Below are 72,089 nucleotides of genomic sequence, written 5' to 3' on the forward strand. Positions count from 1 at the left end.
TTATCGTTTCTACTGTTGACAGCCGCTTTAAAACATCAGTCGATGGCAGGAGAAAAATGGCTGTTTGATTTTCCACCAGACAGGGAGTGTTGTCTTCCTATACTATGTGAGGTTAATAGGTTTCCTCATGGTGTTTGAGCGGTTATTCTTTGATCGCTCTACTGTAGATAGTGAATGGCACCTCACTGTGACATGTTGTTCATCCTTACCTGAAGACATGTGACACTTTTCCCGATGGAGCCTGAAACAACACAATTAAGAGCCATTGGTGGATGACATTATCTCCTCATCTTCTCTTCGGCTCTCTTTTCAGCTCTATATTTATAATGTTTCTTAAATTAGTTATCCCTGCCTCCTTATTTACATATCATAACAAGGTCATATCCACGATAGGATCAAGAGATCACATGGGGGGTTTGACAAAACAATAAACAATACATACTTTATTTCTCACATACACCAGGTAGGTGCAGTGAAACGTGTTGTTTTACAGGGTCAGCCATAGTAGTACAGTGCCCCTTTGAGCAAATTAGGATTAAATGCCTTGCTCAAGGGTACAGCAACACATTTTTAAGTTTGTTGGCTCAGGTATTCAAACTAGCAACCTTTCAGTTACCGGCCAGTTAACTGCTAGGTTACCTGCTGCCCTAACCCTATAGACATACTATAGCCTACGTTCAAAACAATTCAAGGTGCCTATAGATACAGGTCAGTGACCTGTACCTTTTCCCTTATTAGAATCCTATACATATAATGCCCTTTAATTAAAAAGTACCCGAGGAATGATTATAAAAAACGTTTGACATGTTTCTGTGGACATTATGGAGACTATTTGGAATTTCCATCTACGTTGTCGTGACCGCTCTTTCCTGTGGATTTCTGAACATAACGCAACAAACAAACGGAGGTATTTTGGGTATAAAAATAATCTTTATGGAACAAAAGGAACATTTGTTGTGTAACTGGGCGGCTCGTGAGTGAAAACATCCTAAGATCATCAAAGGTAAACTGTTAATTTGATTGCTTTTCTGATTTTCGTGACCAAGCTTCCTGATGCTAAATGTACATAATGCTATGCTAGGCTATCGATAAACTTACACAAACGCTTGGATTGCTTTCGCTGTAAAGCATAATTTTAAAATCTGAGACGACAGGTCGATTAACAAAAGGCTAAACTGTGCTTTGCAATATTGCACTCGCGATTTCATGAATATGAATATTTTTTAGTAATATTATTTGACTGTTGCGCTATGCTATTCAGTGGTTGCTGACAAAAATGATCCCGCAATTAACCAAGGGTTTTGCAAATGTAACCTTAGTAGGGTAGAGAGAGGAAAAAGGGGGGAAGAGGTATTTATGACTGTCATAAACCAACCCCCCAGGCCAACGTCATGACAACTCTCTATTGAAGATTCCCTTATACCCAACCTTTCCCCGCTGTGAGCTATCATAGAAGTGAAAGTATGGCTTGGGAGCCATGGCTTGGGAGTATCGTGGGAGCCATATTCCTGCTACACCATGAACCCCCCCCGAGAAGGCCAAAGAGGGTAACTTGACTCATGTGCTAGACGAGGGGAATTTGATATTACCAAAGCATCTCAAAAGGTCACTGGAACTGAATAGTAAGGAAGTGAGAGTGGAATTGGGGAAGGATAGCTCAGTCTAATTTTATGTAGAGCAACTGGGGTCATTCACTCCTTGGCAGTCTAGAACCATGGGTCTCTATGGAAGGTATTTGTGTAAATCACTGTGTAATTCATGGAATCAGGTCATAGCTCACACTGAGAGGGATGGCTATGTAAACCTACACACCCAATTTGGGAGCAGATGGAGTCTAGTAAAGGTGGGAGTTTCTGACTGTGTTCCCGAGCAGGGGAAGTATTGTATAAAGGTACTAATTACCATTAAAATGGTAAAGAGCCGGGATCTCGGGTTATGGTATGTTGGTTTCAACCAGTTTTCAACTGATACTATGGTCCCGTTCCAGGTGGCAGAGGTTAGAGCTGGTAAGGACACTATGGTCGGCTGGAGTTCAATCAATCTCCCTAACACAACAGATATTCCTAGTGTAATCATCCAGGGCCAAGGACCAGTACGAATAGTTCAGACAAAATACCTTAAATCCTTATGGCTGCAATCCCGTTAATGGGAGCGATATGACACCAGCCAGTGAAAGTGCAGTGCGGCAATTTCAAAACATCAAAAATCTCATAATTAAAATTCCTCAAACATACATGTATCTCATTCCATTTTAAAGCTTATCTCGTTGTTAGTTCCACCACAGTGTCCGATTTCAAAGATGCTTTACAGTAAAAGCACCACAAACGATTATGTTAGGTCACCACAGCCACAGAAAAACACAAATAGAGAGCAAATTAATCACTAACCTTTGATCATCTTCATCAGATGACACTCATAGGACTTCATGTTACACAATACATGTAAGTTTTGTTTACTGAAGTTAATATTTATCAAAATATGAGTTTACATTGGTGCGTTACATTCACTAGTTCCAAAAACATGGAAAAAGAAACCCATGCAATAATCTGTGACGGCGCTCAGAAGTAAAAACACCACAGCCGCAAAGATGGCCTCAACATTAACAAGAAATTACATTACCTTTGATGATCGACATCAGAAAGCACTCCAGTAATCCCAGGTTCACAATAAATGTTTGTTCTGATCGAAAAAGTCTGTTAATTATGTCCAAATACCTTCTTTTGTTAGCGCGTTTGGTATACATATCCAAACGCTTATTCTGGTCAGCGTTATAACGGACAAAAACTTCAAAAAGTGATATTACCGGTCGAACAAACATTTCAAACTAAGTACAAAATCAATCATTAGGATGTTTTTAACATATAGCTTCAATAAAGTTCCAACTGCAGTATTCCTTCTTGTCTTCGTGAGCAATGGAACGCAAGTCACTACCACGAGGAATAAACATGATCAGAAAATGGCTGACTGCCAGACACCTGACTGATTCTGCTAGCATTCCCTTGCACAACATCATAGAAGTCTCATTATAATTTCTATTGCTGGTTGACATCTAGTGGAACCCCTAGGCAGTGCAACATCATTCATATCTCAAGGGGATTTCATTGGGGACTCTGGTGAATACATACAAAGCTCAGATTTCTGACTTCCTGTTTTGATTTCAACTCAGGATTTTGCCTGCCATATGAGTTCTGTTATACTCACAGACATCATTCAAACAGTTTTAGAAACTGTAGAGTGTTGTCTATCCAATACTAATAATAATATGCATATATTAGCAACTGAGACTGAGGAGCAGGCCGTTTACTTTGGGCAACTTATTCATCCAAGCTACTCAATAATGCCCCCAGCCATAACGTAGAAGTCCGTCACTGGCCGCGGGCAGTATTTGGTACTTTAACGCACGCACACATTCATCACTCCTCCCTGCTCCATTATAAGATAACTTAACACTGTGGGTCGACACACAAATTAACTTCTGTCTTAGTACATACATTTCAATTTTGTCAGTGTTCATATTTAATATAAGCAATATTTATTATACTTATCCATGTTATGGATGAGCACGTTTGCTTGTTCTGTTCCTCTCTCTCTATCTCTGTAGCTTTCGGGTATACTGGATAAGGACCCGAGTTAAAGGAATTGGGCTGACTTTGTAGTGCCTGTCCCGAATGGTTCATTCATGTAAATGGGTATATTGAAAGACACTGTCAGTAGTGATGTAATGTTGTAAATGTTATATTGGGATATTGTTTCATAAAAAAACATGTTGCAATGTATATCCTTTAGTATGTTTAGTTAATGGAAAATGTAGGTTTGACTAGTTAATTGCTTAATTAAATAGTGTTAATTGTTCTGAGGGGAGGGGCTAGCCCTAGCTGGCCCATAAGGTATATGTTTGATAGCAGTACTGTTGTTTTTGTTCCGGAATCACCTTGTAAATAAAGACCCTGAAGCACAGAAGAACTTTTGCAGCTCCGACATCTTTTTATTTTGATAGAGGTTAGGTTTTCCAGTATAGCCTTCTGGCCTACTCTACGTGACAGAAGTTAAAGAAGTGATAGATTCAATATACGGCCAGATCAGTAGCTAAAGAAGAATGTTATGCCTGTGCCACAGCTAAACCTCAGTTGACAACTATCCCTTTTCCACTTAATGTTAATTCACCTAGAGGTATGGCCTGTATGGTAAAGCTGTTCATGAAAGCAGGAATGCCAGATAATGACAGGTGCACTGATCTGCACTATTTGTATCCACATGTACCCCTTAGATCTAGGCTCCCACCCTTCACTGTGGCAAGAGGAGATTATTATGGCTCGCTACATCACACACGGATGGGACGTAGGGGAAGTAAGAACATGCAATAGGACAGAGAATGTTACAACCGACAAGACAATGGGGGACTTGACTGGCAGATGAAAAGGCCTGGAGTGGATATCTGGTGATTTGTGGGGGTGTGAGACTGAGACCTAACCTGCTTATCAATTGGGCCGGTAGTTGTGCACTAGTGCAGTTAGGTATGCTCTTCACCCTTACCCAGAGCCAGGTAGAAGAGAGAGGAGTGCTCTGTTGGGATCTTTTGACCCTAGTGATTACATTGATAGCATTGGAGTTTCAAGGGGGTTACCTGGTGAGTTCTGGATTGGAATCAAGCATCTTATGGTGATAACAGCTGCAACTAGGTTGATGGGATGTCAGGATAGAATAGCCTTAGATATGTTATTGGCTGAAAAGGGTGGGGGGGTGAGGTTTTGTCCCAGAATGACACAGATCCGGACGGATCAGTGACCAAGGCCCTGGCTGGTTTAACCTTTTGTAACTAGGGGGCAGTATTTTCATTTTTGGATAAATAACGTTCCCGTTTTACACAAGATATTTTGTCACGAAAAGATGCTCGACTATGCATATAATTGACAGCTTTGGATAGAAAACACTATGACGTTTCCAAAACTGCAAAGATATTGTCTGTGAGTGAAACAGAACTGATGTTACAGGCGAAACCCAGATAAAAATCCAATCAGGAAGTGCTGCATTTTTTGAAACCGCCTCATGCCAATGACTCCTTATATGGCTCATGCCAATGACTCCTTATATGGCTGTGAATGAGCTACGAATGAGCGAAAAAGTTTGGCGTCGTAGTGACCGCATTTTCCGGTCGATTTCTCAGCCAAACGTGACGAACAAACGGGAGCTATTTCGCCTACAAAAATAATATTTTTGGAAAAAAGGAACATTTGCTATCTAACTGGGAGTCTCCTGAGTGAAAACATCCGAAGTTCTTCGAAGGAAAATTATTTAATTTGATTGCTTTTCTTATTTTCGTGAAAATGTTGCCTGCTGCCAGCAGAGCCTAGCATTATGCCATGATAAACTTACACAAATGCTTGTCTAGCGTTGGCTGTAAAGCATATTTTGAAAATCTAAGATGACAGTGTGATTAACAAAAGGCTAAGCTGTGTCTCAATATATTTCATTTGTGATTTTCATGAATAGGAAGATTTTGTAGGAAGATTTATGTCCACTGCGTTATGCTAATTCGTTTGAGGCTATGATTACGCTCCCGGATCCGGGTTTGATAGTCGCAAGATGTTTTAACCACCCTAGCTCACGAATTGGCAGATAATTCTGGGGTGGATACTTCTCTGACTAATTGGGTTGACAGTATGTTTGGAAAATGGAAAAATGTCATGATCATTGTGTTGTGGGCTACCTTCACCTGTGTGACGGTGTTAGTTTTGTGCGGCTGTTGCTTTATTCCATGCATGAAAGGTCTCATTTCTAGGACTCTGGAGAAATCGATGACACAACAGATGGTGAGATACGGAAAGAACCCAAGCTCTCACCAGTGGAATGATGAATACATGCCCCCAGACCTAAAGGATGGATCTGGTTCCTTCACATACGAGGAGCCTAAGCTGGATGAGACCATTTTTGATGTTTAGGGTTTTTAGGTTGTTTCCTGTTTTGATGTTTAGACTGTTTCTTTGATTAAGATTGTAACGAAAATTCTGATAAGAAGAATTATGATTCTGAAGTAGACCTAGAACAGTCGGTAAAAATACAGATGTTGGTATCTGTTAGGTAGATTTTGGATACCTATAGATATTGTTATCTAATAAAAATAGACTTGTGCTTGTGAGTATAATATTTAGTCAAAGTGTGGATTGTTATGAATTTTATGAATAATGACTAAACAATGTATACATTTAACTATAACTATAACTAATTTAATTCTACCCTGTTTTACTATATCTGATTAATAATGTTAGTTCATCAGAAAAAGGTTTGTAGCATGGACATCCAGATATCAAATCAAATCAAATCAAATTTATTTGTCACATACACATGGTTAGCAGATGTTAATGCGAGTGTAGCGAAATGCTTGTGCTTCTAGTTCCGACAATGCAGTAATAACCAACAAGTAATCTAACTAACAATTCCTAAACTACTGTCTTATACACAGTGTAAGGGGATAAAGAATATGTACATAAGGATATATGAATGAGTGATGGGACAGAGCAGCATAGGCAAGATACAGTAGATGGTATCGAGTACAGTATATACATATGAGATGAGTATGTTAAAAAGTGGCATAGTTAATAAAGTGGCTAGTGATACATGTATTACATAAGGATGCAGTCGATGATATAGAGTACAGTATATACGTATGCATATGAGATGAATAATGTAGGGTAAGTAACATTATATAAGGTAGCATTGTTTAAAGTGGCTAGTGATATATTTACATCATTTCCCATCAATTCCAATTATTAAAGTGGCTGGAGTTGAATCAGTGTCAGTGTGTTGGCAGCAGCCACTCAATGCTAGTGGTGGCTGTTTAACAGTCTGATGGCCTTGAGATAGAAGTTGTTTTTCAGTCTCTCGGTCCCAGCTTTGATGCACCTGTACTGACCTCGCCTTCTGGATGATAGCGGGGTGAACAGGCAGTGGCTCGGGTGGTTGATGTCCTTGATGATCTTTATGGCCTTCCTGTAACATCGGGTGGTGTAGGTGTCCTGGAGGGCAGGTAGTTTGCCCCCGGTGATGCGTTGTGCAGACCTCACTACCCTCTGGAGAGCCTTACGGTTGAGGGCGGAGCAGTTGCCGTACCAGGCGGTGATACAGCCCGCCAGGATGCTCTCGAGTGTGCATCTGTAGAAGTTTGTGAGTGCTTTTGGTGACAAGCCGAATTTCTTCAGCCTCCTGAGGTTGAAGAGTCGCTGCTGCGCCTTCTTCACGATGCTGTCTGTGTGAGTGGACCAATTCCATTTGTCTGTGATGTGTATGCCGAGGAACTTAAAACTTGCTACTCTCTCCACTACTGTTCCATCGATGTGGATAGGGGGGTGTTCCCTCTGCTGTTTCCTGATGTCCACAATCATCTCCTTAGTTTTGTTGACGTTGAGTGTGAGGTTATTTTCCTGACACCACACTCCGAGGGCCCTCACCTCCTCCCTGTAGGCCGTCTCGTCGTTGTTGGTAATCAAGCCTACCACTGTTGTGTCGTCCGCAAACTTGATGATTGAGTTGGAGGCATGCGTGGCCACGCAGTCATGGGTGAACAGGGAGTACAGGCTCAGAACGCACCCTTGTGGGGCCCCAGTGTTCAGGATCAGCGGGGAGGAGATGTTGTTACCTACCCTCACCACCTGGGGGCGGCCCGTCAGGAAGTCCAGTACCCAGTTGCACAGGGCGGGGTCGAGACCCAGGGTCTCGAGCTTGATGACGAGCTTGGAGGGTACTATGGTGTTGAATGCCGAGCTGTAGTCGATGAACAGCATTCTCACATAGGTATTCTTCTTGTCCAGATGGGTTAGGGCAGTGTGCAGTGTGGTTGAGATTGCATCGTCTGTGGACCTATTTGAGCGGTAAGCAAATTGGAGTGGGTCTGTATTTGAGTGGGTCCTCAAAGCGGGCAAAAAAGTTATTTAGTCTGCCTGGGAGCAAGACATCCTGGTCCGTGACTGGGCTGGATTTCTTCCTGTAGTCCGTGATTGACTGTAGACCCTGCCACATGCCTCTTGTGTCTGAGCCGTTGAATTGGGATTCTACTTTGTCTCTGTACTGACGCTTAGCTTGTTTGATAGCCTTACGGAGGGAATAGCTGCATTGTTTGTATTCAGTCATGTTACCAGACACCTTGCCCTGATTGAAAGCAGTGGTTCGCGCTTTCAGTTTCACGCGAATGCTGCCATCAATCCAAGGTTTCTGGTTAGGGAATGTTTTAATCGTTGCTATGGGAACGACATCTTCAACGCACGTTCTAATGAACTCGCACACCGAATCAGCGTATTCGTCAATGTTGTTATTTGACGCAATACGAAACATGTCCCAGTCCACGTGATGGAAGCAGTCTTGGAGTGTGGAGTCAGCTTGGTCGGACCAGCGTTGGACAGACCTCAGAGTGGGAGCTTCTTTTTTTAGCTTTTGTCTGTAGGCAGGTATCAGCAAAATGGAGTCATGGTCAGCTTTTCCGAAAGGGGGGCGGGGCAGGGCCTTATATGCGTCGCGGAAGTTAGAGTAACAGTGATCCAAGGTTTTTCCGCCCCTGGTTGGCCAATCGATATGCTGATAAAATTTAGGGAGTCTTGTTTTCAGATTAGCCTTGTTAAAATCCCCAACAACGATGAATGCAGCCTCCGGATAAATGGTTTCCAGTTTGCAAAGAGTTAAATAAAGTTCGTTCAGAGCCATCGATGTGTCTGCTTGGGGGGGGGGGGATATATACGGCTGTGATTATAATCGAAGAGAATTCTCTTGGTAGATAATGCGGTCTACATTTGATTGTGAGGAATTCTAAATCAGGTGAACAGAAGGATTTGAGTTCCTGTATGTTTCTTTCATCGCACCATGCCTCGTTGGCCATAAGGCCTACACCCCCACCCCTCTTCTTACCAGAAAGGTGTTTGTTTCTGTCGGCACGATGTGTGGAGAAACCCGCTGGCTGCACCGCATCCGAGAGCGTCTCTCCAGTGAGCCCTGTTTCCGTGAAGCACAGAACGTTACAGTCTCTGATGTCCCTCTGGAATGCTACCCTTGCTCGGATTTCATCAACCTTGTTATCAAGAGACTGGACATTGGCAAGAAGAATGCTAGGAAGTGGGGCACGATGTGCCCGTCTCCGTAGTCTGACCAGAAGACCGCCACGTTTCCCTCTTTTTCGGAGTCGTTTTTTTGGGTCGCTGCATGCGATCCATTCTGTTGTCTTGTTTGTAAGGCAGAACACAGGATCCGCGTCGCGAAAAACATATTCTTGGTCGTACTGATGGTGAGTTGACGCTGATCTTATATACAGTAGTTCTTCTCGGCTGTATGTAATGAAACCTAAGATGACCTGGGGTACTAATGTAAGAAATAACACGTAAAAAAACAAAAAACTGCATAGTTTCCTAGGAACGCGAAGCGAGGCGGCCATCTCTGTCGGCGCCGGAAGTATGTGTGTAATGTATGTGTGTAATGTATGTGCGTTAGTGGGTTGGAATGGACTTTTGAAGCAGCTTTGTCCTTGTCGGAGAGGAGGAGGGACATTTAAGACGCTATGACATTATGTGTGATATTTAACTTCTTAATGTATAGGGGGCAGCATTTTCACTTTTGGATAAATAGCGTGCCCAATTTCAACTTCCTGCTACTCATGCCAAGAATATAAGATATGCATATTATTAGTAGATTTGGATGGAAAACACTGAAGTTTCTAAAACTGTTTGAATCATGTCTGTGAGTATAACAGAACTTATGTTCTGTCTGTCTGTTCACTGAGATCTCATTGGCAAACGATATTTCTTAGGCACTTGTTTTCAGTTCCTACCGCTTCCACTGGATGTCACCAGTCTTTGGAATTTGGTTGAGGTTATTAATTTGTGCAATGAACAAGTAGGGCCAACTAGGAACTGCGAAACACTGTTGAGAGTTGCGCAAGACTTGAAAGGTAGCTTGGTTTGTTGTCTTCCTGTATTGAACACAGATAGACCCAGATAGAGTCTTCAATTTGATTGATTATTAACGTTTAAAAATACCTAAAGTTGTATTACAAAAGTACTTTGAAATATTTTGTCAAATTTTATAGGCCACTTCTGAAATATTTTGAAGTGACGTTGCGCATTTTGGAAGCTGTTTTTTTCTGGATCTAACGTGCCCCAAAAAATTGCCATTTTTGATATATATGGCACGGAATTAATTGAACAAAAGGACCAATTGTGATGTTTATGGGACATATTGGAGTGCCAACAAAAGAAGCTCGTCAAAGGTAAGGCATGTTTTATATTTTATTTCTGCGTTTGTGTTGCGCCTGCAGGGTTGAAATATGCTTCCCTTTTTTTAATACCATAAGAAGTTAATGCAACCGCTGTGTCAGATTTCAAAAAAACTTTACGGAGAAAGCAAACCATGCAATAATCTGAGTACAGCCTTTAGACAACAAAGCAGCCAAAAAGATACCCGCCACATTGGGTAGTCAACATTACTCAGAAATAGCATTTTAAATATTCACTTACCTTTGATGATCTTCATCAGAATGCCCTCCCAGGAATCCCAGTCCCACCATAAATGTTTGATTTGTTCGATAATGTCCATCAGTTATGTCCAAATATCTTCTTTTGTTAGGGCGTTTGGTAAACAAATCCAAAAGCTCGTTCGGGTCACGCCGAACATCGGACAAAGGTTCAAAAAAGTTCAAAATATGCCAAACTAAGTATGGAATCAATCTTTAGGATGTTTTTAACATAAAACTTAATTGATATTCCAACCGGACAATTCCTTTGTCTGTACAAATGAAGTAGAACGTAGCTACCCTTCACGTGAGCGCGCCAGACCGAGGCTGTGGCACTCTGCCAGACCACTACCTCAAAGAGCTCTTATGAGCCCCTCCTTTAGAGTAGAATCCTCAAAACAGTTTGTAAATACTGTTGACATCTAGTGGAAGCCTTGGGAAGTGAAACATAACTAATATACATTTACATTTACATTTAAGTCATTTGGCAGACGCTCTTATCCAGAGCGACTTACAAATTGGTGAATTCACCTTATGACATCCAGTGGAACAGCCACTTTACAATAGTGCATCTAAATCATTTAAGGGGGGGGGTGAGAAGGATTACTTTATCCTATCCTAGGTATTCCTTAAAGAGGTGGGGTTTCAGGTGTCTCCGGAAGGTGGTGATTGACTCCGCTGTCCTGGCGTCGTGAGGGAGTTTGTTCCACCATTGGGGGGCCAGAGCAGCGAACAGTTTTGACTGGGCTGAGCGGGAACTGTACTTCCTCAGTGGTAGGGAGGCGAGCAGGCCAGAGGTGGATGAACGCAGTGCCCTTGTTTGGGTGTAGGGCCTGATCAGAGCCTGGAGGTACTGCGGTGCTGTTCCCCTCACAGCTCCGTAGGCAAGCACCATGGTCTTGTAGCGGATGCGAGCTTCAACTGGAAGCCAGTGGAGAGAGCGGAGGAGCGGGGTGACGTGAGAGAACTTGGGAAGGTTGAACACCAGACGGGCTGCGGCGTTCTGGATGAGTTGTAGGGGTTTAATGGCACAGGCAGGGAGCCCAGCCAACAGCGAGTTGCAGTAATCCAGACGGGAGATGACAAGTGCCTGGATTAGGACCTGCGCCGCTTCCTGTGTGAGGCAGGGTCGTACTCTGCGGATGTTGTAGAGCATGAACCTACAGGAACGGGCCACCGCCTTGATGTTAGTTGAGAACGACAGGGTGTTGTCCAGGATCACGCCAAGGTTCTTAGCGCTCTGGGAGGAGGACACAATGGAGTTGTCAACCGTGATGGCGAGATCATGGAACGGGCAGTCCTTCCCCGGGAGGAAGAGCAGCTCCGTCTTGCCGAGGTTCAGCTTGAGGTGGTGATCCGTCATCCACACTGATATGTCTGCCAGACATGCAGAGATGCGATTCGCCACCTGGTCATCAGAAGGGGGAAAGGAGAAGATTAATTGTGTGTCGTCTGCATAGCAATGATAGGAGAGACCATGTGAGGTTATGACAGAGCCAAGTGACTTGGTGTATAGCGAGAATAGGAGAGGGCCTAGAACAGAGCCCTGGGGGACACCAGTGGTGAGAGCGCGTGGTGAGGAGACAGATTCTCGCCACGCCACCTGGTAGGAGCGACCTGTCAGGTAGGACGCAATCCAAGCGTGGGCCGCGCCGGAGATGCCCAACTCGGAGAGGGTGGAGAGGAGGATCTGATGGTTCACAGTATCGAAGGCAGCCGATAGGTCTAGAAGGATGAGAGCAGAGGAGAGAGAGTTAGCTTTAGCAGTGCGGAGCGCCTCCGTGATACAGAGAAGAGCAGTCTCAGTTGAATGACTAGTCTTGAAACCTGACTGATTTGGATCAAGAAGGTCATTCTGAGAGAGATAGCGGGAGAGCTGGCCAAGGACGGCACGTTCAAGAGTTTTGGAGAGAAAAGAAAGAAGGGATACTGGTCTGTAGTTGTTGACATCGGAGGGATCGAGTGTAGGTTTTTTCAGAAGGGGTGCAACTCTCGCTCTCTTGAAGACGGAAGGGACGTAGCCAGCGGTCAGGGATGAGTTGATGAGCGAGGTGAGGTAAGGGAGAAGGTCTCCGGAAATGGTCTGGAGAAGAGAGGAGGGGATAGGGTCAAGCGGGCAGGTTGTTGGGCGGCCGGCCGTCACAAGAAGCGAGATTTCATCTGGAGAGAGAGGGGAGAAAGAGGTCAGAGCACAGGGTAGGGCAGTGTGAGCAGAACCAGCGGTGTCGTTTGACTTAGCAAACGAGGATCGGATGTCGTCGACCTTCTTTTCAAAATGGTTGACGAAGTCATCTGCAGAGAGGGAGGAGGGGGGGGGGGGAGGAGGATTCAGGAGGGAGGCGAAGGTGGCAAAGAGCTTCCTAGGGTTAGAGGCAGATGCTTGGAATTTAGAGTGGTAGAAAGTGGCTTTAGCAGCAGAGACAGAGGAGGAAAATGTAGAGAGGAGGGAGTGAAAGGATGCCAGGTCCGCAGGGAGGCGAGTTTTCTTCCATTTCCGCTCGGCTGCCCGGAGCCCTGTTCTGTGAGCTCGCAATGAGTCGTCGAGCCACGGAGCGGGACGGGAGGACCGAGCCGGCCTGGAGGATAGGGGACATAGAGAGTCAAAGGATGCAGAAAGGGAAGAGAGGAGGGTTGAGGAGGCAGAATCAGGAGATAGGTTGGAGAAGGTTTGAGCAGAGGAAAGAGATGATAGGATGGAAGAGGAGAGAGTAGCGGGGGAGAGAGAGCGAAGGTTGGGACGGCGCGATACCATCCGAGTAGGGGCAGTGTGGGAAGTGTTGGATGAGAGCGAGAGGGAAAAGGATACAAGGTAGTGGTTGGAGACTTGGAGGGGAGTTGCAATGAGGTTAGTGGAAGAACAGCATCTAGTAAAGATGAGGTCGATCGTATTGCCTGCCTTGTGAGTAGGGGGGGAAGGTGAGAGGGTGAGGTCAAAAGAGGAGAGGAGTGGAAAGAAGGAGGCAGAGAGGAATGAGTCAAAGGTAGACGTGGGGAGGTCGCCCAGGACTGTGAGAGGTGAGCCGTCCTCAGGAAAGGAGCTTATCAAGGCTGTATATGTATCTTCAATGGGGGCTGAGTTGAAAAACTACAAACCTCAGATTTCCCACTTTCAGGTTGGATTTTTTCTCAGGTTTTTGCCTGCCATATGAGTTCTGTTATACTCACTCACAGACATCATTCAAACAGTTTAAGAAACTTCAGAGTGTTTTCTATTCAGATCTACTAATTATATGTATATTCTAGCTTTGGCCACGTTTTTCATCCAAGCTACCCAATACTGCCCACTACCCCAAAGAAGTTAAACTGCAATATGTAACTTTTTGGGTGACCCAACCAAATTAACATAGAAATGTGAGTTATAGACCTGTCCTTCTAATTGAAAGCAATGTTAAGAAGCTGTAGATCTGTTCTATCTGCGCCAGTTCTATGCTTTCCATTCTTAAGTTTAGTTTGTATGTCTTTTACTTTCGGTTCTGTACACCAGCTTCGAACAGATGAAAATACAATATTTTCAGTTATGGAAAATATATTTCACAGTGGTTTAGATTGTGCAGAGAATCATTGTACTATGACAGCTGGTTTTGTCACATAAAAAGAAATTAGGCAAGCTATTAGAATTTTAGCAACCAGGAAATGGAGGAGTGATTTTTGCATGATGCATGTTTAAGGTTACAACCACAAAATGAAAACACTCCGTAATGGCTGAAATGGACTCAATGGAATACAAAGCTTTTCCTTGCATCTATAGGAATGCCAACTTGTTGGTTGGGGATTTAATGCACCATCTTGACAGTCAAAATAGAATAAATATTTTTTTGTGCAATTGAAAAAGTAAGAATTTAATACAGTTGAAATATTTACACATTAGTGATAAGAGAATTTCCAATCCCAGTGATAATAGCAATCAATCAAATAGCTCGGACCAATTCCCGAGGTTTGTAAGACCATGGGTATAATAATAATTAGTCAAAGACTCAGCTTATACAAAAGGTTAGTACAGTTTATTCAGAGAACGTTCTAAAGTCAAGAATACAAAACAATTCATTTTATACAGACTTCTCACGCCCACACATTCACACAGCCATACGCACACACACACAAACAGACATGTTTGACACATGTCCTGCTACCCGGCCGCCAGAGCTTTGTGACCTTGTTCTTGACACGTACTCCTTGTTCTCTCCCAATCTATAGTCAGGTCGGCACCAAGCTCAGACAGTCTGTGTTGAAAATACCATAAAGACACATTGTTTTACCCTAATTCTGACTTGGACAACACATATATTGATTGTGATTTTATACATTCTAATCAATTCCATACAATTATATGGAATTATACGGAATATTCTAGTCATTCAATTAACAGACAATTCTCACCTATCAATTAGATGCGCTGAAATGAAAGCATCTTCGAAAATAAACACTTTGATTATAGCCATTACATTCATTTTCTCATTTTTTTTACTCCTAAGAGTCTAAGTCTTTGTGGGGAGGGGGATTCTACTAAGCTAACAGATGGACTTTCTTTTAAATGTATGCCACTTACTGTAAAAGGTAAGGGAAACTCTTTGCTGAACTTTGGGCTCCACTTTTTCTGAGCGCACATGCAGTATAATGTGAGGGAACTGAATGGACTACAGCTTGGCAAACAAAACATAAACTTATGCACATAATCACATTTGTGGAGATAGGTTGCTGTATTGTACTGTACAGTACATATTGAGTACATCTTGAGTACCCACTATGGAAAGCTGGGACTCTCACGAACAGAGACTCTCCTTTATTGCTGCACTGTTAGAGCTAGAAACACAAGCACTTCGCTACACCCGCAATAACATCTGCTAAAAACATGTGACAAATATTATTTAATAATGTTTTTTTAGATAGATCCTTGATATAACCTAAATAATACCCCCAAACACACACACTCCCCCAACCCCTCTAGGAACATAGCTGTCAGCATAAACCATGCCATATCTGAAGAAGGGCATTCCTATTCTGAGCAACACATGCAAACAAACTTTGTGGTCATAGGTCAGCTTGCCAAAACATGAAATCAAGACCCACTTTGGAATATATCATGAACATTGGAGCTGCTGCTTTTTCTTCATTCACATGGTGGACCACTCAGAGTAAAATACTTTTCAAATCCTCATCACCTCTCGATAACTACAATCTAACAACTACTGGTCTACAGTTATACTGTTTTGACTGCACACTGCCGACTCTAAAAGGTAGCAATAGCATGTCTGTACTTTTTATTTTATTTTAAACTTGACTTATGCTAATAACCATGTTTTACTAAGCTGTATAAGGACTTAATGCATGCATATTTTCATTAATTGCAATTTACACTTAAGTTTCCTTCTGCAAAATTACTTTGGTAACCAGCTAGTAAGTTATTGCTCAGATGTATCTTATAACTGCACTCTCTCAAAACAATGGTCTAGAAAACAATGACTTCATTGAAAGAAATGGTTGAATTACTTTTTAAAATTGGATACTGGTATAGTTGCTGCAAAGAAATTACATCAAGAAATGTCATGAATTAACCCTAACCCTAACCATGTGGTTTGCAATCGACATTACAGTCTAATATTTTCTGTCATTTCCATTTATGAATGGAATATGATGTAGGAATATGATATAATGAGATTGGTACAGCTAATGTATGTTACGTTATCATAACCAAAAACTAAAGATATACTACTCCATTGTTTATGTTTATGTTGCCATAGGAGACTTTGTAAACAAATGATGTAAAACTTCAAATCAATGTAAAGAAATATGCATTTTGCTCTCCCTTAAGCTTTTGACTTCAGTTCCCACTGCCTGTTTGAATGGGTTCTATGATGTGCATATTTATGTTATATTCAAGCATTAACAATTATCAGAAGTTTGGTGGCAAATAGAATAAAGGTGTGTTAGTCCTAGACTAAAACAATACACTATATGCCCACAACACTGACTTGGCAAAAAAAATGTATACTCAATATTTGAACTCAAAGTTGTCTTGAATGACCTCTTTGACATTAGTACATGTTCAGCAAATTTCAGCAACTACTTGTGCAGTCTTTCGCATCTTGTTGACACACTCAAGTTACATGAGTATTACAGGCTAATTACATTTTTTTGGCAATTGATACCAACATTGAAGCTGAAATGTATGCTATTACTTAAATATGGCGCCAATAAAATCTGAATCCTTAATGATCTCTAGTTTTGACTGAAGTCATATATTGGTTTTCATATAAAATATGTATTTTTTCCATTTTTAGCAATTTTACTTTGACGTGCACATGCTGTTGGTGATTTTGGTTACATACTGAATGCAGTTTTAAAAATGCAGTTACATCTTAGTGAGTTTCATTGTCGTGACTTTTGTATCCTTGCAACCAGATCGACCATATCTGGAGCAATGGTCACCCCTACAGGTTTTGATGACTACAGTCTTTACAGTGTCCTGTCAGATGAGGAGCTGATGAAGCTGGCCATCGATCGCAGCCTCATTGAGGACAACGACTCTATTGGGTCAATTCAATCATCACAATCTGTGGATCGACAAACCAATTACCAGCCAAACCAATTTACGACCCGTGTCAGGCTCCCCTCTGCAACAAGGCACATGTATGACTTTCCCCGAGCCAATCCAAACCCAGCCAACCCACATCCAAACCCATCACCTGCAAACCCTCCATCAGCAGACCCTATTATGTGAGTCTGTCAACCCTTTATTTTGACAGTATGTATTCCAGAAAGAATGAGTGTGAAAACAATTATTATTTTGATGAGCATTAAGTTGGTGCACAGGTGTATTATAATTCCAAAATGCCCAACATAGACATCCGATGGTGAGTATTGATACATTTCCCTAACAGGGACAGCAGTAATAAGGGTGTTCCACAAGTGTTGTGTCCTGATGCTGCTAATGTTTAGCAAGATCCACGATGACACTAAACTGAATGACAAATTTCCCCTTCCTCTTTGTCTATGCTTTAGAGATGCAAGACCTCTGGTGAGTGTGATCAAGAATGGGGATTTAAAGGCTCTGAAAGAGATAGTGAAATGCAACCCAATGAGTCTCTTGGTACCAAATGAGGGAGGATGGATTTCTCTCCACGAAGCTGCACATTACGGTCAAATAGAATGCCTCAAGATTATATTAAGAGGTGAGAGTGAAATAAAGACAAGTGTAATTGAGAATGGTTTCTATTTTATACACACAAGTCTTGAATCTCAGGCAGATCCTTTATCAGTACATGCTGATTATTTTTCATTTTCTTGGGTCACAAAGTTCTGTTGTCGTTCCTATAGCCCATCCTGGTATGGTGAACACATGTGGTAGTTACAATCAGACCCCACTTCTTTTGGCTGCCGCCTTTCACCAAGTGAACTGTGTGGAGTGCCTTCTGGACAGAGGTGCCAATCCAGACATTGCCAATGAGAATGGAGAAACACCACTCTTCAAAGGTAAATAAATCCTACAGATGCTAGATCTTAACTTGATCACTCTTTTGTCAAGGAGAATTTCAAATGAGCCTCGCTAGTGGCTAAAAATAAGTAGTTCTCTTTCTCTCCATGCGGGGGCAGTCAAGTCATCGGAATCAGGGCTCGCTATCTTAAAATAATGTTCTTGTTTCCTCAAACACTATAGGCATAGGTCCTATTACTGCAACATTCAAATGTACCAAAATGTATCTGAAATGCAGCCATACACATCAACAACTGTCATTTTAATAACACAATATAGATATAGGCAAAGGTGCAATGTACTTAAGTAAATACTTAAATACTTTCAAGTACTACTTAAGTAGTTTTGGGGGGTATCTGTACTTTACTTCACAACATTCCTAAAGAAAATTAGATACTTTTTACTTCTTACATTTTCCCTGACACCCAAAAGTACTTCTTACATGTTGAATGCTTAGCAGGACAGGTAAATGGTCAAATTCACGCACTTATCAAGAGAACATCCCTGGTCATCCCTACTACCTGATCTGGCGTACTGTGCCTCTGCCTACTCGTAATTTAAAAAACAAGAAAATGGTGCCGTGTGTTTTGCTTCATATAAGGAATTTGAAATTATTTCTACCTTTACTTTTACTTTTGATACTTAAGTATATTTAAAACCAAATACTTTTGCTAAAGTAATATTTCACTGGGTGACTTTTACTTTTACTTGAGTCATTTTCTATTAAGGTATCTTTACTTTGACTCAAGTATGACAATTGGGTATTTTTCCAACACTGGATATTGTATCCCAAGGATTCGATTCCGGCCCAAGCTCTTCTGGTACTAATGATGCAATCCACCGATTGACTTGATGTAGTTACACATTTCAGGGTTAATTTACCCCAGATCTTGATAAGAAATAACCATACCAGACGCTTATGGATAACATGAATAATAAAATAATAACAGTCAGTAGGGTAGGCTATACCAATATTAGTTTCCATTTAAACAAAGTGCCAGGTAAATACTATACTTCTATAGCAAGGTTTCCATCCAATTGGCGACAGTTTCATGAAAATATCCGCATGGAGAAAATATGCGCATTTCCCACCAGTGGTATGTTTCCACCAAACGGACTTGTGCGTGATGACAAAGTGCACACAAAATGTAGTTTTTCACTTAAATTTTCATCTACCGAATAAAAATCTGAAGTTCAATGTGTTTACATTACATTTTCAACTACCTATAGTATTTCTACAAACTGTTGCGTTAAATAGCAACTCTGTTCTTGACACTTGAGCTCTAGTTAACCGCTGGCAGATACAGTGCCGGTAATGTAATCTATGATGAGATTATTATGGATAAGAGCGAGAATATTTTCAATTGTCAAACGGCAGTCAAGCATCGATCATCATGTCACCAGAATAAGACCCTCGATATTTATTGGAAAGGAAAATCAAGCTCATCGTGAAGTTAATCATTATTTGTTTCATTTTTAGCCTAAGAAACTGCATGGTTTCCCAAGTCATAGCGGGAGGTTCACACACCATATCATCATGTGACTTCAGAATTCTATGGCAGGTTATTTAAGTGTCAGCCATTGTTGCCAGAATGACGCAATTTACTACAATCTGCCACCATCTACCACAAACGGTCGCAGCAAAAGCTCAAAAGAAAGAACCACTGTATGTTCAGGTTAGAATAATTTGGTAAGCAACATTATTTGGTTTTCTTGCTGGGGAACATAACATAAATAATCCAAAAGTACAGATATCAATTGTGATAGTCAACTCAATCATCTTTTTCCTGCCAAGGTCATTTACCGGTCATGTCTAGATGGGATACAGATTTTGTCAAATTGAAATCAAAAGTGTATTACTTTTGCATTTCAGCAAACCTTAAACCTTTTTCTAAGCTTAAGCTCATAACTTGCTACATTCATTCTCCCAACTTGCTATGAAAAGTAAATTTGACAAAAGCTGCATCCCTTCTAGACAAAACCGGTTTTACCCTCCATCCTCCTTCTCTTCTGAACCTCTCCTTTTTTGAAGGGTATTACAGCGACAAACTGTAAATAAAAACACACACATACACAAAAACCTGTGATTTCTAATACATGGCACAAAAAGCTTACTGAGATAACATTTAGGCACAGACAGACAGAGAGACAGAGAGAGACATAGAGAGACGAGAGTGCAATGTGTGGGAGGATGCTGCATTGGACTGACCCACTGATCTAGCTAACTTTAGCTAGCTACATGGTTGACTCTGCAGCTAGCTAGCTTAGCCAGCTTACCTAGTGGCAACCTAATGTTTATTGCCAAACTAATCAGTTCGCTATTGCCACACACATCTGATTAATCTGTTCACTCTTTACGCCACAGACAAGTTGGCTAGTTGGCTGACAAATATAGATCATATGGGGAGCTAAAAACAGGACATTTAACTTATTTTTCTCCCCAGTTGGTAGTTACAGTCTTGTCCCCTCGCTGCAACTCCCGTACGGACTCTGGAGTGGCGAGGGTCGAGAGCCGTGTGTCCTCTGAAACACAACCCAACAAAGCCGCACTGCTTCTTAACACAATGCCTGCTAAACCCGGAAGTCAGCCACACCAATATATCGGAGGAAACACCTTACAACCGTGTGCTACTGCACTCAGCAAGTTACAGGGTGACTGGACAAGGATATCCCTGCTGGGCAAACCCTCCCCTAAGCCAGACAACGCAGGGCCAACTGTGTGCCACCCCATGGGTCTCCCAGTCATGGCCAGATGAGACAGAGCCTGGACTTGAACTAGGATCTCTAGTGACACAGTAAGCACTGTGATGCAGAGTCTTAGACCACTGTGTTACTCAGGAGGCCCCCAATGTGTAACTTTTTATGTGACATTCTGGATTAGTCAAAGCTAACTAGCTAGCTAGTTATCTACCTCGACATTTGATTTACACTTGTCCTCAAAACACAATTGCAACAGCAGAATTATACAGTACATGATCAAAAGTATGTGGACACGTGCTCGTCGAACATCCACTCCAAAATCATGGGCATTAAGATGAGAGTTGGTCACCCACTTTGCTGCTATAACAGCCTCCACTCTTCTGGCAAGGCTTTACACTAGATGTTGGAACATTGCTGTGGGGACTTGCTTTCATACAGCCACAAAAGTATTAGTGAGGTCGGGCACTGATGTTGGGCAATTAGGCATGGCTCACAGTCAGCGTTCAATTAATCCCAAAGGTGTTTGATAGGGTTGAGGTTAGGGCCAGTCAAGTTCTTCCATAGCGATCTCAATAAACCATTTCTGTATGGACTTCGCTTTGTGCACGGCTGAATTGTCATGCTGAAACAGGAAAGGGCCTTCCTCAAACTTCCAAAAAGTTGTAAGCACAGAATCATCTAGAATGTCATTGCATGCTGTAGCATTAAGATTTCCCTTCACTGGAACTAAAGGGCCTTTTGCCCGAACCATGAAAAACAGCCACAAACCATTATTTCTATTTCACCAAACGTTACAGTTGGCACTATGCATTGGTGCAGGTAGCTTTCTCATGGCATCCGCCAAACCCAGATTTGTCCGTCAGACCGCCAGATGGTGAAGTATGATTCATTACTCCAGAGACTGTATTTCCACTGCTGCAGAGTCCAATGGCGGAGAACTTTACACCACTCCAGCCGACACTTGGTATTGCGCATCTGATCTTAAGCTTGTGTGCGGCTTCTTGGCCATGGAAACCCATTTCATAAAGATCCTGACAAACAGTTCTTGTGTTGACATTGTTTCCAGAGGCAGTTTGGAACTCGGTAGTGAGTGTTGCAACCGAGGACAGAGTTTTTAGGTGCTTCTGTTCTGTGAGCTTGTGTGGCCTACCACTTTGCAGCTGAGCCGTTGTTGCTACTAGACGTTTCCACATCACAATAACAGCACTTACAGTTGACTCGGGCATCTCTAGCAGGGCAGAGATTTGACAAACTGACTTGTTGGAAAGGGAGCATCCTATGATGGTGCCACATTTCAAGTCACTGAGCTCTTTAGTAAGGCCATTCTACTGCCAGTGTTGGTCTATGGAAATTGTATAGCTGTGTATGTGATTTTTTACAGCTGTCAGCAACGGGTGTGACTGAAATAGCCGAATCCACTAATTTGTCCACATACTTTGTGTATAGTGTATCTTTGAAATGCTTATCTTACTCCAGAAATATATCATATTACAAAGGCAGAAGGTCCTTAAAGTGCAATTTATCTTTATCTATCGCTGATCTGGCTAAGAACCAAAGAACAAGAAATCCCCAGGAGTGAAGACTAGTGATGTGCAGTTCGCAAACAATTCTTACTTTTTGAATGACTCTTTTTACTGACAATAGTCACAATGAATTTTTTCCAAGTTACTCGTTCATTTTAGTCTGCTGGCTGCAATGAATTCTACAGCAGGATTAATACGTGCTCCTCCAGCTCAGCAGCTACAGAGATGTGCTCCAACCAGTAACTGTCTATCATGTACACGACAGGAAATAGACATGTTTAGAACTGATAATTGATCACATGGTGCAAGAACGAACGCTATTCATTTATTGAATGTTACTTGATGGACACAGCTTTTCATACAACCAAAACACACTCAGCCTGCCTCTGCTCAAAACTTGAACTCGAGAACTAATTGTTTGGGGGCTGCTGCAGGTCGCTAACAATATTGTGCGAATCTCTCTCGCGGCATCAAGCAGTTGCCTTACAGCTCAATCTGAATTCTCCCGCTGCTCTAACGTCCGTGGATGTAGCATAGCATTTGGGGCGGAGCACGGAGTTAGGGTAGCCAGGCAAGCCGAGCAGTGTCATTACGCCAAGAGTGGTTCACAATCTAGTCCGGTTGTGGCCGCAACTAGACCTCGTTTCAAAGGTATCAATAGACAGCACCAATAACAAGCCCCATATGGTGAACGAGAGACTTGTAGAATCATGATTCTTTCGAGTTTGTAGTTCATAATTCACCGGTAGGGGGTCCTACGTGCTCTGGAAATTACTTGAGTAAGAGTATAAGTACAGCCCACAGAGAATAACTAGAAAAGTACTAGTTTCTCCAAAAATTCAAAGGGTAGTAGTGGGCCAGATTTGAACCCATGCCTACTTTGACATATGTATGCCATGGTCACTGGCTGTACCTGCTGGACCACACAGGCACTGAGACAACCAAACATTTAGTCTCACTATTGGTTGCCTTCAACCTATAATAAAATAATTGATATAAAAAAATATTTTCCCAAAAGAAAAATACATCTACCCATACAAATATTGTCAATTTATTGTAATCCACATAAGAATTCACACGAGACACGCAGCCTATATAGGCTACTTGACTGATGCCCAGTGGACCTGCAGACTAATTTATTGTATAGCCCAGAAACACCGATTCCAGCTGCCCTCTGGCGCTGGTTAAAAATATGAATTATACGTTCAAATCCTCCTGCTGCAGGATTATTTTCCTCCTGCGACGAAATGGGTCATATTAAGATCTGACATCTGTAGGTGTTAGCTCTTGGGGCTAAGACAAGTCTCCAGGTCTCAAGCTAGGTTCCTGATCATACTGGTGAAGTCCACCACTGTTACACAATCAGCTTATGTTTTACAAACAGCAATATCCAACAAAAATGACCTGTGTTGTTTGTCACAATGCGTTTTCAGCTTGCGAGAAGCCCAATGTGGAGATTGTAGACCACCTCCTGAAGTATGGAGCCTCAGTACACAAGGCTTGTGTTCAGGGTGTGACACCTCTCCATGAAGCAGCCGGGCATGCTAACGTGGAAATTTGCCAGATGTTGTTGGAGGCCGGGGCCAAGCTTAATGCAGTCAATAATTACAGCATGGAACCTTTCTATATGGCAACACAGAATGGAGGAGTGGACGTGTTGCACTTCTTGATTAATAAAGGTGAGTCGTTTTCAAATTTTCACATGCCAGTTTCAAGATTTTTTTTAATTGATTGTTTTAAAGATGCAGTCTGGGATCGTAAGCACAACAAGTTCATAACATATTGAACCTGAACTCTACTTTAATGTCCAAACCCTTGTTGATGGGTTTCCTACATCTTGGAGAAAGTATTATGTTCTTTACAATGGCATGACTATAATTGAAAATAACCATTAAGCATGCAGACCATCTGTTGCTGGTGATGTTGCGGTGTTGCCAGTTTTCCTTCATTTCAATATTGTATAAATGTTGTGTATGCTCTTGTATATTGTAGGTGCTGATATAAACTGCCAGGCAAGGAAGGGTGAAACACCTCTGTATGAGGCAAGTAAGAATGGTTACAAGGAAGTTGTGGAACTGCTTCTATCTCATAAAGCAGATGCTAACCGAGCAACGAAGTCTGGCCTCCTGCCTCTTCATATTGCTGTCCAGAAAGGTCATTTTGAGTGAGTGCAATTAATTGATTGATTGGTTAATTTAAAGCATTGGTTTCTCTTCAAGCCAAACATTTCCCTTTCAATTTGATCCCTGTGCTTCCCTTCTGTAGCATTGTGTCCATGCTGATCCCTGCCACCAGCAAGGTCAAAGTTCAATGCAGTGGCATCAGTCCCCTCCACCTGGCTGCCGAGCACAACCGGGACTGGATCCTGGAGATCCTTATCGAGGCAGGCTATGACGTCAATTTCCAGCTCGCAGAAGACCGATCCGAAATGTATGAGGACCATCGCAGCACAGCACTCTACTTTGCAGTCTCCAACAGCAACCTAGAGGCGGCTGAAATGCTTCTGGATGCAGGGGCTAACCCCAACCTTGATATGTTAAACCCTCTTCTTGTCGCTGTGAGGCAGGGTTACATGGAAATGATCACCACTCTGGTGGAGCATGGAGCTAACATGAATGCGTCCATCCCCACACACCCCTGCTCCTTCCCGGCAGTGGTCATGCTCGGTATGAAGTATCTGCACATCCTGAACTATCTGAAGTATCTGATGTCCAATGGCTGTGATGCCCTTTCCTGTTTTGATTGCACATATGGCAGCAAGCCACACCCACCCCTGAAAATTTCAAGAAGGGTCAGCATCTTTGGCGAAACTTTGCGCTACGTTATTGATGAGGACGAAGATCGAAGCAACACCTGTGTCCAGGTAGGTTGGGTTTATGTGCAATGTAGATAGTTCCCAATTCCATTTCGGGTTGTTCTTTGAATCCAATTTAAACCATTAATTTTCAGTTCTGTGAGGCAATCTCCGATCCGACAATTAGCCACTGGGCAGGACCCATCATAGATGTGCTCCTGGATTACGTTGGCCATGTGAAACTCTGCTCCCGGCTGATTGAGAACCTGGATAGCTACAGTGACTGGACAGGGATTAAGTTGAAAGCAAGTAAGTGAGCTTTCACCATAGAGTTACACAATATACCGAAACTTCAGTTCTCAATATTAGAACATGAAAAATGGGTACTAGAATTTTTGTTACTTTTGTTACTACTGTCAAACGGTAGCATACAAGCCAATGTACCCGTTACAGCGCGAGCGCACCGTGCCTGCTCCACTTCGGCTGCACTAGGAGTCTGAGCAGCATCATGCTAGCTCCCCATTCATACTGAACACTTGAATGATGCAACATGGCATGTAGAAATATTTCAACGGTTCATTCCTGTTTGCAAAGCAATGTCCATACAGGCTAGAACACTTTACAATGCAAGAAGATACCGGTGGCTTTCAGCTTTGTAGACTAACTTTCCTTGCCAACTTAAAACAACATGAATTCAGTACCCCTAGTACTGATAATACACAAACCATAACTCAAAATGTGCTGATTTCAAAGCCGATTGCCACCAAAACATTATTAATTCACTTAATAGGTCTCTCGCTCACGTCTCTCCCAAAGATTATCTATTGCCTCAGTGAACTGACTCTGATGAGTCTGACTCCGAGCTGGGGTAGTTTGTTTCACGTCTTACTGGCCCTCGGCCTGTGCAGCAACATTTATGTGTGTTTACCCTCTACTACATCTCTGATGGTCATCTAGAAATTTGGTCTAGATCCTTGTTTGTCCCAAGGATGTCTTCCCCATGGGTGATTTTAGGATGCTGTCAGGACTTTCTGTCTTGGTCCCCGAGAGATTTTTGTCTAGTTCCAGGGTTGTTCCGAGGACATCACCTGATTGTCCCAAAGAAAAGTGCAGAGATGCATGAGAAAGCTCTCGTCATGAGCTGTTCGGCCATTACAGAAAACCACATACCAGATTTTTAAAACGTCTTAGGGATAACCCCCATTTTTTCAATTTTTGCCTAAAATGACACACCAAATCTAACTACCTGTAGCTCAGGCCCTAAAGCAAGGATTTGCATATTCTTGGTACTATTTGAAAGGAAACACTTTGCAGTTTGTGGAAATGTGAATTGAATGTAGGATAATATAACAGAATAGATCTGGTAGAAGATAATACAAAGAAAAAAACTAACGTTTCTTTTCTACCACCATCTTTGAAATGCAAGGTCCCAGTTCTAGCCATGGTTGTAATTCCAATGGTGTCCACAAGATGGAAGCAGTGTATGTGCAAAGTTTCAGACAGATAACTTGAAGTATGACCGTTCTCCATGACATTTAGTGTGAAGTCACCGAGGTACATTTGGGCAAATCGTGAAGGAGACTTATACTTGGACTTTGATTTAGCTTTTACAGTATTAGTAGCCATATTATAAGTTCAACATGTTCAAAACAACCAGTTTTCATAACTCTGAATATTCTAATCATTTTTGTCCAAAATGAAAAGGCATGCTGTCGTACAAGGTTAGTAGCTACATTTTACGACAGATACATGGTTTCCGTATACTCCCGTAAAGCCCAGCTCATTGGCTATCTAGCTAGCACCGATTGGTGCTTATTTGACAAAGTTAGAGTCGTTCTAGTGAAGACTGCCCACGTCATCGGCGTGCCATGAAGGCGTCGCTCTCTGACCAAATATGGTGTCCTATAGGATAGACTACACCCCTAATGATATAGTGAAGTCTGGTTATGTTCTAGGAGCTCTGAGGAATATATACGAACGCGATTTGACTGGTTGAAACAACGTGGGTGAGATTTTCACAGATTCCTTTCTTTGCAAATTGAACGAGTAGAAATACAAAATCGATCATGCATGATATATGGACCTTTTTAGGATATGAAAAAGGATTTTATCTAACAAAACGACACTTCATGTTATCTCTGGGACCCTTTGGATGATAAATCAGAGCAAAATTTCAGAATGTAAGTATACATTTCACCTTCAGAGGTGAATTTATCAAACCTATCACGGTGAAAAAAGTGTTTTGTTGTTAGGAGCTATCCTCAAGCAATAGCATGGCATTTTTTCATAGTAATAGCTACTGTAAATTGGACAGTCCAGTTATATTAATAAGAGTTTAGCTTTCAGCCGATATTTTTTTTTTTTTTTTTTTTTTCACCTTTATTTAACCAGGTAGGCTAGTGGAGAACAAGTTCTCATTTGCAACTGCGACCTGGCCAAGATAAAGCATAGCAGTGTGAACAGACAACACAGAGTTACACATGGAGTAAACAATAAACAAGTCAATAACACAGTGGAAAAAAAGAGTCTATATACATTGTGTGCAAAAGGCATGAGGAGGTAGGCAAATAATTACAATTTTGCAGATTAACACTGGAGTGATAAATGATCAGATGGTCATGTACAGGTAGAGATATTGGTGTGCAAAAGAGCAGAAAAGTAAATAAATAAAAACAGTATGGGGATGAGGTAGGTAAAATTGGGTGGGCTATTTACCGATAAGACTATGTACAGCTGCAGCGATCGGTTAGCTGCTCAGATAGCAGATGTTTGAAGTTGGTGAGGGAGATAAAAGTCTCCAACTTCAGCAATTTTTGCAATTCGTTCCAGTCACAGGCAGCAGAGAACTGGAACAAAAGGCGGCCAAATGAGGTGTTGGCTTTAGGGATGATCAGTGAGATACACCTGCTGGAGCGCGTGCTACGATTGGGTGTTGCCATCGTGACCAGTGAACTGAGATAAGGCGGAGCTTTACCTATCATGGACTTGTAGATGACCGGGAACCAGTGGGTCTGCCGACGAATATGTAGCGAGGGCCAGCCGACTAGGACATACAAGTCGCAGTGGTGGGTGGTATAAGGTGCTTTAGTGACAAAACGGATGGCACTGTGATAAACTGCATCCAGTTTGCTGAGTAGAGTGTTGGAACCTATTTTGTAGATGATGTCGCCGAAGTCGAGGATCGGTAGGATAGTCAGTTTTACTAGGGTAAGTTTGGCGGCATGAGTGAAGGAGGCTTTGTTGCGGAATAGAAAGCCGACTCTAGATTTGATTTTCGATTGGAGATGTTTGATATGAGTCTGGAAGGAGAGTTTGCAGTCTTGCCAGACACCTAGGTACTTATAGATGTCCACATATTCAAGGTCGGAACTAGTCAGGCGTGCGGGTGCACGCAGCGAACGGTTGAAAAGCATGCATTTGGTTTTTACTAGCGTTTAAGAGCAGTTGGAGGCCACGGAAGGAGTGTTGTATGGCAGGAGGTTAGATAGCACAGTGTCCAAGGACGGGCCGGAAGTAGAATGGTGTCGTCTGCGTAGAGGTGGATCAGGGAATCGCCTGCAGCAAGAGCAACATCATTGATATATACAGATAAAAGAGTCGGCCCGAGAATTGAACCCTGTGGCACCCCCATAGAGACTGCCAGAGGACCGGACAGCATGCCCTCCGATTTGACACACTGCACTCTGTCTGCAAAGTAGTTGGTGAACCAGGCAAGGCAGTCATCAGAAAAACCAAGGCTACTGAGTCTGCCGATAAGAATATGGTGATTGACAGAGTCGAAAGCCTTGGCAAGTTCGATGAAGACGGCTGCACAGTACTGTCTTTTATCGTTGGCCGTTATGATATCGTTTAGTACCTTGAGCGTGGCTGAGACGCACCCGTGACCGGCTCGGAAACCAGATTGCACAGCGGAGAAGGTACGGTGTGATTTGAGATGGTCAGTGACCTGTTTGTTGACTTGGCTTTCGAAGACCTTAGATAGGCAGGGCAGGATGGATATAGGTCTGTAAGACACAACTTTTGTTGTTTCTCCCTAATCTGCGATCTTGACACAAAGCGCTGCATGATTTACAACTGCCCCGTTGACGGGACGCCGATCCCTATTATCAGGGTCATTAGCAATAGGAAAAAAATCTAATTTCTTGCCCCGGCCTTGCTCAACATCTGGGCGTCAGATAAGAACGAGACTACCGCGTCCATAAAGTGACCATTAGACTTGCCAACTTTCAGACTGAATACGCTTGTAGATGCAACAGTTTTGATAAAATGTATAATGTATTATCGCTCTCATGTGCTCAATAAAAACCAATGGTGTGGTACCTTTGTGCTGCATTTTGAACAATGCTAACATACTTTTAACAGAGTTCTGTCTAAAACCGGGCCCAGCAACTTGGTTGCTCAACAACACAACTGGCAGCCTGTAACATAAGAAGTGGTTGAGAACAATCCTAGGCTATTGGTATTCAAGCTGAGGTTAATCAACAAATGCGTACAGATAATTGGTCCGACGTAAAAAAAATGTGTTGGTTGTTATTCGTTATTCTTTTCATTATAAACCAACTTTGAAATACGTATTTTTCAGTCATTGAGTCTATGGCCAAATTTCAACTGCGCACACATTCTCAATGAAGAAAGCATTATATCAGAATGATATGCTTTTAAGCCTCTTAATATAGGAAAGAGGAGCAGGATTGTAGTGCTGCCAGAGCGTGGGGGAGCAGTGTACCCTCACTTTTTTCAATTTGAGATTACACAGAGCTGGTAAAACTATTTCTGGAACATTTATTCTGATAAATCCTAAATACATTCTATTTAATTACCACAATTTCCATGAAAATCGATAAATATCCAATGTAATGTAAAGCACCCTAGATAAATGGTGGTTTCTTCCCTGTCTTCTCTCTGGTGGTGTCGAGAATGATGAACTATAGGTGTGTACTATAGGTGTGTAGGCTTGACCACTTTGGCCAATCAGAACATTGAAAAATGATAACCAGCAGTTCCTATCCAGCCTGGGTGCCAGGTAACCTTGTGGTTAAGAGCATTGAACTGGTTGAACTTGAATCCCCCGAGCTGACTAGATGAAAAAAATCTTTGAGCAAGGCACTTAGCCCTAATTTCTCCCGCAAGTCGCTCTGGATAAGCACGTCTGCTAAATGACTACAATGTAAATATAAAAACATAAGAAGCCGCCTGTTCAAAACCACAAGCATTTAAAGGTGCAACTGACGAGCAGTCCAAGCCCACATACACCTGACAAATCAGGCAAACATCCTGCAGAGAGAGCTGGCCAGAGCCTCTCAATTTGGGATTTGGGGGAAGACGACATTCACATCCTGTGCCAATGCTTCTCCCTCCTGTGTGCCTCCACCATCAATGGCTTTAGGGACTTTGTTCACAGTAGGGGAGAACATGTGCATGTGAGGTAATTCCACTGCTTAACTGTACAAGTGGAGGCTGGTGGGAGGAGCCATAGGATTATTATTATTTGACCCTGCTGGTCATCTATGAACATTTGAACATCTTGGCCATAATCTCAAACCCGGCACAGCCAGAAGAGGACTGGCCACCCCTCATAGCCTGGTTCCTCGCTAGGTTTCTTCCTTGGTTTTGGCCTTTCTAGGGAGTTTTTCCTAGCTCCTGTGCTTCTACACCTGCATTGCTGGCTGTTTGGAGTTTTAGGCTGGGTTTCTGTACTGCGCTTTGTGACATCCGCTGATGTAAGAAGGGCTTTATAAATACATTTGATTGATATGAGGATGGGCTCATTGTAATGACTGAAATGGAATGCTATCAAACATATGGAAACCACATTTCTGACTTCCTTCCATTGATTACCTTCCAGCCATTACAATGAGCCCATCCTACTATAGCTCCTCCCACCAGCCTCCTCTGAATTGTACATACCCTGCAGCTTGGCAGAGTAAGAGGGGGTTTAGCCAAATGAAACTTATCATCAGACCAATGAGATCTAGGATACAAATTCACTGTGTGTCTCCTTGATGTTCATAAAACTCAATGGACCCCGTCTTGCGCAGAAGAGTCCAGAATGATATGTGACCACTTGGTTACAGCGACACTTTTTTGCTGAGGTCACCCAAACCAGAGAGGCCACTGCAAAGGCCAAAAGCCTGACCCTCTCTGGAAGATGCTGGAGCCCTGCTTGGGATATTTAACCTATATTGGCTATTGGTTGAGACACAAGGCCCATTCTAGCTTGGTATGTCAGGGTGGGCAAGTGGAAATGTGAATTGGGGCAAGTTGGAGGTAACAATGCATTACGATTCTAGTTTACTAAGATGCATGAATACACCACACCAAAAGATGGATTTTACTGCTGCTTTAAAACAAATTTCCTGCAATTCTACATAGTAATGATTTATGTTCACTTCTCGGTCAATTGATTTGATAGAATGTATTTGCATAGATGAAAAATGCTACGAATAGATTGTTCACCTGTGTTTTCTCTTCTTCTGTAATAGAGTATGTTGTAATCATGTGTTCAAGCTATCAAATCAGAGTTTATTTATGATACAACGCAAGTGTAAGCTACACAATACAATGAAATGCCTAATCGCAACTAAAGTGCTTATGTATTTGTATTTACATTAGGCTATACCCTACAAATTGCTATACCAAGTAGTCATAGGCCTATAAGACTATATTGCAAATTCTTGTTGTTTGTTCCTGAACTGGCTGAATGGCAGAGCTATCCTTCAGACTTCCTTCAGCACCACATCCGTTGCACAATCCTGGGGCTGTCCTATCAGCACCACAAAGGGACTCAATCGCTTAAAATAACAGTCATCAAGATCTGTTGCCTACGCTTAATAGTCCTACTCAAAAGTTCTAATTATTATTACAAATAGAAGATGAACACTTCTCGCCATGGAAAGGGAAAGGGGAGGGAAAGGGGAGGGAAAGGGGATACCTAGTCAGTTGCACAACTGAATGCATTCAATCGAAATGGGTCTTCTGCACTTAACCCAACCCTGTTTAGTAAAGTTAGATCAAAGCTGAATCGATGTCTCGGAAGTTCACGTAATAATTCATCTGCATTTTACATATAATAACACAGCATAGTTAGGCCTGCAGTGCCTTCAGAAAGCATTCATACGCCTTGACTTATTCCACATTTTGTTGTTACAGCCTGAATTCAAAAGTGATTAAATGTATGTTTTTTTCTCACCCATCTACACACAATACCCCATATTGCATTCAGGGCAAAGAGTTACATTTTTGTCTCATCAAACAACATAATCTTTTGCCTAATGCTCTCAGAGTCTTTCACATGCCTTTTTGCAAACTCCAGGCATGCTGCCATGTGCCTTATTCTTCAGTAGTGGCTTCCACCACTCTCCCATAAAGCCAAGATTTGTATTCAGTGCTGTCGAGACTGTGTCCGTCTGGCAGGTTCTCCCATCTCAGCCAAGGAACTCTGTAGTTCTGTCAGGGTGGTCATTGAGTTCTTGGTCACCTCCCTGACCAAGGTCCCTCTTGCCCATTTGCTCAGTTTGGTCGGACAGACCACTGTGCTCTTGGATATTTTCAAAACTCTAGAAATGGTTTTATACCCTTCCCCAGATATATCCTTCATCACAATTCTCTCTTGGAGATCTTCGGACAGTTCCTTGGTCTTTTGCTCTGACATGCACTGTCTAAATTTTGTTTTGACATTCTTCTTCTTCTTCTTTTGTGGGTTTTATGGCGGACTACAGCCCAGAAAGGTGTATGGCCGCCACCAACTGGACGGGTTGAAAAAACAAGGTAAAAATAAAATCCGTACATGATAGGGAAAACTAAATGATTCCACCCAAATAAATTTGTAAGTTGACAAAAACAAAACTCCCACTTCTTCATTTCTTAAAATCTCCAGATCTCCCTTCTATAAAGGCCACAAAGTCCACCTTCTTAACCTTTAAAATACCTGGGTCCTGATGGTGAAAGGCAACCCCTGCAGCCTGCAGTGAAGGCCTATCCACCACAATGGACTCTTCGGAGCACAATTCAAAGCCTCAACCATTTAAACAGCCGCTGTATATGAAATGTTCTGGAAAGCCCTGAATTTGGCCACCTCATTATCTTTTACCGTTGTCGGGCATTCCAAAGAGGTGGCTTCATGGTTCTCACTACAATTGCGACATGTCACATTTTCATCACTTTAAAAACACATGACATTATCTTTTCCACAACGTGGACCTCTCGGCTTCTCCCTTCTGCAAACACTTGAAACATGTCCAAAAGCTTTACAGTGACCACACTGCCTTGGTCTTGGGATAAATACTCTGTAGTTTATACACAACGTGGATGACGTGGATTGAGACGCATCCAATGCAAAAAAATAATCTATCTTCAACTGACAGATTTTTATGGCGATTTTTTTATCATGATGATTTGATCTACACGGGGATGCGGACATGCGCTCTAGGGGGTTGTTAAGCATCCTAAATAATGACATAGATTCAGGCCATAAGGGAAGCATGATGTAAGATGCAAACCTGGTATTTCAACTGATTATAGGTTACTAAAGCCAACAACATACTACTGTGCCACAGAGCTTTGATAAAAACAGTGGAGGAAAAAAGACATATCTGATAATCGCACTCTGCAATTTATTGCTGTCCAGCAGATGTCACTAACTTGCATTGTGAACAGATAATGAAGCTGAGTAATTAACCATTTTTCAGCACAAGCACAACTTGGCCTTCAGAAAGCCTTGGTTTATGATCACCAGTGAAGAGGAGCCAACTGAAGATTGCAAAAGACTATGTATTATTGCTCCCATCTGTTACATGCACTTATGTTAGCTTCTTCAAAAGCTTTAAAACTGGCAGCAATTGTGTCGAGGCCCAGATCTGGGGAAGGGTAGCAAAGCATTTATGCAGCTTTGAAGGTCCCCAAGAACACTGTGGCCATTCATCCTAGAGATGGCCACCCTGCCAAACTGAGCAATTGGAGGAGAAGAGCCTTGGTCAGGGAGGTGACCAAGAACCCGATGGTCACTCTGACAGAGCTCTAGAGTTCCTCTGTGGAGATGGGAGAACCTTCCAGAAGGACAACCATCGCTGCAGCACTCCACCAATCAGGTCTTTATTGTAGAGTGGCCAGACGGAAGCCACTCAGTAAAAAGCACATGACCACCCACTTGGAGTTTGCCAAAAGGCATCTAAAGACTCCCAGACCATGAGAAACAAGATTCTCTGGTCTGTTGAAACCAATATTGAACTCTTTGGCTTGAAAGGCAAGCATCACGTCTGGAGGAAACCTGGCACCATCCTTACGTGAAGAATGTTGGTGGAAGCATCATGCTGTGGGGATGTTTTTCAGCGGCAGTGACTGGGAGACTAGTCAATATCGAGGCAAAGATGAACAGAGCAAAGTACAGAGAACTCCTTGATGAAAACCTGTTCCAGAGCGCTCAGGACCATAGACTGGGGACGGAGGTTCACCTTCCAACAATACAACTACCATAAGCACACAGCCAAGGCAGCAGTGGCTTTCGGACAAGTCTCTGAATGTCCTTGAGTGGCCCAGCCAGAGCCCAGACTTAAACAGATCGAACTTCTCTGGAGAGACCTGAAAATAACTGTCCAGCAACTCTCCCCATCCTACCTCACAGAGCTTGAGATGATCTTTAGAGAAGAATGGCAGAAATTTCTCAAATACAGATGTGCCAAGCTTGTAACGTCAATCCCAAGAAGACTCAATGCCGTAATCGCTGCCAAGGGTGCTTCAACAAAGTACAGAGTAAAGGGTCTGAATACATATGTAAATGTAAAACTGAGGGGGAAAAGGGGGTAAAATTATTTAATTAATTTTAGATTAAAGCTGTAACGTACTTGAACTAAATGTGGAAAAAGTCAAGCAAGTGGTCTGAATACTTTCAGATGGCACTATAAATAAATGTTTTATATATAGAGACCCGTTCCAAATGGACCAAAGGACAACTAGACTCGTTCCATATAGACCTGGTCCGATCCAAACCTGGTCTGATCCGATCCGAGTGAGGGAAGCAGGAGGCCATACTGTGTATGTAGGCTACTGTGAGTGTGAGCAACTGACACGGGGTGCAGGGAGGAGGGAGAGAAAAAGACAGCAACCAAACAAGCCAACTCACACTATAGTACACTAATAGTTGCAGTAGTTAGGTTATTTCACATCCAATATGATTACGTAAGAGCTGTCTTGACTGCGTGAAACCGGAAAAAGCTAGTTAAGCTAGCTAGCTAGCTAGGCTAATTGAGGCTGCATGCACTTTCTCGTCCTACACAGTTACAAACAACAACAACTCCATTCAAAATATTAAGTTAGCAGCCTACCTGTAACTTTCAATTCCATCACTTTAATTCCATCTTCCATTGATTAGATATCTCCTAACTTTTGCTACATAGAGGCTCTATGTCTGTAGCCTATTTCCGCTTTGATGACTTACGCTTGGCCAAAACAAGCTACACGTGCCACTCTAGTGAAAAGCAAGAGCAGCAGCATAAATGACGATGATCCTAATGCTTTGTACAGTCAGTGTACATAGAACTACATTTACATTACAATTTATCCATTCTTTCAGTTTTCTGAATCAGTTTTTATTGAGAGTTACCTGGGGTGGCAGAGAGTTCCATTTAGTCATGAATTTATTTAATACTGTGTGTTTCCCAGCCTCTGTTCTGGACCTGGGGACTGTGAAGAGACCACTGGTTGCATGTCTTTGTTGTACCGATGAGTGTCTGAACTGTGTGTCAACTGCTTGAACAGACAGTTAGGTACCTTCCACACATCAATACCTCGCACAAAGACCAATAATGATGCAGTCAATTTCTCCTCCACTTTGAGCCCAGAGAGATTGACATGCAGGTCATTTACATTCGCACTCCATGTACATCTAAGAGCAACATGTGCTGCTTTGTTTTGGAGCAACTGTAATTTGCTTATGTCCTTCTTTGCCGCACCTGACCACACAGCTGGATAGAGGTCTAGGATTCAAGATAGCACTGACCATCTGTAACTGCTTAGTGGGATCTCATTGCTTGCTTGTGCTACCTGTGCTCAGCGAAAAGAATATGACAGACTTCTGACTTGGTTAGGTATAAATGAGACCGTTCATAAACATCAACTGTTTTAGACAAAACAAATGTAACCAAGCAAGACAAATTAGCGTTCAATCAATACTGATTACGTGGTTACCACAGGGTTAGCAGCGTAATGGTTATCGTTACCACCCGGAGACCAGAAGATTGGGGATTTAAATAGCTGAACACAGTAAAGTCTATTATCCCACCGAATAGTATGAATTAGGCTGCTTGAGAAGTTTAAATCCTAAGCAACCTGCCTACACATAGTTTGAAGTACAATAGACCAGCATAGCTACAGTTGTACGCCAAAGCTTTGTGCTAGAAAACCTTGGTAGAGCATGGGTGGAGTAGGCATTGCGGTGTCCATGTGAACTTCCTTTATTTTTCAGGCTTCAGACCAATGCCTACTTCTCACTTAAAACACTGTTTTCTTGTTTTTAATCATAGGTCATGAATGTGTAGGGGACTTCTGACCGCATATACTACAGACTTTGTGGTGCAGCAAAAATATAACTGTATCCCAGTAAAGAGATTGTGTGTTCAAATCCCAGGTGGGGTGATATTGAAAAGTCAGTACAAAGAGATCATGTAAAATGTGAACATATTTTGATTGCTTAATTATTTGTTTTACTATTTTAGCTGAACAGCATACCACTTACCTTAAAACCCCATACAATTTCATTACTTTACTTGTAATGGATTGGGACACCTGGAACCATCACATGATATCCTGACAACTGGGAAAACAAATGTCTTGAGAACATCTGACAAATGTCCAAACATGGTCCTCAATGAAATCCTGGTAACTTACAAGGAACTAGACAAGGGTCCCCCAGAGAACATTCCCTTTGGACTATCATGCAACATCCTAATAACTAGTCAAATGTAAATCCTGAAAAGGTCCTGAAATGGTCCTTAGTGATGTCCTGGTAACTTTCAGGGAACAACACAAAGGTCCCCAGAGAAGGTTGCCTTGGAACCATCATGCAACATCCCCTTGACCATCATGAGACGTCCCCTTGTGGTCATTGAATGGCCCATGGATAACGTCCTATCAGAACCAAGTAGGAACCTTTTCGAAACGTTCCCTACCGGGAACTGCGACCAAACCGGAACTTGTGCTGAACATGTTCTTAGTGTCCCAAAGTTAATGTCATGTTTTAATATTCCTAGAATGTTCTCAGAACGTCAGTGGGATAACATCTTGCCAAAACTCTTAAAGGGACCTATTGAGAACATAGCCAAATGTCCTTAGTTGGTCCCCTGTTTGCTGGGATACTACAGTACTATAGTTTTTTTCATGTTGGTTAATAAGTAACTTTGCACTTTCAGTGCCACCACATTCACTGATGCAGTTGTGCAGACTGAAGATCCATCAGCAGGTTGGAATCCCCAGACTGAGGCACATCGACACGCTGCCGCTCCCACCAAGACTAATCAAGTTCCTCAACTATGAAAAGGTAAATTTCCAGGATGCCTAGGAATTTATTTTTGGTTTGTTGACTCAAAGTCCACAGATTCCGTGACTTGTTTTCAATAAATGTGATTGTTTTGCATATTGTAAGCCAGTTGAGATGAAGGGGGAATGTTTCTTTGCACAGTTGTGTACTGCATAATAGGCTTGATTTGATATTACAATGGCAAGAGTAACGTTGGAATTAATCTATTGTAAATTATGGGTAAATGTAACTATTTACTTACTTATTCCTATTCGATTATCAACAAAATAGGCAAATAAATAATGCATGGCTGGCTACTGCTAGCCTGAAGAAAAATTGTGTGACTTGCTTCAGCTGGTCAAAAGTATTGTTATAGTAGTCAAAGAAGAAACTCTGAGACTGTCCATCTAAACAGTGAGACAGGATTATTGCTTTAGCAAATGTTTGTTACAGACATAACAATGTTGAATTAATGTATATGTAAGATTTGTTTTGTCACTTTACATTAAGTTAAATTTTAATCCAAGATCTAATTGGAGAGGTAAGTTTACTCAAGTAAACAGCAACTGACAAATTAGTTGTTTTTTATTTTTGTTTTGTTGACTCTTAAGTCCACAGATTCCGTGACTTGTTTTCAATAAATGTGATTGTTTTTTATATTGTAAGCCAGTTGAGATGAAGGGGGAATGTTTCTTTGCACCATTGTGTACTGCATAATAGGCTTGATTTGATATTACAATGGCAGGAGTAACATTGGAATGAATCTATTGTAAATTATGGGTAAATGTATGTACTTGTAGGTATTTGGGTTTGGTTAGCGATAGCAACTCTGACTCTTATTGATTACTAAGTTAATTGTTTACCCTGCACAGTGAGATTTGATTTGATTAAAGTACAGTGAAGTTGCCTGTATCAGAAAATAAACCACAGCCTGGAATCCTTCTCAGGCAATCAGATTGTTTGGCCAGAACTATCCATTATATAATTGAATATAGTGATGTCAGTACTGCATTGTGTACAAAGGTCTGTTGCCACAGGTGGGTGGAATTATTTCAGTGTTTAATGTAAAACAAAAGTTCATTTTTCTATGAATATTGCAGATTTATTGACAGACTCATGTAATGCTAATGATATCATCAGTACTTGCTTGAAGTAGAGCCACACAATGTCAAACACTGTATAAATAAAGTCTTAAAGGAAAATGATATTCATTAGTCCATTGTTGATACAGTCCCAAAGTGTTTTGCATGTGAGCAGTCAAGTTGTTAAGATATTGGACTTCCAAGAAGCAATATTGCACCGGCCACATCATTATGTTGATGGAGAAAGGTCAGATGACATAAAAATGTAGCTCTTTGACCACGCACAACAGTGGAAGTTTGGCATAGAAAAAAGGATACATAAAAATATGGTGATGGATCTTTGATATGAACGGTTAGATGTGTTCACATTCGAGAAGTCAAAGAAATGACCCTGATAGCTGAAAGTGCACTATTTACTTACTTAGTCCCATTCAATTATCAAAGAAGTACATATAATGCATGGCTGGCTACTGCTGCCTGCATTTGAGCCTATTCCAGACACAGATTTAGGTAATTCACTTGCCCCATATATTTGTCATTCAATTTTTTACTGATCTGTCGCTTTGTAAAAATGTGCATGGGTTTAGCTCAGATCATAATGACAAAGACGTTGGGGGAAATGAGAGGGAGGGGGAGTGATGCTTGCTCAAATCCAATAGTGACAGGAAGCGTAACATGCACCACACACATTTCTTTACAGACAGCCAAACTAGCCAATTTAGTTATTTAGATTGCACAGTGCAGCACAGATTTAGTGACAGAGAGATGTGTCATGGCAGCTGAAAATGGCTTCATCCTGATCAAGTATAATTACAAAAATGTGTCGTACCGTAAACATATTCGAAAAATGTTCCATTTCCGTTACCATGCTCGTTTTGTCTGAGTACTCAGCACACCCCTACTAGAAAGGGGAATTTTGACCACGCACAACGGGGGAAGTTTGGCATAGAAATAAGGATGCATAAGCATACAAATATGATGGTGGATCTTTGATATTAACGGTTTGAATGTGTTTGCATTCGAGAAGTCAAAGAAATTATCCCCACAGCTGAAAGTGCACTATTTACTTACAAATTCCTATTCGATTATCAACAAAATAGGCAAACAAATAATGCATGACTGGCTACTGCTAGCCTGAAGGAAAATTGTGTGACTTGCTTCAGCTGGTCAAAAGTAGTCAAAGAAGAAACTCTGAGACTGTCCATCTAAACAGTGTGACAGGAGTATTGCTTTAGCAAATGTTGGTTACAGATATAACAATGTTGAATTAATGTTTATGTAAGATTTGCTTTGACACTTAAGGTGTTAGGGGTCAGTATTTTCAGTTTTGGAAAAAAACGTTCCCGTTTTAAACGGGATATTTTGTCAGGAAAAGATGCTAGAATATGCATATAATTGACAGCTTTGGATAGAAAACACTCTAACATTTCCAAAACTGTAAAGATATTGTCTGTGAGTATAACAGAACTGATGATGCAGGCGAAAGCCTGAGAAAAATCCAATCCGGAAGTGCCCCAGGTTTTGAAAACGCTGCGTTCCAATGACTCCCTATTCAGCTGTGAATGTACCATCAACGAGCTTACGCTTTCTACGTATTCCCTACGGTGTCTACAGCATTGTGACATAGTTTTACGCATTTCTGTTGAAGAATAGCCGTAGGTGGCCACATTGCACAAGTGGTCACATGGTGGCTCCGAGAGAGATTCTCGAGTAAAATACAGAGGTAGCCATTATTCCAATCGGTCCTAGTGGAAAATGAATTGTCCCGACGGATATATTATCGAATAGATAATAGAAAAACACCTTGAGGATGGATTCTAAACAACGTATGCCATGTTTCTGTCGATATCATGGAGCTAATTTGGAATATTTTTCGGCGTTGTGGTGACGGCAATTTCTGGGCGATTTCTCAGCCAAACGTGAAGAATAAACAGAGCTATTTCGCCTACAAAAATAATCTTTTGGGAAAAAATAAACTTTGGCTGTCTACCTTGGAGTCTCGTGAGTTCATCAAAGGTAAACGATATAATTTGATTGCTTTTCTGATTTCCGTGACAAGGTTGCCTGCTGCTAGCAAGGCATAATGCTATGCTAGGCTATGATAAACTTACACAAATGCTTGTCTAGCGTTGGCTGTAAAGCATATTTAGAAAATCTGAGACAACAGGGTGATTGACAAAAGGCTAAGCTGTGTTCCAATATATTTCACTTGTGATTTTCATGAATAGGAAGATTTTCTAGGAAGATTTATGTCCGTTGCGTTATGCTAATCAGTGTCAGATGATGACAGCGGTCCCGTTCACGGGATGGGGTGTCACTACAGGTTAACATTAAGTTAACTTTTAATCCAAGATCTAATTGGAGAGGTAAATTTACTCAAGTAAACAGCAACTGACAAGTTAGTTGTTTTCTATTTTGATGTAATTTACAAAATAATGTTCAAAATAGGCATGCACATTTTCACACTTATATTTCCACTTTAATACAGTAGGTAAAACTAGAAATTGTGAACAGCCTTTGTTCTTCATTACAATAATTTCTTAGGCGAGAACTGAACTAACCCCTAACCTTAGTATAGAGGTCAGTATTGACTTAACCCCTAAGCTCTACACTCAACGTGGTATTAAAAGACTGATGACACAACTGTAACTGTAGTGGCTGGTATTCTGGAAGCTTGCCCTCATACGAAAATAAATGCAAAGTGCCCTCTGATCAAAATGAAACAAACACATGACGCAGCTTGACCTGCCAGCAAAATGGGAAGAAGTCAACCTTGTCGATAAACTTGACCCTTTTTCCATGGGTTTGTTTGTCTAAAAATAAGAAACAGGCATCCGCAATAAACACCTCTTTCCATTACATTGATTGTAACACAACACAATACCAGACCTCTCAACACAAGGAACAAGGCAGACCAACTCGCCACAACCAAACCTGACACAGACACAACAAGAGTCTGACCTAAGCACAGGAGGATTACAAGCCTGAACACTGTACTTGGGACAGCTCCCAGTTTCCATTGAACACAGTCAGTCATTGTAATATACATACATATTGTATGATTAGCACATTTTCTGATTAGTAAGATACTCACCATGTTTTGCGATTCCTCGCTGTTACTCCCAGGAGTTCCAGCTATTTGTTTTGTTGTTCAGTGCTTTCTAGGCCAGCTGCCTCTCAGGAGTATTCTGAGTTATGAAGGTGGGAGAGGAAAAGTTGGCCCACTACCCTATGGATATCATGTGAAGCTCCCAGAAATATTCCAAATGGTTGGATCAGAAGCCCTGTCTCAGAAACATCTACTGACAGAGGAGTGGAGAAGTCTTTGTGGGGGAGTTTAACCGGAGAGCGAAACTTTTGACACTCTTTTTGCCTTTGTAAAAGTGTAAGAGTTTGTGAGAAAGGTAAGACATATTTTTTATTTACATTGTTATTTGGCAACTTTGGTGGACTTTTGTTGTTGTGTAAAAAAATCCGACATGGACCTTTCTGTTCCTTTTTAAACCTCTGAGATAGATTTGTTTTTATATTTAGCTCAACATTAAATTACTCCACCAATTACTGCGGATAGAGCAGCTTGCTATGGATCAGGCAAGCTATTTAAAGGCATTGGACAGATGAGTGTAGGGTGCTAGATGCAACTGAAAGAGAGTGAGAGAGGGTGGAGGAGGCTTGGTTTGAAGTGGTGGGCATCTTATTGTTATGACATGTATCATCTGAATTATGCTCACAGAATTATATCTACTGAGGAGCGGCTTATATGTAGGAACTTTTAATGTCTTAGACCATCAGAAAGTTGGCTTAACGTTGGAACAGCTAGCTAGTGTGCAGTGCAGCACAAGAATTAAAATAAACTTACTTTTTTCTAGTTAATAAATTGTGATAATGTGACAACTATAGTATCCTTAAGGAGTATTTAAAAGTTGAATCCATTATTTTCGAATGAAAAATCTCCCTAATTTCTGAATTACGTATAACGTCAGTAGGTCACTAAACTAGTCTTCCGAGGGGGGGCAGATTGCCTTACACGGGCAAAGATTTTCAGGTGGCAGGCAATCAGACACTGGAATAAGTTTCTGAATGACAGAGTGAGGGCTTTGCATATGCGATCTGTCGTGTTATTTTGTTGGACAGGAAAGAAATGCCTGTAATGTAAAATGACGATTATTTTCGGGAACAGTTTCGATCACTTTCGTTTGTGGTTCTGATTCTACTCCACACACACACAAAAAAAGGGATTTCGGTTCTGTTCCCTGAAACAGTTCCAACCCTTGATTATTTCCAAATCACTTTAATGATTTTAATGTGAAATGTGAAGACTATTTGAAAGGGGAGCATATCATAATATCATTATCCAATCTTAACATAATCCCAGACTCACCCAACCTAAACAAACTCATTCAATAAACGTATTTCCTTCAAGTCATCCATGTGCATGGTATCTTAGGAGGGAGTTCACCTTAATTGACAAGCCCACTTGCACATATGTTCCTTTACTTTACTCAAAACCATTCGAGAATTGGATGACAGTGGGACTGCTTCATAAATGCCACATTGTAGGTTCAATTGAATCAATCCCATAGTCTTTGGCTACAGTACGTCCCAATTATCTCTCCTTTCTCCCAAAGTGTGCACTTGTTCACTTCCTTTCAACTATTTTAAAAGGAAAAACTCCCTCGACCATGCCTTCATCAATCCAATGCTTTTAGATTTTTGGAAAGTAGTGAAAAGGTCAAAACTCCTTTAGCAGGAATGGGTATTTGGAACCACCCTATGTAATATATGTCCTACACTGGACTTAGGGGATGATGTAGTGTGTTCCAGTCCAAATTAAAGGGAAATCTCACCCCAATTACATTTGATTTTCCTACACTGTAAGCAGTATGGACACGGTTAATACAGTGATACTTTGTAACTTTTTTTAAAGACATGGGCAATGTCTACACGTTATACGTTTTTTGCATTTCTGGAACAAGACCAATGCGAGTCAATATCCCCGATAATAACATGTTCGCACGTCAAGTCCAAATCATCTTAAAGTAAATTAATTTAGCTGAACAATCAAGACCAATATGTCATTTGGTCATTTGGGTGAACTATCTCTTTAATCATGGTCTCTAGACAGAAGACGTTACAGCACCGCCCAGATCAGGCTTGGCCACCCCTGGTGTATATTGATTAGGAATGGGTCTCTCAAGATCCAACATGGTGGACATAATGCATCATACATAAGTGATACAGTTTACAATTGGCTCATTCATCCCCTTCCTCTCCTCTGTAACTATTCCCCAGGTCGTTGCTGCAAATGAGAACGTGTTCTCAGTCAACTTACCTGGTAAAATAACGGATAAATAAAAAAATACAAAATACACTGTATCCTCTCTTTTTCTCTCCAGATCCAACATGGCAGTTGCCAGCGTATCTAACCCTGGTTCCACGCCGGGCCACAAACTGGGGTTTGATGACTACAGTCTCTACAACAACCTGTCAGATGACGAGCTGATTCTGCTGGCTATCGAACGCAGCCTCAGTGATGCCCACAATGCCACTTCACCCGGTGAAGCCAGCAACACCCCAACAGCTCTAGGCAGAAGAACAGTCCAGTATAGGTCAAATCCATCCCCAACCAGGCCAAACCCACCGAGGCAGGAACCAAGACATAGGCCGCCTACTGCCAACCACCCTGACGCGTATGTGCCAGCTGAAAAGAGCCTTCATTCTTTTTCATTATCCACTTTTGGTTTTGGGCCACCATTTATATTAAGTTGTAGGCCATGGGTAGTGACATACAACTCCAATTTCATGGCATAATGATATGCTGCACTATAACTGTCCATATTACATAACATATCTGTAGTTACAGTGTACAGCAGTAATTATCTGGTCATTACAAAGTAGTTCCAAATCAAATCAAATTGTATTTGGTCACATTCACATTGTTAGCAGATGTTATTGCGAGTGTAGCGAAGTTCTTGTTACTTATCAAGTCACTACATGGCACAAGGACAACGTAATAAAAAATGTTGCCAGTCAAGACATGGTCAAGGAAAGTGTTCTCTGATTATTATGTTGCTCTAGTCAGTCATATGTCAGTCTAGTCAGTCATATGTCAGTCTAGTCAGTCATATGTCAGTCTAGTCAGTCGTATGTCAGTCTAGTTAGTCATATGTCAGTCTAGTCAGTCGTATGTCAGTCTAGTCAGTCATATGTCAGTCTAGTCAGTCATATGTCAGTCTAGTCAGTCATATGTAAGTCTAGTCAGTCATATGCGTCTATGTGTCACTGTACAGACTCCATCAATGCAATTGTTTTCCGAATCATGTAACCTTACGTTTATTGTGGGTTTTGCCATTCGATATCATATCTAGGTTGCAGATATGCATGAGAGTGACTGTTTTCTCAAACAAATGACTTGACTTGTGAGGTGTTTGCGTCTGCTTAGCTAACTTGACTGAACTATTTACCCGCTTACTGCTAGCTGGAAAACCGAGACGCCTAGAGTATCGTTTGTTGACATTCAACACCTCGTTTACAGGCTGGTCTGATTGATTCCAGTGGGCCACGAGCCAAACACCTGTCCCATCAAATCTCATGACACTGATCCCTTACCCAACCGGCTTTTTGGGAATACATCCAAATAGCATGGCCTGAAGTTCACATGTCACCAAGGTTGAAAAATAGCAACACTGATGAAAACAAGTCTCTGTGCTGAGTTGGATGCAAGATTGCAGGGTTCATAAGCTTTAACTAGGTCATGTACGGTATTGGCAGGACAATTGTAGCATTGCGTGTGCTTGTGGAACACATTGCTCTTGCATCTCCTAGCGATAGTTTGTCGCAAAAACCTGTAGCATGGTACAAGTTTTTTAATTTTTTTTTATATTAAACAAACTTTTTAGTGCCCTGCAACAGTCTCAAGCCTACCCCTAAGAAAAGCTTTCAGAGGTACATCATAGTGGCGATATGAACTTGAACTGAAGACAGGTATTTTACATGTGTGTACTGTAGTGATTGATACAGAGCTTCCCATAGTAAGCATGTCAGCAATGAGAATCAAACATTTCACTTTGAAGAAACACACAATATCCAATGAGCTTAGGGTCCCACTGTATTAGCTTAGTTCATTTTACGTACACATTTGCAGCAGTCAACTGTGACTGTCAACTGAGTATATCTCACTGTTATTGTAGCAGGAGAAGGAAATGTGAAGAAAGAAGGAAATGTGACGACGCTGTGGTGACTCATTTTGTCACAGGCAATGGGAAAGCGCATGCTGGCATAGCACAGAGGCGACGGCTCCATTCAGTATGTGCTGGAGACAGAGGAGTAAGTGTCTTCTTTCACAAAGGGTATCTTAGCAACGCATCTTCCCTTCACACCAAGACATGAACACTAGGATATGTAATGATGTTTGTATTAATATGTGACAGCATTTATTGTATGTTATTTTGCCACCTCATAGGATACAAACCTGCTGGGAATGATCTTCTTAAAGGGAAATTCCACCACTTTCACTTTTCAAGATAAAAACATGACAAATACAACTGAATAATAATAATAGTGCACAACAATGATTTTCTAAATCTGCAACAAGTTTCTAGCCATGGAAGGGCCTTTTCCTGCTCACCGTGTCACCACCATTCTAGTAGTGTTTACAAATCACTGCTTTTAAAAAGGTTTTTAGTTTTGATGACATCATCAAATTGCACTATTTTATCTAATCTTTTAACCACAGCGCCATTCCCACAAATATAGACAGTGCTATTGTGCTCGAGATAAAGTGGTGGAATTCCCCTTTTAAGGCAACCAATAAACCATAACTAAAGATGAGTGAATTTTGTTTTAATCCACTATCCATAACTCAAAGTTACCTAATTAAAATAATTATCACTGACAGAGTTACTGAGTTTGAGAATGATCTGGATTTCCGCTTAATGTCTTGTATTGTACATGTGGGCTAGAGAAAAAAAGCAAGTGGATGATGATGGGTATGTTTGCCTATTAGGGAACAGGACACTATTGTGCAAGCAGTCCTGAATGGTGATGTGACTACGGTTCAAGCTATGGCTAAAAACAATGTGAATAACATACTGTGGCCTGACAAGTATGGCTGGATCCCGCTGCACGAGGCTGCATATTATGGCCAAGACCAGTGTGTCAGGGTTCTTCTTGGGGGTAAGTGCAATTCAAAACTCCATGTATGAACATGTATAGCGATAGGTTAATTTTTAACATTAGTACAGTAATTTTGGGGATCATTGTTGTTGTCCTTTTTGGTAACGCTTTTATTTTACAATCCTATTTCAGCTAGTTGACCTGATATTTACCAAGAACGTTTGTAGTGGTAACTAGGGCTGTTACGGTGACCGTATTACCGCCACACCGGCAGTCACGAGTCATGATGGCAGTCAAATTCCACAAGACAGTTTAGTCACGGTAATTAGACTTCTCCAGGCTCTGATGCTGCTGATGGTCATTAGTAGCATACTAAACTTGCTAACTGTCTGGTACTCAGCACTCTATTGTCCCTCTAATCACTCTCACATCATTGCAAATGTCATCAAACATTTCATGAGATTCCATGAGCTTATGTTTTGCAACATTCCTATAGGCGATGCAATTGCGTGAGAAAACAGAGTGATGGCCTCTATTAAAAAGTGGAGGCCATCACTCTGCTTTCTATAGGCTAGGCTTACTATATTTATTTCGCAACGTTCCTAATATTAAGTACATTGCTTCTCTTTACAACAAGAGTATAGCCTACCTGACTGGCATGAACATGAACCACAGTAAAAGCGTCCTTCGTTCTCTAAGTGCATACAGATGACATGTATTTTTCCCTCTATCCCTGTTTCAACAGGTGCATGATAATGGTCCATTCTAAATAAAAATAAATTTTAGTATATGTAAAGACAATAATAAATCAAGACTAGACCATATTATCCTATCACATGTGAATGATTTATTATCACTTGTGAATGATGCCCAGCTTGTGTGCAGTAAGGCAAGAAACGCATGCATTGTTTTTGCAATTTTTTCAAATCAAGGTCACACACCTCGTGCATTCTAGGCCATAGGCCTATATGTTTTGATAATGTTTCAAATAACTTCTTAAAATTAAGTTGCGCTTATAATGTGAAGATATAGTTGAATAGATTATCAACATTTTTAAGCTAAATGTTCTGATCTGTTGTGTCAGCCTCATTGCTTAAAAGTTTTTGGGATGATAGTGGTTGCATTCATTTGGGATCTATTCCATTCCACAACTGTCCCAGACTATGTTTGAAATATGTATTTATTGCACAGAATAGAATGTCATCTTTTTTACTATGGGGGATAGTAGATTGACATAGGCTAGTGATTTTTTGCTGTTTGTTAAGCCTACTCATCTTGTTGGCTGACAAAAAGTAAATGTGGACAGTTTTTCCAATATCTTCAATATGCGCCTCGGAATTGGATAAGGATGCATGCAGTTGAGTCTGTCTTCACTTGTAGCCGTTGAGAAAGACCTGATCACATGATGGAGAGCCATTTCAGTGAGAGGTGCTTTGGAGCCTGTAGCTGGGAGAAGGGAGTTATAATTATTAGATTCAGCCCAAGGGCACAATGGCCACTGGCCACAAAAGGCACAGATGTTTTTAGGGGGCATTGCGGCCACACAAAGAGGATAGCATTATCAAGTGCTTGTCAAATTGTGAATGAGGGACTGATGAAGTCTGTACAGTCGGCACAAAACAAACAAAGCCGAGCTCAGGCCTTTCATGCAACTTTTTTCAAATAGTCATTCGTCTCATCATGCAGCCTTGGAATGTATTAAAACTCAAAATGTATAGCCCAACGTTTGTATCACAATTAAAGTTACATAAATAACTCTAAATGAATCATACACTGTAGGAGCACCTGTTTCTTTGTTAAGCGCTCAACACAGAATAGATGCATGTGCGCACTCCCTCAAATTGTTGGAGAGAAAATATGGAGAAAATATCCTTTATTTTATTCAGCTATGTTCAATTGTATTCTTAATAATAATACTAATACTAATACTATAAAATAATATGAAGCAATGCCACGGAATTCTAAGCAAATCTTGTCTGCTAAATGAACTAGTGTAGCCCACAGCCATATGGCATAGCCAGATCAGGACCTAACATAACGACAACTCAGAGTATGCTATTCTTTTCTTCTGAAATAGACAACATATTCTTCATTTCATGTTTCTTTAGATCTGTCTAAAATAAATAATGGATTTGTTGTGATGGTGTAGGCTATATTACATAGATTTATTAGACTTTAAAATATAGATGTTCCAAAGGTCTACATCAGTGGCTTGAAGGCAATTTATATTTTCTCAGCTCATGTCAAAGAATTGAACAATTGAGCACAATAACAGTCCATACCAAATGGAACACCCCTTTTCCCACATAATTACTAAATATTTTACCATTTTACCAATCAAAACGACTAAATACAGACTAAAATACAATATAAAATAAAGTATAGTCTAGTCTCATTGTTATCTAATGTGTTCTTTTTTTCACCCTTCAAGCTCAACCTAGTATGATTAACAAGTGTGACCTGAAAGGCCAGACTGCTCTCATCTTGGCGGTGTACAGGGAAAAGGTGGCCTGTGTAGAGATGCTTCTGGAGAAGGGGGCTGACCCAGACCTCGCCAACACGGACAGAGAGACCCCACTCTACAAAGGTAACACATTTGCCATAGAGAGCTACTAAGACCTAGATTATATGCCTATCTCTTTGTAATTATCCTTTTATTTTAAGCGTACTAAGTCATAGTCTACTTGACTGATACTAAAATTAAGTGTTGGGCAGCAAGATCAGCACACTGTCAGAAAAAAACTGAATGAAAAACTTGCCCTTCATGGATTCGAAAGAAAATGACTGGTACAAGAATTCCTCCAGCCCAAGCTTACACCGATCTAATGCTTTAGGATTTGTGGGGAATACTAGTGAACAGGTGCACACTTCATGAGAAAGGAAAGGTATATGGGGGGGGGGTAGGGATGTCTTGATATGAGAAATACAGCTACACTCAAAATCTGCCATTACAGAACGCCTCTTCCAATACCATTCTAAGCTGTCTTGCATACACTTGGAATACCCCCAAACCCGTGTTTCGGAAACCCTGTCTTCCATGACTAACAAAGTCTGGGATTTCTTCTATTTAACTTCATCTTCGACTGTTTTCCACAGCTTGTGAAAGTGGTAATGCTGAGATTGTGGTCATGCTTCTGAATCACGGTGCTGTGGTGAACAAACACTGCATTCAGGGCTGTACAGCTCTCCAGGAGGCTGTGAGCCGCAACAACGTGGAGATCTGTGAGATCTTGGTCCAGGCCGGGGCGAAGCTCAGCCCAACCAACATGTATGGTATCGCGCCCCTATTTACTGCAGCCCAGAGTGGACACGAGGAAACACTTCGATTTCTCATTAAACGCGGTATGTCTTTCCCCTGGAAAAATGTGTGAACTAAGTCGCTCTGGATAAGAGCGTCTGCTAAATGACTTAAATGTAAATGTAAACTCTGTAGGCCAGCGGTCACCAACCTTTTCTGAGTGAAGATTACTTTCGCAGTCAATAAGCAAGCATAGAGTTACCACTCAGATGTTTTTTAATGACTTAAAAAATGTAACATTTACCTAATATAAACAATTATTCTGTAAGATTGAGGTTTGTGGAGGAGGCCTAATACATGTTCACAGCATATTAGCTACAACATGCCTGGCCTGCCAATATTGTTCTTCTCAGACCATATGATATTTCAAAACTCAAGCTTTGATTACTAAATAGATCAGTTGGTGTAGCACTTACGAGGCACAGCTGAGCATGAATTGAAATCATTTGCAAATAAGTACCTTTTTATTTTATTTTACTGGACTGATGGTATCTGCTTCTGATGGTAATGGTGCTTTCAAGACAACTGGGAACTCGGAAAAAAACAAGGTCAAATCATTGCGCCAGTAATCAGAGGTCTAGAAAGATGCTAGAGTTTCCGACTTGGATGACCATTCAAAATGACTTTTCACAGTCGGATCTCGTTTATTCCCGATATCCCAGTTGTCTTGAACGCACTGAGGACAGAAGTCAGAGAATTCCCAGTTCCCAGTTGTTTTGAACACATCATTAGTATCAACGGAGGAAGGGAGAGAGCAGCAGAGAGTCCACCTCTCACGGTCCCTGCCCTCTCCTTCCTTTCTTCTGGTGATACTGACCAGAGAGAGGGGACACCATCTTCTACCAGATGTCAAAACTCGAGTCGCACCGCATCTGCCTCATGCACAAATCCATGTTATTCCTATGACCAGAGAAAGTTAAATATTCCTTGATATTAAAAGAGCCATGACAGCTGCTAATAATGGGAGCACTTTGCTTATCCGGTGCGCAGGGCTTCTATAAGTACACCTACCGCCGACAGCAAGAAAGAAAGGGAGCACAAGTCTTTATCAAAGCCTTCATCGTTGGGTTTTTTACAGACATGTTTGGTGATCGACTAGGAATGCCTTGAAGATCGGCCAAAGGGCGCAGATCACATAAAACTGTCATGTAGCTCTTACTATGGATCGTTTGTTGACTTTTCTAACTGTCAGTTTCACTGAATATGTTCCAGGTGCTGATATCAACAGTGAGGCAAGTGATGGGGCCACCGCTCTGTATGAAGCGGCTAAGAATGGCCATGAGGACATTGTGGAGCTTCTTCTTTCTCAGGATGCTGATGCCAACAAAGCGGGCAATAAAGGACTTCTGCCAATACATATCGCTGCCCAACGAGGAGCTGATGGGTACCTGCAATTAGCTTACAATACATTGATACATGGGAATACTACAAATATCAATGCACAGCACCCTTAAAGCAGAACTGAACTCTAGAACTAACTTCTCTTGTCGAAAACAGCATATGTAGCATCACAACTAGTCAGAAACATTTATTCCAGTCATAAAGTCAGTATCGTCCGAAACAGAGTTTTGTGTACAAGAGTTCTCCATGACTTACATGAAGGTTGGCTTTTGATTTCTACAATGCCCACTAACACAGGATAAACATTGGCGTTGTTTGAGCTCTATCCAGAACACACAGACAGTGAGACCGACCTGCCCAGCAGCACAGCTGTTTGGATTTGTTTACATAAGCAGTGGTGGAAAAAGTATCCAGTTACCATACTTGAGTAATAGTGAAGATACCTTAATAGAAAAGGCCTCAAGTAAAAATGAAAGTCACAAGGTAAAAAACTACTTGAGTAAAAACTACTTGAGTGTTAAACATACTTACGTTTCAAAAGTAAATATAATTGCTCAAATGTGACTCGTTTCAGGAAACTAGGTGTACTTCCCAGAAGCGCCATTTGAACTCAAATTAGCTTAAAATAGCGAGCAATGTTATTTCTTTGTTATTAGATTCGTTGTTGGACTAAAAACATTGTAAACTCACCAAGAATTCAAATCAATAGAGATACATAATGGTGTCTCAATGTAATCAAGCTTTGAAATGATAACATTATTGTAAAATGTTATCTGTCTGTGCTTACTTGCAGTCAATTTGCAGTGTACTAGTTATTATAACTATGTTCCAGCCCCTGACCATCTGCACAGAACAGACTTTTTAAATCACTCAGCAGTGCCATTTGCAGAAGGAGACATAACTTGGGAGGGGGTTTGGGTGTCCTCCCATTTTTTCAGGCATCTAAAGCACATTTCCTGCATTTCTACACAATGGCCCTTTTAGCCGTCTCTATTGAGAACAACAAAAATAAGCAAAAATGCCCACAGTCATGAGGGAAGATATTATTAAATGTTTAAGTGATTGATAAGACTGAACTAGATCCATGATAATTCATTAATCAATGTTGTGTTGCATCTTTATCCAATAGCCCAACAAATGAACAACTCTTACAGATAAAGTACAAAGATTGTCTTTAAGACATCCTCTATATCAAATGTCAGCCAGACGGCCCAGCCAGCCAGAGCTAACTGCACACGGGACCCCCACCAGTCTCGTCAATAACTCAACTCCCTCCCCAACACAACTTCCAAACACACATCAACACACAGAAATAATCTTAAAACAAATCTAATGATAATGTACATAACTTTATATTTCTTCCATACATTGTGGGAGGATAATCAACCTTCCAATTAATGGCAATGCATTTATTAGCCACTATTTTATTTATTTATTTGACTAGGAAAGTCAGATTCTTATTTACGATGACGGCCTACCCCGGCCAAAACCTAAACCAGACGACACTGGGCCAATCACAGCTGGTTGTGAACCAGGGACTGTAATGATACCTCTAGCACTGAGATGCAGTACCTTTGACCACTGCGCCACTTGGGAGCCCATATAAATGCTAGGTTACATAGTTTCTTCTGATAACGGTTTCCAGTATAAACATTTCCAAGCAAACAGAAACAGGGACAAGGGAGAATCTGTAGACATGCTGAGATAAAAGTACATACTCTTTGCGAGAATTCAGCCAGCCTTCACAAGACCACAACATATGCAAATATGTCCCCTTTTGAGCTTTACACAACCAGCAGATTAATACAATTTCTGAGTGCATGATATTCTGTTTCACTAGCATATAGTAGGTTCTATGGATGGTCTTAAACTGCAGTAATTTATGTCTGAGATTATATGAACATGACTGGGCATTCTAACATATCTGTATCGTTTCATCACCAGGTCTTCCTCACATTTTACATTTACATTTAAGTCATTTAGCAGACGCTCTTATCCAGAGCGACTTATTTACATCTTTTGTGTCATCGGGAAAAGCCTCTATCAACTCTTGATACAGTTTGGAAATCAACTGTGGAGGTTTGTCAGACTGCCTTAAATTAGCATTGGCTTGGTCAGTGTTTGCTGGACAGAGAGGATAAAGTGTTGTATCTGCAAAAATGCACCTCACCTCTGTCACAGACTTGTCTCCCCTGGCTGGCTAACTCTTCTGAGACCTCTGTCACCAACTGATGCTCATAAAATGAGGCAAGATAAATAATTACTTTGGTGTACATTTATACATTATATTATCCAATAATAGAATCAATGGATCAATAATTGAAATTACCATAATTCCGAGATTCTAGACTGTAGCTTTAAACTTAAGCTGCTGACCTGTAGCTACTGTAGGTCAATCAATCAATCTGTCACGTTCTGACCTTAGTTCCTTTGTTTTGTCTTTGTTTTAGTATGGTCAAGGTAGCCTGTTTTCACGCGTGAGTTGTGGGTGATTATTTTCTGTTCTGTGTTTTGTGTATTCACCGTACAGGACTGTTTCGTTTCGTTCGTTGTCGCTTTATTGTTTTGTTCTTTAGTGTTCTGAGTTATAATAAGTATCATAAACACTTACGACGCTGCGCATTGGTCCTCCGATCCTTCCTACTACTCGCCGGAGGAGGAAGACAACCGTTACACAATCAAATGTATTTATAAAGCCCTTTTTACATCAGCAGAAGTCACAAAGTGTTATACTGAAACCCAGCCTAAAACCCCAAGCAGCAAGCAATGCAGATGTAGAAGCACGGTGGCTAGGAAAAACTCCATAGAAAGGCAGGAACCTAGGAAGAAACCTAGAGAGGAACCTTGCCGTTCACCTTCGCAACCCTGGGCCAGATTGCACTCAATCATAGGACCTACTGAAAAGATGAGTCATCAGTAATGACTTATAGGTTGAGACCATGTCTACGTCTCTCACATGGATAGGCAGAATTTTTCCATAAACATTGAGCTCTATTGGAGAAAGCCCTGCCTACAGCTGTTTGATTAGAAATTATATGAATGGCAGGACCAAATCGAAGAGATCTGTAGGAGCTAGCCCATGTAATGCTTTGTAGGTTAGCAACAAACCTTGAAGTCAGCCCTAGCCTTAACAGGAAGCCAATGTAGAGAGGCTAGCACTGGAGTAATATGATTTTAAAAAACATGTGGTTCTCGGCAGGATTCTAGGCAGCTGTGTTTAGCACTAACTGAAGTTTATTTAGTGCTTTATCCGGGTCACCGGAGAGCAAAGCATTGCAGAAGTCTAATCTCGAAGTGACAAAAGTATGGATTAGCTTTCCTGAATTATTTTGGGACAAAAGGTTTCTGATTTTACAATGTTAAGAATATGAAAAAAGCTGTCCTTGAAATATTCTTGATATGTTTGTCAAAAGAGTGATCAGGGTCCAGAATAATGCGCTCCTTCACAGTTTTATTTGAGACAACTGTACAACCATCAAGATTAATTGTCAGATCCAACAGCAGATCTCTTTGTTTCTTGGGATCTAGAACTAGCACCTCTGTTTTGTCTGAGTTTAAAAGTAAAACCTTTGCCATCATCCATTTCCTAATGTCAGAAACACAGGCTTTCTGGGTAGGCAATTTAATTGATGAGTACAGCATTGTGTTTTCGAATGACATCACCAAGAGGAAAAATATATAGTGAAAACAATAGTGGTCCTATAACAGAACCTTGAGGAACGGCGAAACTTACAACTGATTTACAACGATCCACAGACACTAACATATCTTTCTGATAGATAAGTTCTAAACCAGGCAAGAACATGGTCTGATGCCATTAATTTCTTGCGTCGAGCAATCCCGGATCCAGGATCCTATTCATAGCCTCAAGCTCATTAGCATAACGCAACGTTAACTATTCATGAAAATCGCAAATGAAATGAAATAAATATATTGGCTCTCAAGCTTAGACTTTTGTTAACAACACTGTCATCTCAGATTTTCAAAATATGCTTTTCAACCATAGCTAAACAAGCATTTGTGTAAGAGTATTGATAGCTAGCATAGCTATAAGCCTAGAATTCAGCCAGCAACATTTTCACAAAAACAAGAAAACCATTCAAATAATATAATTTACCTTTGAAGAACTTCAGATGTTTTCAATGAGGAGACTCTCAGTTAGATAGCAAATGTTCAGTTTTTCAAAAAATATTATTTGTGTAGGACAAATCGCTCCGTTTTGTTCACGTTTGGCTATGAAAAAAACCTGTATCCAGTTATAGCCTCAAGCTCATTAGCATAAAGTAATGTTAACTATTTATGAAAATCGCAAATGAAATGAATGTGCTAGCTCTCAAGCTTAGCCTTTTCTTAACAACATTGTCATCTCAGATTTTCAAAATATGATTTTGAACCATAGCAAAACAAGCATTTGTGTAAGAGTATTGATAGCTAGCGTAGCATTTAGCGTAGCATTTAGCGGGCAACATTTGCACAAAAACCAGAAAAGGATTCAAATAAAATCATTTACCTTTGAAGAACTTCGGATGTTTTCAATGAGGAGACTTTCAGTTACATAGCAAATGTTCAGTTTTTCCTGAAAGATTCTTTGTGTAGGAGAAATCGTTCCGTTTTGTACATCACGTTTGGGTACCAAAAAAAAAACGGAAATTCAGTCATCAAAACGGCGAACTGTTTTCCAAATTAACTCCATAATATTGACTGAAACACGGCAAACGCTGTTTAGAATCAATCCTCAAGGTGTTTTTCACATATCTCTTCATTGATATATCGTTCGTGGATGTCTACTTTCTCCACTGAATCGCTTGGAAAAAGACGTGCAGTTGAAGATGACGCACCAATTTCGACGGAGGACACCGGGCGGACACCTGGAAAATGTAGTCTCTTATGGTCAATCTTCCAATGATATGCCTACAAATACGTCACAATGCTGCAGACACCTTGGGGAAACGATAGATCGGGCAGGCTCATTCCTTGCACATTCACAGCCATATAAGGAGACAATGTTACAACACAGAGGCGGATGCAAGATGCAAGCAACGATGGTTTAATGAATGTAGTTCACAGCAGCAACATGACAGACAGACTGTACTCAGAAGGAATCCGACCCAGGAACTTGGGCGCATCTTCCGATGATAACGTGCTGAGAAAACCAGGGGAGTGTGTCCGGATGAGTAGGAAGGAGCACAGCAGATAATCCACACAAGAGAAGAGCACGGACACACGACACAACCTCAGAGAAGAAACAACGATCTGACAACAAGAAACACTGGTAACAGAACATATAAAGGGAAGATAAGTGGTTCCAGCTGGCGCAGACAATCAGGCCGAGATTGGGAACCACGCCCACACAAACACTGGAGAGAGAGAGAGAGAGAGAGGGAGGCAGTGGATTCATGAACCGTGACAATACCCCCTAGGAACGCCTCTTGGCGTTCCCAGGCGAATTTACCTGTCGATTGAAATCATCGATAAGGGAGTGATCCAGAATGTCCCTAGCAGGTACCCAACTTCTCTCCTCCGGGCCGTAACCCTCCCAGTCCACCAGGTACTGGAATCCGCGTCCCCTCCTTCTAGAGTCCAAAATACGATTGACAGAAAAGGTGGTTTCCCCATCAACAAGTCGTGGCGGCGGGGGAACCGGGACCGGCGGGTTAATGCGTGCCTGAAACACAGGTTTTATTTTAGACACATGAAAGGTAGGATGAATTCTCCTATACGCCGGAGGAAGCTTGAGCCGGACCGCCACCGGACTAATGATCCTGGTGACTTTGAACGGGCCGATAAATTTGGGGGCAAGCTTGTTCGAAACGGATCGGAGTGGAATGTTCTTAGTAGAAAGCCACACTCTTTGGCCAACGACGTATACCGGAGGCTTCGACCGGTGGCGATCGGCCTTAGCCTTGGTGCGCGCCCCCACCCGGAGAAGAGTCTCACGGGCTCTGCTCCATGCGTGACGGCACCTCTGGATGAAAGCGTGAGCGGAGGGAACAGTGACCTCGGACTCCGTACTGGGAAAGATAGGTGGCTGGTAACCTAAACTACACTCAAACGGAGAGAGACCCGTGGCTGCCACTGGCAATGAATTGTGAGCGTACTCAACCATAGAGAGTTGTTGACTCCAGGAAGAGGGATTCTTAGAAACCAAACATCGCAACACTCTCTCCAAATCTTGGTTGGCCCTCTCCGTTTGACCGTTGCTCTGGGGATGAAACCCTGAAGACAGGCTGACACTCGCTCCCAGTAACCTACAAAACTCTTGCCAAAACTTGGACACAAATTGGGGCCCCCGGTCAGAAACTACGTCCATCGGCAGGCCATGTAAGCGAAAGACGTGATCCACGACAGTTACCGCTGTCTCCTTGGCAGATGGTAATTTAGGCAAGGGAATAAAATGAGCCGCCTTCGAGAACCGGTCCACCACGGTCAAAACAACCGTCTTGCCCTGGGAGGGCGGAAGGCCGGTAACAAAATCTAGCGCAATGTGGGACCAGGGTCTCGAAGGGACCGACAGCGGTTGGAGTAACCCATCTGGGGGTCGATTAGAAGTCTTCCCAGTGGCACAAACCGAGCAAGCCAAGACAAAACTGTGAATGTCACGAGCCATCAGTGGCCACCAAAAGCGTTGCTTAACCAAAAAGCTAGTGCGGCTGACTCCTGGATGACACGCTACGTTGGAGCAGTGCCCCCACCGAATAACATCGGACCGACACCCCTCCGGCACAAACAACCGATTAGGCGGGCAACCGGGCGGAGGCGTGACCCCCTCTAAGGCCGTTTTGACCCTCGATTCAACCTCCCATGTGAGTGTGGAGACCACTAGGGTCCCGGGTAGGATGCACTCGGGAGTGGATGGGCGTTCGGAATGGTCAAAAATGCGAGAAAGGGAATCGGGTTTGACATTCTTGGAACCCGGGCGATACGAGAGAGAGAAGTCAAAACGTCCGAAAAAGAGTGCCCACCGCGCCTGCCTGGAGTTGAGTCGCTTGGCGGTTCTGATTTACTCCAAATTCTTGTGATCGGTCCAAACTATAAAAGGTACCCCCGAACCCTCTAACCAATGGCGCCACTCCTCCAGTGCTAACTTCACTGCCAACAACTCTCTGTTGCCAATGTCGTAGTTGCGTTCCGCAGGTGATAACCGATGGGAAAGGAACGCGCAAGGGTGCATCTTGTCGTCAGAAGAGGAACGTTGGGAAAGTACCGCACCTACCCCCACCTCTGAAGCGTCCACCTCCACCACGAACTGACGCGAGGGATCGGGAGCTATGAGGATGGGAGCCGAAACAAAGCGGCTCTTGAGTTTGGCGAATGCAGCCTCGGCTGTATCGGACCACCTGAACGTCACTCTGGGAGAGGTTAAGGCGGTAAGAGGAGCGACTATCTGGCTAAAGTTGCGAACGAAACGCCGGTAGAAATTGGCGAATCCCAGAAACCTCTGTAGGGCCTTACGGGAATCTGGGCTTGGCCAATCCACCACAGTCTTAACCTTGTCGGGATCCATGCGAATACCTTCAGTCGAGACGATGTAACCTAGGAATGGAACGGATTGTGCATGAAAAATGCATTTCTCCGCCTTGACAAAAAGTCCATTCTCCAACAACCTCTGAAGCACTCGTCTGACGTGCTGAGCGTGTTCCTGGAGAGAAGAAGAAAAAATCAGTATGTCATCCAGGTAAACATATATGAACTGATCAATCATATCTCTCAGCACGTCATTGACGAGTGCCTGGAAAACCGCTGGGGAGTTGGATAGCCCAAAAGGCATGACCAAATATTCGAAGTGCCCTCTGGGGGTGTTAAACGCGGTCTTCCATTCGTCCCCCTCCCTTATGCGAACCAAATGATATGCATTACGTAAATCCAACTTAGTGAACACGGATGCTCCCTGTAACCTTTCAAAGGCTGAGGACATCAACGGTAAGGGATAGGTATTCTTCACTGTGATGTTATTCAACCCACGGTAATCAATGCAAGGACGCAGAGATCCGTCCTTCTTCCCCACAAAGAAGAACCCCGCCCCCGCTGGAGAAGAGGAAGGACGAATTAATCTAGATGCCAGAGAACCAGAGATGTATCTCTCCATAGCCTCCCTCTCAGGAACAGAGAGTGAATATAACTTTCCTTTAGGCGGAGACTCACCTGGCAATAATTCTATTGCACAGTCATAGGGACGATGCGGAGGAAGAGAAGCAGCACGGGACTTACTGAACACCTCCTTCAGGTCGAGGTATTCAACGGGCACGTTAGACAAATCCACTGCCTCCTCTAGAAACACAGAATCAGACACAGACGAACAAGCAGACACTAAACAGGACTCAAGACACTTGTTACTCCACATGGATATAGAGTTATGACCCCAGTCAACTCTGGGGTTGTGTTGGGTGAGCCAAGGGTGGCCGAGAACTAATGGTGCAAGGGGTGAGTCCATGAGTAGGAATGATAGTGTCTCAGTGTGATTGCCAGAAGTGATGAGTGTGATAGGTTCAGTGGTGTGAGAAATGTTGGGGAGTTCTTGACCATTGAGAGCGTTGACGGATATCTTGTGCGTGAGTGAGGTGATAGGGATCTGGAGTTTGTGAGCGAGCTTGAAGTCCATGAAATTACCCTCTGCTCCTGAGTCCAGTAAGGCTTGGGTGTCGTGCGTGTGGGTGGCCCATCTTAGTCTTACCGGGAGGAGAGTAGATGATGAGGTCTTCTCTGTGGTGACACCACCCGATAGTAGCCTCATGTTTACTACCGGGCCTGATCTTTTACCGGGCAGGAGTGGATAAAGTGGCCCGCTCTACCACAGTAGAGACAGAGTCCTTGGGATCTCCGCCTCTCCCTCTCTTCCCGGGAGAGGCGAGCTCTCCCCAGCTGCATGGGTTCGTGAGCGGAAGCTGAACTGGCCGTGTTCCCGACACTGGCAAGCCAGCCCTCCGTGTCGTTATACGGTCTGTTAGGGCATGCTCGGCGGCCAATACGACTCAGACGAGCGTCGACCCTCAGGGCTAGTTCCACTAGTCCATTTAAACTCCTGGGAAGGTCCAAGATGCAAGCAACGATGGTTTAATGAATGTAGTTCACAGCAGCAACATGACAGACAGACTGTACTCAGAAGGAATCCGACCCAGGAACTCGGGCGCATCTTCCGATGATAACGTGCTGAGAAAACCAGGGGAGTGTGTCCGGATGAGTAGGAAGGAGCACAGCAGATAATCCACACAAGAGAAGAGCACGGACACACGACACAACCTCAGAGAAGAAACAACGATCTGACAACAAGAAACACTGGTAACAGAACATATAAAGGGAAGATAAGTGGTTCCAGCTGGCGCAGACAATCAGGCCGAGATTGGGAACCACGCCCACACAAACACTGGAGAGAGAGAGAGAGAGAGAGAGAGAGAGGGAGGCAGTGGATTCATGAACCGTGACAGACAATGAAAAACAGAGCCTCAAAAATCCTGCTCATTTCCTGTTTGAAGTTTCATCTTGGTTTCACCTGTAGCATCAGTTCTGGGGCACTCACTGACAATATCGTTGCAGTTTTGGAAACGTCAGAGTGTTCTCTTTCCAAAGCTGTCAATTATATGCATAGTCAAGCATCTTTTTGAGACAAAATATTGCGCTTAAAACGGGCACGTTTTTTTATCCAATAATTTAATAGCGCCGCCATAGATGTAAGAGGTTAAAAGGTCAATTACCACTTTCACGAGTGCATTCACGGTGCTATGATTGGATCTAAAACAAGACTGAAGCATTTCGTATACATTATTTGTCTTCAGGAAGGCAGTGAGTTGCTGAGTAACAGATTTTACATTTTGTTTTTAGAGTAATGGGAGATTCGATATGAAAGTTTTTTACATTTTCTCGGTTAAGGTTTGGCTTTTTCAAGAGAGGCTATATTACTGCCACTTTTAGAAATTGGGATAAACATACCTGAATTGTCCAATAGAAACTCTTGTTGCAACTGTTGAACTAATGATTACACCTTAGATCAGCTAGATGGAGACAAGAATGTGAAAGGCGGTATTGAATGTGTCAATGTCTGTCACCTTGATTACTTAAATTTCTCTTGACCCGTTCACCTACGTTATAAACTTTCATTCATAGGCTAGGTTGTAGCAACCTCATGATGGGCATAAGGAAAATGTGAGTATCCTATAGTAGCCTAAACCTATCGATATTGCATTGAGCTGGTTGAGCTGTAATTGAAATAAGGCCATGCTCATAATTATTTTTATATTGTCCTCCCTCATCTTAACTTGTTACGGCACCGATCGCCGCTGTACTCTACCCCCTAGTTTCTGTTTCCAACTCCACTGACTTACATCTCACATGCACCTCCGCACCTAAACTGAAAGGAACAGAAGTTAGAAAGGGACTCTCAACCAATGAAAATGCTACGGTAATCTTTCAGTTAGTAAAGTACACAATGCAAAATGCTATGTTTAGTCAGAACTGTGACACATATTCTAGACACACCACAACAAAGCTGTGAAGATATGTTATTTTTCGGAATAGAATGTGTACTGTATGCCTTGTGTCCACAGTATTTCTTGTGGAGACTTGGATTCCTCAGATTCCGAGGAGGATTCCTGCAATCAGAAGGGTAGTAACCAGGGAGGGTATTCTCCCTGGTTACTCTAACTGTGATTTCTGAAAAACATGAACACTTTAGGAATGTTTTAAGGGAATGTTTTAACCCTGATACTAATCTTCCACTCTTTCACCCCTAATTTCCTCTGTGTGGTTTATATTTCAGTATTGTGTCATTGCTGATCAAAGTCACCAGCAAGTACCGAGTGAATCGCAGTGGAGTCAGTCCCCTCCACCTGGCCGCCGAGTGCAACAGGGACGCAGTTGTGGAGATCCTGATTGAGGCCGGCTACGACGTCAACGCCATGCTGTCAGATGACCGCTCCATGATGTACGAGGACCATCGTAGCACGACTCTCTACTTCGCCGTCGCCAACGGCAATGTGAACGCAGCCACCATGCTTCTAGATGCCGGCGCCATCCCAAACCTGGACACCTTCAACCCGCTACTGGTCGCATTGAGGCAGGGTAGTATCGAATTGGTCACTTTGCTGGTGGAGCACGGTGCCAATGTCAATGCCTACGTACCCACTCACCCCACCTCGTTCCCGGCCACCCTCATATTCGGTATGAAGTACCTGTCCATGCTGAAGTATCTGATGGACAATGGCTGCGACGCACTCTCCTGTTTTAGTTGCACTTATGGCAGTGGTCCACACCCACCACATCAGGAGACCTCTGAGAGGGATGACTTGCGCTACACTGCCAATACACTCAGAAACACTGGGGAACCTGTTCAGGTAAACAAAATAACAATGAAATGTTTAGTATGTGCATATGTGTAATATATTTACATACATTCTAAATATAATGCCAATTAAGAATGAGGGGGATTATTAGGTGGTCAAAATGGAAATTTAGCCAGGACACCAGCTTTAACACCCCTACTCTTGCAATAAGGGGGATTTTTAATGACCACAGAGAGTCAGGTCACCCGTTTAACATCCCATCCGAAAGACAGCACTCTGAACAGGGAAATGGCCCGTTCACTGCCCTGGGATTCGATCTTAAGACCGAATGCCAGAGTGCCCCCTACTGGTCCTACAACACCACTTCCAGCAGCATCTGGTCTCCCATCCAGGACTCACCCTGCTTTGCTTCAGAGGCAAGCCAGCAGTGGGATGCAGGGTGGTATGCTGTCGGCAACAGTTGTAAGTACTATATAACAATGGCAAAAAAAGTGTATCCAAACGCGCCTTAGCCCAGCTTGAACAAAAAAGGTAATCAGTTCCCAAAAACATTCCTTACCCCAGGACACTTCACCGGGTTGAAATAAAGAAAAAGGAGCACTCTGTTTCATAATTGTACTGTCAATAAATGATCAGATCTTTGCAGAAACAGAGATCAATTTTTTCCCCCTTTATAGTCACTCATTGAAGTGTCCTGTGGTAAGGAATGTGTTTTGATTTACTATGCAATAATGTTTACCCACACTGTAATCGCCTATGATTGTTATGCTGTCATGTTAGCACATAGGTATTTGGGACACTTCCTGTAAAGTAGAGACTAAAAAATACAATATACCATAGCCTATCATTGCTTTTTGTGTTTCCATCATTAGTTCTGTGAGGTAATCTCTACACGCTGGGCAGGACCCATCATAGATGTACTCCTGAATTACGTTGGCCATGTGAAACTCTGCTCCAGACTTACTGAGCACCTAGATAGCTTGGAGGAGTGGGAAGTCATCAAGGAGAAAGCAAGTGAGTGTCTTGTACACATACTGTACATGCACACAGACTCTACACAACATAAGGTAGCGTTTAGGTATAGCAGGACTGTATGCGTGGCTAATAAGCAGGGTACATACCAGCCTGTTACACTGGTGCCATGACCTGGATCCCAGAGCTAATGTTTAGCTATCAGCTGCAAGCAGGCTCATAAGGGACCGAGTGGCACTGTGGTCTAAGGCACTGTATCGCAGTGCTAGAGGTATCACTACAAACCTGGGTTTGATCCTGGGCTGTATCATAACTGGCTGTGATCGGGTGGCCCATAGGGCAGTGCACAATTGGCCCAGCATCGTCCGGGACAGGGGAGGGTTTGGCTGGTGTAGGCCATCATTGTAAATAAACATTTGTTCTTAGCTGACTTGCCTAGTTAAATAAAAACGTGTGAGAGGTATGGGCATGGACAGGTCTATTTAACACCTCAATAACATACCATAATGAATTTGATTGATTCAGGTAGCTACTGGCTTTCTGTTGCTTTACAGCACACAGGGCTTCTCAATTCTTCATTTTATGATTGGATCCCCCCGCCACCAATTATGCTTTTGGTTTGACCAGGTCCTCAGAGGGGAAAAAAAGTTGAACAAGGCTTGTAAGGAGAACAGAGAAACGTGCAATATCTCCTCTCTTTTTCTTTCTCTCTCTTTCTCATCTCTCTCTTCTTAGCAAACCCTCAAAACTGTGAGCTAATTTATAACAAATAAATGAGTACAGTCATTTTATGGGAAATTCGTAAGCACGAAAAATAATTATATTGAAAATTATATTTTGTCAAATGGGAAAGTTTCTATTGTGAAGTGATGCGCATCTCACATGTGAATGCTAGTTTTCAAAACAAGTGGTAGTTGGTAACGGTTAATTTTGAGAGCTCAATGACAACAGTGGAAGTATTGTCAACCTTTAAATAATTATCTGAACCTCAGGCAGTAGGCTCAAGCAAGCCTGTTTCTCTCAGTGCAGCTTGCCCTGCCTGTCTCTCAGACTCTGGCCAGCATCGAAAGCCTATCCTCCTTATTAATGTTCAAAAAACAAATGTGAAGGCCAAAATTCTGGGGGGATAGCACTAATTATGTTTATGCAACCTAATAATCATCCTTAGAATACTTCTAGAACCAACTTAACTAAAGTTTGGGAAGCAATGATCTGGCTAAATGCACAAATGCCAGTATGCTGCTGCCAGCCTGCATGCTGCATCGGTTAGGCTACAGGTTATTTCGCTCACTACAAACCTAAATAACACACCAGCCTGATAATATGGACCAGTATGCTGTTAGCCTAATTTCTTGCGGGGGGAAATATATATTTAGACGATGAAGTGTGGTGAACTGTACACAAACAGAATACTGGGTTATGATATTTAAATGTAGGTTTGGTGGTGACTTTCTGAATTATGTTAGTTAGACCAAGAGTTTAAAGTAATACAGAAATTATTGGTATTTCAGTTGTGATTGTCCAAATTATCATAAAAGTTTTGTATGTATTTCCCCTTAAAAATTAACCAGAATGGACCATTTCACAGCTATTTATTTTTTTCTTCATTTTTGGGGGGGTAGAATGCCCCCAGACCCCCCTACAAGGGTGTCAAACCCTGAATCCATTGACTCTGAACCCACCCCCCAATATTCAACACAAAGTTATGCCCTTGGCTACTGGGGTTACTGATGTGATGAGGGGGAATTCATGCATGCACACTCGACACTGCCCAAACAGCCACTTACTTGGAATGACATGTGCAGATGTTATGTACTTTCTATATTCAAGCGTCACATCCAGTATTACTGTATCTGTTGCCATTGTCTTCCAGGGCATTCACGTCCACTGATGCAGCTGTGCAGGCTGAAGATTCGCCAGCAGGTTGGAATCCACAGACTGAGGTGCATCAAAAAACTGCCCCTCCCACCACGACTAATCAAGTACCTCAACCACGAAGAGCGCAACCAAGAAAATGATTTGTGAATAATAGTCTGTGACATTATAGTCAAAGTAAGAGATGATGAGGGACTACAGCACAAAATCTCTTGACATAATCAGTATTTTGGTGTGAATCTTTTTACTCATATTTGAGCAGAAATATAGAGCAGTGCTTACCAACATGGGGTACTGCAAGTGGTTCTCAATTTATTTTATTATTTTTTTATTTTTCTTCCAAACATAATACCATAAGGGAGTATAGTATACGGTATTATAAGCAATTGTACATTAATTTTTACAATGCAAATTGTGTTGCCCCTTAAATGACAGATTTCGACACTGTAGAGTAACATGCTATACATTACATTTCATTACTTTACTTCTAATTGTTTGGGACACCTGGGACCATCAAGTAACAAAAACCTCCAGGGGACCATGACACAATGTCCCAAGAACATCCTAAAAACATCATTGGGGACAACAGGCTGCTGAGAGGGGAACGGCTCATAATAATGGCTGGAACGGAGCAAATGGAATGGCAATAGACACCTGGAAAACCTCTCCAATTAAAGTGACACCAACCTCCCGTGTTGGGGATGTCCCGGGACAAACCGGGAGCCAAACAAAACCTCCAGGGGACCATGACAACATCCTGACCACTTTAGGCGTCCGTTTCATGATGATCCGGGGACATTCTAGTTTTATGTTTGCAGGGTTAATGTGAAAAGGAGGGGATGCAGGGCTCAACAGCACAGCTAGGAGCTCTTCTTTGAGTCATAAAAGTGCATTGAAATTATTTAGGAACTGTGCACACTTTGGAGAGGTGTGTGGCCACTTGGAAACACCAGTTAGACCTCTCCCTTAAACCCTTGTAATTTTTTTGTCTTGTGTTGCACCTACCCCAAATTTTCCACAAATATTCTTGTCATGTTACTGAATGCATCCAGAGTATTTTCAGATTTTGTTAATAACAAATGCTGCGACAAAGTATGGCAAATTTAAAATGCACATAAAATGTCATGTTTGGATTCAGTCTCTTGTCAGGTGAACTGTTGTCTCCTTACCTTTATTCTAATAATTGTCCCATAATCTCCTAACTGTTCCCTTATATTTGCTACCATGGTTATGCATATGCTTTACATTTTCTTCTGGAAAAACTCATTCAATTTAGCGCTATCCATATAGGCCAATTCCCACCAGTGTAAGAGCTTTACAAACATACATCTGTAATAATAGTCCTGTAATCTGTTACATTCTTTGATAAAATGTACTCTAAATTTGACTGCTAAGATATTTTAAGTTAAAGAATTCTGTGACTCCGCAAATGGTAGTTCTTTTGAAGATGATTTGGTGGTCCCCAGAACAGAAAAGGTTGTGGACCTCTGATATACGGTAAAATACAGTACCGCTCGGGTTTACGATTAAACTTTAAGATCAGAATAAGGTAGACTTACCAAGTTGGTAACACTTTATTTTACACTTGTAGACATTACTAGGTGCTAGTATTTACTATTATTTAAATTCATACGTGTTTGCAAGTACATAGTAAAATGGTAATTACAAATAAATAACCTATGAATTATTTATATGTTTCAGTTGTGAGAGATGTTAATTAACTATACAAATGAGTGAATTCGTTTTTGTCAAGCTTTAGAAATTTGCCTGTTTGTTGTTTGAGTGTACAGTACTTTTGGGGCATTATAGAACCCTGGCTATAGTGCAAGCTTTTTTCATTAGTTTAGCGTTATTTGAGGTGTTATAATGTTCTTATTATGAATGGTCTAATCAATTTCTCAATGGAAGATAAATAAGAAATAGATACATGAATGACTTTTTGTTAAGGTTTTGAAAGCTGCTTATTTGATTTTATAGTATTTTTGGGGCATCGTTGTACCCTTTTAGGCTGCCTTATAAGCATTGCGTTTTTGTAAATATTTGATTTGAACAGTTATCAAAGTTGAGATTTTGAACATAAATATTTAAAGCATTACCTGACAGTAATTGTATTACAATCATCACAGTAAAGATTCAGAATAGGAGAGGGAAACAGTAGACGTAATTTGATATTTGGTGTTGATTAATTAACTTAAATAGATTTCATTGCAATATTTGTAGTATTTTGTATGATCTCTGAGGTAAGGGTCTCATTTTTTAAATAATTGGGTCTTTTTTTTTGGTGACATGGTGACAATTCAATCTTGTGCTATTTTGCCTGTGAAAAAAATTAAATAAACTTCATATCCATTTTCTATGGGTTTTCCAGTCATTCAAAGGCCGTTAATCCTGTATTTTGTAGTTTTCTAGTTTTTTGGGATGTGCAATATTTCCATTGTTTTTATATTTATGTCTTTCCCGATGTATTTGTCCAGGATTCCTGGATGATGTTTGATCAATTGCTTGATTGCTGAATGACTGTTGCTTAGGGTTAAGGTCATGTTTGCAGGTCAACATTAGGGTTAAGGTTAGGTTTAGGGTTAGGGAAAATATCATTTTGAATGGTTGTAAATGTGTGTGTGTGTGTGTGTGTGTGTGTGTGTGTGTGTGTGTGTGTGTGTGTGTGTGTGTGTGTGTGTGTGTGTGTGTGTGTGTGTGTGTGCATGCTTGCATCCATAACATGATGGCCCATATTTTTCCACATATAACAATCTACATTGTGGGTTATGTTTTATCTTGGATTGTTGTCAAATTCGATTGTGATCATATATTGGATTGTGAATAGTCACAAACATTTTAGTCTTGAAACAGGTCTTAAAACCCCTCGTGCTCCCGAGAGAATCTTATTAGCTAGAGTGGTGTTTGTCAGGCCATGAGACACCCCGAAAATAGGTCTTCTCACAAAATCGTCTGTAGCGTCTGAATGGTTTCGCCTAGAACCAAACTCCTCTATGGAAAGATGAGACTCCCACGAACACGATGGAGTTTTCCATTTTGCTCTACAAACATCTTGGGACTTGTCAGAAGTCGGTACATGTCTGTAGCGTCCAAACAGTTTGGGCTACGTCACGAAATGGATTGGGAGATAAGTGAATAAGTGGCTGGTGTGATCAGACGCACCTGCAGAGAGTTGACTAATCAAACAGGTAGCTGGGGATTGGCTGTCATTTCCTTTAAAAGCCGTGTGTTTTCTGTTGTTTGGCTGCTAAGAGTTGAGCTGAGAATGTCTCTCTGTGGGGATCGGTCCCCTATAAGGTTTGTATGTCTCGGGTGTTTGCTGGGATTGCAATAAACCAGTGACTGCGGGATGAGAAGTCCTACAGGCAAATTCGAGTGAGGCGGCTGCACTGACAATGAACTGTGGCTGTGGAGCTGAGGGGTGATCTGAGAACAGAGGACAAAGAGGCATTGGTACAACAAACAGCTAGGAGCTTTAGCTCCGGCCAGTAAGGGACGTGATTCTTCCTGTGTTCCCCTTACATTACACTTTCTCTCTCTGGGCTACTTTACCACACCACTGAAAGCCACTAATGTCGGCAGGTTTCCCTGTCTCCCTCTCATTCCGGGCCATCGGTGAAGTTGCCAAACAGTCTCAGACCGGTCGTGTTCCAGGACAGGGAGCTATGCGGATCTTGGTATTTCGCCAGACAGACATTTATTATTTAATTTTTGTGGGGATATGGTTCGCGTTGGGTCCTAGAAATTGAGAACCTATCCCCACCCTCTCTACATGTTGTCTTGTCTGTCTTTCCAACTCACTATTTTGTCCCATAGCAGCAGAGTCCTTTAGAGGGGTTGGCAGAGTAGAGCAAGGCCAACGAGCAGTATGGCTGGTGGTATTGTCATGCTGGAGAGTCATGTCAGTATGAGCCTGCAGGAAGGGTACTACATGAAGGAAGAGGATGTCTTCCCTGTAATGCACAGCGTTGAGATTGTCTGCAATGACAACAAGCTCAGTCTGATGATGCTGTGACACACTGCCCCAGACCATGACGGACCCTCCACCTCCAAATCGATCCCGCTCCAGAGTACAGGCCTCGGTGTAACGCTCATTCCTTTGACGATAAACGCGGAACCGACCTTCAACCCTGGTGAGACACAACTGTGACTCGTCAGTGAAGAGCACTTTTTGCAAGTCCTGTCTGGTCCAGCGACAGTGGATTTGTGCCCATAGGCGACGTTGTTGCCGGTCATGTCTGGTGAGGACCTGCCTTACAACAGGCCTACAAGCCCTCAGTCCAGCCTCTCTCAGCCTATTGAGGACAGTCTGAGCACTGATGGAGGGATTGTGCGTTCCTGGTGTAACTCGGGCAGTTGGTGTTGCCATCCTGTACCTGTCCTGCAGGTGTGATGTTCGGATGTACCGATCCTGTGCAAGTGTCTTAACGACCATTCCACAGGTGCATGTTCACTAAATGGGGAGGCAGGTTGGCATAGTGATTAGAGTTTTGGACTAGTAACCGGAAGGTTGCAAGTTCAAACCCCCGAGCTGACAAAGTACAAATCTGTCGTTCTGCCCCTGAACAGGCAGTTAACCCACTTTTCTTAGGCCGTCATTGAAAATAAGAATTTGTTCTTAACTGACTTGCCTAGTAAAATAACGGTTAAAAAAATGTTTATGGTACATTGAACAAGCATGGGAAATAGTGCTTAATCCCTTTAATGAATATCTGTGAATTTATTTGGATTTTTACAAATTATGGTTGAAAGACAGGGTCCTGAAAAAGGGACGTTTCTTTTTTTTACATTGTTGCAGTGCCATATTAGAATAATTCAGTGTGCAGTGGAGTGAGATTTTTATTGCTTTTTACGATATTTTCACAGTGCCATATCAAAATAATTTGCAGTGTGTAACTTTCACATTTCTTTTGCGGTAACCTACCTGAGGGGAGGCTCTATGTCGACTCCATCCGGGAAATCGTGCAGTCTGTTGTGGGAATTGGGGAAACAGGTTCCAAATCCATGTTAACCCATGAAATGAAAATACAACTTACCCTGAGCCTACTTACCTGTCCTGGTCTTCTGTGTTGGGGTTGTGTGCTGTGTTGGGTGGAGTTAAAAGGGGTTAAAAGTAGCATCGGTAGGATTTCTCGAAGCACAGTTATCTTGCACATGGGGCTATGGATCAGCTAGGGGATGGGGCACAAAGGGCAGCAAGTTCTTTAGTGGCAGGCCCACTACCTCAGTATACTCCTGTTGCAATGCCTTGGTTCATGTGTTCACCCTGGGTTACCAAATGTATTGCTGAGAGTAGTGGATTTAGTTTTGGGGAGTTGTGGGCACAAATGGAATCCCTAGAACAGGCAGAACAGCAGTAGATTGATTTCATCATGGGGGCTCTAGATGGCAGTGCAAAGAAAAAGCATGTTGTTTAGTCAAGTCCAGATGAACTCACCTGCTTCTTTGTGGGCTGCATTACAGGACCAGTTTGGCAGCCTCACCCCAACACTCACTCTCCGGTCCTGCTTCTTTGACTACAACCAGAGGGGAGATGAACCTATGGGAGACTACCTCCTGCTTACACAGGAGCTATTTAGCCGATGGCTCCAATCAGAACAGGACAGATCTGTCAACGATTAATCAACTCTTCACAACCAATTTGTTATAAGTCTAAAGGAGGGCTCTCTGAAACAGGAGCTCCAGAAGTATGCGCGGCAACAGCAAGGGATGAAGTCAGACTCTCACAAACATGTAAATGTCGGTTATTTTGCTCTAGGATGCTCACAAGACTCATCTGAAGGTCCTCCCAGTACCAGTTTGAAAAATGAATGGGTGTATAGTACACTGCTCAAAAAAATAAAGGGAACACTAAAATAACACATCCTTGATCTGAATGAATGAAATATTCTTATTAGATACTTTCTTCTTTTCATAGTTGAATGTGCTGACAACAAAATCACACAAACATTTTCAATGGAAATCAAATGTATCAACCCAAGGAGGTCTGGATTTGGAGTCACACTCAAAATTAAAGTGGAAAACCACACTACAGGCTGATCCAACTTTAATGTAATGTCCTTAAAAGTCAAAATGAGGCTCAGTAGTGTGCGTGGCCTCCACGTGCCTGTATGACTTCCCTAAAACGCCTGGGCATGCTCCTGATGAGGTGGTGGATGGTCTCCTGAGGGATCTCTTCCCAGACCTGGACTAAAGTATCCACCAACTCCTGGACAGTCTGTGGTGGATGGAGCGAGACATGATGTCCCAGATGTGCTCAATTGGATTCAGGTCTGGGGAACGGGCGGGCCAGTCCATAGCATCAATGCCTTCCTCTAGCAGGAATTGCTGACACACTCCAGCCACATGAGATCTAGCATTGTCTTGCATTAGGAAGAACCCAGGGCCAGCCGTACCAGCATATGGTCTCACAAGGGGTCTGAGGGTCTCATCTCGGTACCTAATGGCAGTCAGGCTACCTCTGGCAAGCACATGGAGGGCTGTGCGGCCCCCCAAAGAAATGCCACCCCACACCATGACTGACCCACCGCCAAACCGGTCATGCTGGAGGATGTTGCAGGCAGCAGAACGTTCTCCACGGCGTTACCAGACTCTGTCACGTCTGTCACGTGCTCAGTGTGAACCTGCTTTCATCTGTGAAGACCACAGGGCGCC

At 42.1% G+C, this 72,089-nt stretch overlaps 1 protein-coding gene and 1 pseudogene across 1 annotated transcript; both read left to right on the forward strand.

Annotated features, from left to right (window-relative positions):
- Nucleotides 1–16,904: 16,904 nt before the first annotated feature.
- On the forward strand, nucleotides 16,905–37,524 carry LOC135557296 (ankyrin repeat and SOCS box protein 2-like). Its single transcript, XM_064990480.1, has 8 exons — nucleotides 16,905–17,200; nucleotides 17,486–17,655; nucleotides 17,801–17,956; nucleotides 23,614–23,859; nucleotides 24,173–24,344; nucleotides 24,446–25,043; nucleotides 25,130–25,283; nucleotides 37,376–37,524. Exons 1-8 carry the CDS (start codon nucleotides 16,905–16,907, stop codon nucleotides 37,522–37,524), a joined length of 1,941 nt encoding a protein of 646 aa, XP_064846552.1.
- Nucleotides 37,525–41,876: 4,352 nt separating this feature from the next.
- On the forward strand, nucleotides 41,877–66,429 carry LOC135557755 (ankyrin repeat and SOCS box protein 2-like; annotated as a pseudogene).
- Nucleotides 66,430–72,089: the final 5,660 nt, after the last annotated feature.

The sequence above is a fragment of the Oncorhynchus masou genome, chromosome 16 (genome assembly GCF_036934945.1).
Source record: "Oncorhynchus masou masou isolate Uvic2021 chromosome 16, UVic_Omas_1.1, whole genome shotgun sequence".
Lineage (NCBI taxonomy): Eukaryota > Metazoa > Chordata > Actinopteri > Salmoniformes > Salmonidae > Oncorhynchus > Oncorhynchus masou.

Coding starts and splice junctions, on each gene's coding strand:
- LOC135557296 (XM_064990480.1), top strand. CDS start 16,905: ATGGTCACCCCTACAGGTTTTGATGACTACAGTCTTTACAGTGTCCTG. Junction 17,656..17,800: donor CCTCAAGATTATATTAAGAG/GTGAGAGTGAAA, acceptor TCGTTCCTATAG/CCCATCCTGGTATGGTGAAC. Junction 17,957..23,613: donor AGAAACACCACTCTTCAAAG/GTAAATAAATCC, acceptor ATGCGTTTTCAG/CTTGCGAGAAGCCCAATGTG.